The sequence below is a fragment of the Megalobrama amblycephala genome, linkage group LG14, assembly GCF_018812025.1.
Source record: "Megalobrama amblycephala isolate DHTTF-2021 linkage group LG14, ASM1881202v1, whole genome shotgun sequence".
NCBI classification, from domain to species: domain Eukaryota; kingdom Metazoa; phylum Chordata; class Actinopteri; order Cypriniformes; family Xenocyprididae; genus Megalobrama; species Megalobrama amblycephala.
The window spans coordinates 42987658-43059302 of record NC_063057.1 but is presented as its reverse complement, the minus strand read 5'-3'; the positions used below and the strand labels follow the sequence as shown (position 1 = coordinate 43059302).

General features: G+C 37.4%; 6 protein-coding genes and 1 pseudogene across 6 annotated transcripts; 3 read left to right on the top strand and 4 right to left on the bottom strand.

Annotated features, from left to right (window-relative positions):
- Positions 1-541: 541 nt before the first annotated feature.
- Positions 542-1806, bottom strand: LOC125245734 (complement C1q-like protein 2). The gene is made up of 4 exons (XM_048156457.1): positions 1482-1806; positions 1293-1346; positions 1065-1196; positions 542-951 (listed from the first exon to the last, which is right to left on the bottom strand). The coding sequence occupies exons 1-4, from the start codon at positions 1792-1794 to the stop codon at positions 662-664; spliced, it is 789 nt and encodes a 262-aa protein (XP_048012414.1). The 5' UTR covers positions 1795-1806; the 3' UTR covers positions 542-661.
- Positions 1807-14384: 12578 nt separating this feature from the next.
- On the top strand, positions 14385-20152 carry LOC125245733 (zinc finger protein 239-like). Its single transcript, XM_048156456.1, has 3 exons — positions 14385-16130; positions 16818-17081; positions 19188-20152. Exons 2-3 carry the CDS (start codon positions 16874-16876, stop codon positions 19766-19768), a joined length of 789 nt encoding a protein of 262 aa, XP_048012413.1. The 5' UTR covers positions 14385-16130; positions 16818-16873; the 3' UTR covers positions 19769-20152.
- Positions 20153-25709: 5557 nt separating this feature from the next.
- On the bottom strand, positions 25710-31415 carry LOC125245712 (interferon-induced very large GTPase 1-like). The gene is given in 4 exon segments (XM_048156426.1): positions 25710-27695; positions 27698-29966; positions 29968-31164; positions 31359-31415. Coding segments are annotated over 4 exon segments (4764 nt in total). The 5' UTR covers positions 31404-31415; the 3' UTR covers positions 25710-26442.
- On the bottom strand, positions 31158-44239 carry LOC125244503. Its single transcript, XM_048154575.1, has 2 exons — positions 44135-44239; positions 31158-32618 (listed from the first exon to the last, which is right to left on the bottom strand). The coding sequence occupies exons 1-2, from the start codon at positions 44237-44239 to the stop codon at positions 31749-31751; spliced, it is 975 nt and encodes a 324-aa protein (XP_048010532.1). The 3' UTR covers positions 31158-31748.
- Positions 44240-45455: 1216 nt separating this feature from the next.
- Positions 45456-49894, top strand: LOC125245717 (extracellular calcium-sensing receptor-like). Its single transcript, XM_048156433.1, has 6 exons — positions 45456-45752; positions 45962-46247; positions 46320-47129; positions 47253-47474; positions 47607-47730; positions 48147-49894. Exons 1-6 carry the CDS (start codon positions 45529-45531, stop codon positions 49061-49063), a joined length of 2583 nt encoding a protein of 860 aa, XP_048012390.1. The 5' UTR covers positions 45456-45528; the 3' UTR covers positions 49064-49894.
- Positions 49895-52263: 2369 nt separating this feature from the next.
- LOC125245716 (extracellular calcium-sensing receptor) lies at positions 52264-57800 on the top strand. The gene is made up of 6 exons (XM_048156432.1): positions 52264-53024; positions 53196-53484; positions 53565-54401; positions 54477-54707; positions 54967-55090; positions 56814-57800. The coding sequence occupies exons 1-6, from the start codon at positions 52804-52806 to the stop codon at positions 57710-57712; spliced, it is 2601 nt and encodes an 866-aa protein (XP_048012389.1). The 5' UTR covers positions 52264-52803; the 3' UTR covers positions 57713-57800.
- Positions 57801-69652: 11852 nt separating this feature from the next.
- LOC125245722 overlaps positions 69653-71645 on the bottom strand; it is a 3387-nt pseudogene continuing 1394 nt past the window's right edge.

Here is a 71645-nt window from a genome sequence, read left to right as displayed (position 1 = left end):
TATTTTAAATGTATGTCCATGAAAAGAAACAGCGTCATGTAAAATGCGTTTTTTTGTTTGTTTTGTTGTTATTCTATTGCTGAGGGACAAAAGTTGAATGGAAAGGATGTTTTACCTCCTGTATTAAAGTTCAGTAACATAGTTACATGGTTGTGAACGCATTTGTCAAGTATTTAGGCACAATATTCAGCAAACTTGCACCAAAGCAGTGAAAAAACAGTTTTTTTAATTTATTGAACAATATCAATATACAAACTCATCCAAAGCAGTTTCATACGGATAGAGATACAGATTCAAAGGATCAAAACAAGCAACAAGGTACACTTTGAATTTTCAAACACAATAAATTACTGTTAATAGATGGGGACAATGACACCATTTTAACATTTATAATGGATTTTGGATGATAAACATAAAAGCTTCCTCAACCCAGAACTGTCCTTTTTAGATTAGACAACTCAAAGAGTTTATTGTGAGCATAGTGTACTATACTGACATTATTATTATTATTATTATTATATAGTATCTACTACAAGTTTCAAACATATTAGTCTTCATTAATGCATGTTCATGTTAATGATTCTACATGATTTTCATCTGACTGTCAATTTCATCATACATTAAATATTCACAAACATTTGAGCCACATTTTGAAAACCTCCTATTCTCTTAATGGAAACAGTAGGTAACCACTGAATGTGTTGTGATTATTCTGATTATCTGATATCCGCCTGTTAGAAAAAAGTCTTACATAGACAACATCTCCAACCTCCATGAGCAACACAACTCCTTTAGAGGAGTTTACCACATTCTGAGCCTGATGAGCATGTGCCATAACTACAAGCTGTCCATTCTTAATAATACCTATAGTTGATGGAGTTGATTGACTAGCTGGACCATATAAAGAGATATGGAACATGTACACTCCTTTCAGTGGGGCTGTGAAAATACCTGAAGCGAATGACAAGAGATACAGAAATTAATCAGTTTGCTGTATGGTTATTCAATTTCCAAGCACATTCTCATTATTATAAGTTTTATGACTCCATTTCATTGATAATTACCTGTAATTGGGTTGTAAGCATTTCCTATGTTAGTGAAGACGTTCCTGTAGGTTAGTGTGATGTCAGTGGTAAAAGGACCAATATTTCCACTGCTAGATTGCATCAGTGCAGCTGAAAAAGCTATCTCTTTATCTGCAAGACAGAGAATGAAATACACCAACATGTTGATATATTACTATATTAATCAATGGATATACTGAAAAACATCTCTCAAGCAAACTGTCTCACCTCTATTGTCCTTTCTCAACTCCTCTACTTGACTCTGAGTAAGATTTGAGAGTGCTGTGAAGAAACATTATGTTAGATGGAGTTTACTGTAATAGCTGTATAAACTACATTTTTAACTACCACATGCATTGCATTGTTTGGTTTTTACTCTGGATCATTGATAAAACTGTGAATGTTTTGGTGAGGTACCATCATTTTTCTTGTTCAGCTCTTCCAGGAGGAACATCTGTTGTTCTGCAGCTTGCTCAGCTTCCCTCAGTCGTGTCTCAAAGGCTCGGTCGTTTGCTTTCTGCTCTGTAATCATTGCGGTCAGTTCTCTCAGTGCTGCATGGATGTCAGGAAAGCACAGATGACAGTTTTGCTGGCTGTCAGTTGAAGCTAGTTTCGGTCTTCCGTCCTCAGAGCTGAGCTGTTGACTGACCTCATTCTCATCTTCCTGCTGCTGTATGGAAAACACAGAAGAAAATCCCAACAGCAGCAGTGTACATATTAAACTCTTCATTCTTCACTGATGTTTGCTTCCAGCTCTTAGTTGATTGTCTCTCACAACCTCTCAAGTTCTTTTTATAGTGTGCTGATTTACTGTGTTTTGTACATGCTTTATATTTCTTCAGATAAAAAAGTAGTTAACTAAGTTAATTGTTAATCATGATAAAGGGATGTTCCGGGTTCAGTAGATGCTCTGCTCTGTCAGCAACAACATCTGAGACAATTTTGATCACAACAGGAAATAATTTTGGCTTGTCTCTCAGATTTAGCAGACCAAGACTCTTGAACCTTGGCCCTCTCAAAAAGTAAATAAGCCTAAAATCAGTCTAGCTTACTGTGTCCTCTTCAATAATACTGCATGTTTCCTCTGACAAGAAATCTCACAAGCAAACAAAAGTAATAAAATGTAAATGAAAAATGTAATTATTATGCAGAATTTAAGCAAATGCGCATGTTTGCTAGGTTAGTACATTTACAGACTGACCATTAAACCATTAAAGGTGCAATATGTAAGCATTTTGCAGTAAAATATCCTAAAACCACTAGACCAGTGTTATATATTTTGTTCACTTGAGTACTTACGATACCCCAAATGTTTCCAACTATTTGTAAATCGTGAGAAAATTGCAATTTTAACCAAGGCTCCGGGACGTGAGAGGAATCGCCGTTACCCTCGGTTTCCGGTTTTATTTTGTAGAAACCATGGAAACACCAAAGACGCTTTAATATTTACATGTTTTAATAGACAAGAGAACAACTGTTTGTTTTTATATAGCTCAACACTTTTATTCTTATTGTTTAAATCTAATTTTCTTGATTTTTTGCGAGTACCATGCTTTACCATGCCTCAGAGAAAAACACTATTTTGTCAAGTAGATAACATAGCATAATCAGATGCAGCTTTATTTTTAGTAACAGTAATACAGCATTTTCTCCATCATACGTTTTAAAATTAATTTCATGCCATTTATCAACACAAGCCATCCAGCATTTAATATGATATTCTAAAATCGATCTAGCTTACTGCAGTGTGTAACAGTGTCTCACAGCAGCCACCGAGCAAACGCACAGAGTAACGTTATAACATCATTTTCAACACACTCAAAAGTATCTAATATGATAAACAGAGCTGCGTTACCTCATACCCATGACCGGAAAAGCGGAAGCAGCGCCGGCGACTGTGTCATAATAAAAGTCCCGCTGCTTGTGAGCCGTGTGTTGCGCAATCGCTCCAGCGGCCTCGTTCAGTTCCCACAACACTCTGTCCTGCTCTGCTTCATGCTACAGTAACGTTAATAATTTCATCCATGAACATGATTTCTTCCCGAGTCCTATCCTGATTATTTTCCACCGGCTGTGATGTGAAGACCACATGTCCCAATATTCCACGCTCAAACTTGCCGTCATCAAGCTACGCCTTTGTTTTGAATAGGCCTCTAGTGACCTCTAGTGAACAGAAAATTTTACATATTGCACCTTTAATTCTGCAAAATAACTTTTCTCAAATAAAATTTAACATTAATAAAACAGTGTCAACGAAGCCAAGGTCAGCAAAGGCCGGAGACAGAAACACAAATAAGATGATGAAGAGGTTCAATATGCTTTAATGAGCTTCAAATAGGCATCTCATGACAGGTAAACGAACAGACACAAGTGTTAACATAACGTAGACCGGACAAATGAAAACTGAAAGAGAGTGACATAAATACTGATGGTAATAAGGGGGAACACAGGAACAACTGAATACAAACTAAAAGTTCATGAAAGTGAAACAAATAACAAACAAAACCAAATAACCCAGACAACTAGATTTTAAATAATTGTTATTTTTAAATAATTCCAGCAGTAAAGCTTTATCTTACTGACTGATACTGTCGTCCAGGAGTCACTTATAATTGCTGGGATTGAAATGCTTTAAAAAGCTTTGACTTTCTGCACAAAATTAAGCTATGATTAATCTTGAAAACTAAATGTTTTACAATATTTTAATAAACAGTTCATAAACTCAATTTAGTTAAATTAATTTAATGATATACATAAAAACAATGTAATTATTAACCTGATTTACAACTTTTTGAATGGTCAAGAATTGTCAGGATCCTGTCACTTGGGTCTGTCATGCTCACAATTTGGTGACAGGATTCTGACATCTTTGTTCTTGTGCCATGTGCTCATGTGTGCCATGCACTGTTTGTTGCATTTATTGTGAGCACATGGAAATGTTTTTTTATTACTCCTTCGAATTCTGTAATCTTAATTGCTTTGGATTAAAGCATGCCAAATCCATAAATGTGCCATGTGCTCAACAGAAGTAAACATGCAAGACAAGAGCTCATGGCACATTTATGGATTTAGCAGATAAAATGTCATTAAGTAAATATACAGGGAGCACTGTCAGCTGGTATTATTATTAAAGGTTAAAATATACAACTCAAAATCCAGCATTAGCGTCAGTTCTGGCAGGTTACGTCTGTCAAGCTCGCATCAGGTGACTCACGTCTACCTAGAGGAATATGACGCCTATCACAGTATCCATATATAAGCTCCTCAGTATTATCAGCAGCTATCACATTTCTCAGGAGCAAATTACCCTCCTCCATCCCCAGCTCCTCCTCTCTTCAGTCAGGATTGGCCTTATGATTCCCCTGAATCAAACTAATTCTTGAAATATGTGTACATGTTAAATTATTGACATTAATGATGTCTGGATATGTTGGTTCTGTTCTGGTGGGGTTATTGCTGCTCTCCCTGCTCTTACCCATGCTAGGCTGCATGGATGCGCAGGGAGTTCTTGCCCAAAACAGAATCATACCGCCAATACAAACTCTATGCATTATCAATCATATTTGACAGAACTAATAATAGTGATCTTAGACATGTAAATCTGCTTTGTGTGCACAAATACTACATTTCACAATGCCGCCTAAACATCTTTGGTGATCGTTGCACAGGTGGGGGTCAGCAGCTTATATACAGTGACTTTGCATGGTGTGGGGAAAATGAGACTGGTACAGACTGGTCCAGTCAAGAGGTTGCAGGGTTTTATTGGTTTAAATAGGGTTGGAGCATTTTTTTGAATTTTAAGGATTCTGATTCTGCTTATCGATTCCGATTCGTATCAATTTCTAATTTCGATTCCAAAACATTTCTCTTCGCTTTATAATATTAATATTGAACTACTGAACTCGTAAGAATTGTTTTAATTATGTTTTTAGTACCTTTATGGCTCTTGAGAGAGGAAATGTCATTGCTGTGAATGCAGGCTATACTGAGCCATCGGATTTAATCAAAAATATCTTAATTTGTGTTCCGAAGATGAACAAAGGTCTTACAGGTATGGAATAACATGAGCGTGAGAAATAAATGACATTATTTTTTTTTTGGGGTGAACTAACCCTTTAACATTAATAAATTATACATTAAAAATATAGTTAAAGTTATTCAGTCAAAAACAGAGAGTGAATTTTTTTTGACTTTTGTTGTTTGATTAACATCATTATAGAGACGGCAGCAGGAATTTTAGGCTGCTGTCACTTTAAGAGCTGCATGGATCCAATGTACTATTACACATGCATTTTCTTTGTCAGTGGTTTATGTTCACTTAAGACATAGCAATTGCACAAGACATAACTTAAGACATAACTGACTGTTTACAAGAGTATTTTAACATTTTTGTGTATTTGTTCGTTCAAATGCAAAAAGGTGCGAAAGAAAACTCATTTCAGTATAGCACACTATTCTGTATGAGAGGCGGCTTTCTGTGCTTGCGGTTTTCTTGTGCTTAAATGGTTTTAAATGACATTAAAATCACTTTTTCTGTGTGCATGCTTTGGATGTGCTGCACAGAAAACAGCACACAGGTTTTCTTGCGCTTGAATGTTTTTAAAGTCATATTAAAACAAGCACACAAATAAATCGATGAGGAATTTAAAGGAATTTAAATTTTATCCGATTTATCCGATACGAAAAAGTATCCGATTCAAAAGCACAGCTTTCGAGTTATAAAAGTTATAGTTATTAGTGAGAATTGTTCCCCAAAATAAAGTGTGACCTTTATTATTACTATTATTATTTGTATAGAGCTTTTTACAATGCACATTTTTCACAGCTTTACAAGTTGGATAAAAATAAGGAAACTACCATTTTGTTTTATAGGGTGGTCTTGTAACTGGTCTTTGTATTGTTTCACATGCAGAGTAGCCTGTCTAAAAATAATCCTAAATTTTTGTATGTTTATGTCTATTTTACTCTTTCCTTGCCATTGCTGTGTATTTAGAATCTAGGCATGTTGTAAAAAATCACTAGTGGTGAACAGTATTTTAATCATTTCAAATTTCTTCAGACAAAAAGTAGTAAATCTAAGTTAATAATTAAATGTAGGGGAAGGTGCAATATTCTGCACGTGTGAAAACATGTCAATGTCTGAATTTGTTGTCTGGTAAGATGATCTGCTTTTTATTTGCTTTTCTTAATCATAGGTGCCGCCAGGGTGTGTAAACCACAATAAAGTGTGAAAGGGTAAATCAATAATTAAAGCATATTTTCCTTTCACGTGCACATAAAATTGACATGCAGGCTGTTAAACAGTCCTGTAGTAAAAGCTTCAAATCAGATCCTGAACACATAAAATGATTCATGTATCACACAAAGATTAACTCTGTACATAAATCCATAGTTCATCCTTTGTGGATCATTTATTCAGTTCACTAAAGGAACTGAAGAAAAAAAAAAGTGTGCTAAATGCTATTTTCCCTGTAATTATAGTCACTTTAAATGGAGAAAAGACACATGTGATCATTTCAAACTGAAAAACATTCAGTTGAACGAGTATTTAGGTCCTGACTCATGTTACCCAGCAAACACGAGAAGCATCTGCTGAATATTTTTTCTATCATTCGGTAGAATCAGGGTTGCCAGGTTTTCACAACAAAACCCGCCCAATTGCTACTCAAAACTAGGCTAAAACTAGCCCAATCGTGTTTCATGGGGGGGTCCCACAGTAAAAATCCCATTCCAGGGGGTAAAATCCGCATTTCTTGGTAAATGTCGCATTCCAGGTGATACATATCATGTTATTTGGGGTAATATGGACATGAAAACAACCCGAGCCAACAGTGTAAAAGTATCCCAATTCCACTGGAAAACCGCAGACTTGGCAACACTGAGTAGAATTCATTATTGGTTTTAAAGCCTGAAACTGGGCTGGGATTTCTATTTCCCAGCATGCTTTACCCCATGGCACTCAAAAGGGAGAGTAAATGCTAAAATAAAGTGTTATATAAGATTTAGTAGTGATTAATGTTTTGTTATGCTGATTTAGAAGAGTTTCTGTTAATGTGTGTTTTTGGAGAGTTACCATCATGGTGACAAGCAGCGCTGCTTAGTATGAGAGCAGGTAAGTTACATGTTTTAAGATGCTGTACTTATTTAATAAGTGCTATACCGTGAAGTAAATAAACTCATTTGATTTGCAAGAACTCAAAATTAACTAAATATTTTATGTCAATTGTTATCAATGTATGAGTTAGTTAACTCAGTACTTCAAGTTAGGAGGAGGAATTATCATGTATGAGTACTACAGACTCTTGGTTTAAATCAAATTTTTATGTAATTGATTACCTCAAATTTGAGTTAGCCCAACTTATTTGGGTTTATAGTGAAGTGAAGCTGTGGATTTTAGTTACTTCACTTGCGTCTGTGCTTTTTCAATTTCATATGGGACTCCACTGCTTTTTTTTTTTTTTTTTGCACATCTTGCAAGTCACCTCAATCCCATTGCTTGCACCAGCTAACCATTCTCTATACTTCACATTTTGGTGCCAAATCACACTGAACTTACATTTACCCGTTTTCTTCTCCAGTCTTCCTTTCGTGTGCAGGAGACGGTACATAATATGCTGCCAGGAAGGAATTCTGCTACATTGTACATTGACACCACAAAATAAAATTTTGAGTGTAATTTTTAATCAAAATAAGCACAAGTTCACCAAACTCTACAGAGTTAGTGTTCTCTGTAACAAGAAACTGTCCTTGTATGATGTTCCTTTATATAGCATTTCTACTGTGACCTTTGCGTTGCTCTCAGTGAAGCCACATTGTCTGACTACATCTTGAATGTAAAATGCAGAAATATCTTTAACTTGGAAGACAGCCTGACCCGTTGAGCTTGCTGAAAGATAAGCCTGCAACATCTGATGTCTGTCAGAGAGTAAGAAATTCTTCAAATTCCTTGCACATATCTTAAAATAACTATGTTTACTTTCAAAGCGCATGGTCCATAGTCTGATCAAGGGTCCAAATTTTAGGATCAGTGCTGGATAGTGACATAAATAATGGTGCTTTGGTTTCAGGTTAGTTTCTGGGAATAGCGCTTTGCTTGACCCTACAGTTCTCATTATCACGTGCCACCATGTTGCCTTTCTCTTCAGGTCCACTGCACAGATACCAGGACTGTTTTTATTTCTTTGCATTCTGCTTTTTACCTCTGTTTCTGGTATTTCTCACATTCTTTTGCTGGATTTCTCCTAAAGGCGTAGTTCTGTTACTCACTGTTTCTCTGGAGTCTTGTTTGGTGAATTGTTATCTCCAAAACTCTGGGTTTGGATCTATTCGCAGAACAAAACAGTCTTTGAGTGTCCAAACAAACACAACAATCTCAGTAATTACTGTTTGTCACAAATATTTGTGTTTGGAGTTGTGTGTAATATTGGTGACTTTCTTTCAGTTGTACCTTTCCTTCAACAAGTTCAAGGCAAAAGTCTTTGGCCAAACATGCGTCTTGGATGGTATTGTTTTTGTACTTGTATGGACACTTGATTTCAATGCAGCCTTTCCTACAACAAATGCACCCTACCGTGCCATCAGGTAATGCTCCAATTTCTGAGAAAATTGGATTTATGAAAAACCCACGTTGACACCTTATGGCTGTTGTGTTGTCCGTTTTTACTTCTTTTGCTTCAATGTTTGTGGAGTTTTTCCAATCATCTACATGTCCAAACCTTACAAGCTGACACCTGAGCTGTGGTTGAATAATACCTATCAGACATGCAAGAAGGGCCAAGAGGAAATGGAAAAAGTGACAAACTTCAGATAAGTCAGCCTTTTTTGGCTCTTATGGACAAGAACCATAATAATCCTAGAACACTTTTCAATACCATCAATGCTATGTTAAACCCAACTGTCTGTGTTTATCCTACAGAGACGTGGATATCAGTACAAAAAGTACCAATCTGCCTGACTTATTACAGAGGATGTCACAAATTTTAAACTTAAAGAACAATGAAATTGATTAGCTTGCTGTTTTCTTTAGACATGATTATATCAGAGCGTTGACAATTCTACCGGCTGTCTGAGCCTACCATGAAAAATGCAAAGATTTCCAAGTTGCTTCTTGCACTGGAACAAGGAAAGCTGCATGATCTTCAAGGAAAATCTCTAGATGAAATTGGACGCATTTAAGTTCTTCCCTTTTCTAGAGGACTATCTAAGTCAATGTTCTTGACTAAGGCTTGAATAATTCTGCACTGTTGCCACCTCCTTCAGTGATCTGGCTGCTTTTTCGGCATTTTCATCAAGATGTTTGTGAAGTTTTGAGATGAGTTGTAATATATTTTGTTTGGTATATTTCATGGTGCTCAAAACACAGTGTGATATGTACTCTGACCACTTTGCTTGATAAAGCTTCTGGAAGGATTTAATTAGGTCTTTGTCTTCAGCCATGAGACCATGGCAATGCCATTTTGACAGGGAGTGTCCAATTTTCAGTGCAAGGCTTGGAGTTTTGTATTTGTTCTAATCCTTGTCAAATCCTGCCGTTTCTTTTACTGCCTCAATCACGTTCATGAAATTTCCTGGTTTTAAAGCATCCTCTAAAGTTAGGATTGGAGACTTTTTGCGCATGGTCTGTAGGAATCTTTCAAGCTGACTGGTTTTTGGCAGATATAGTCATGTTTTGAAGAGTCATGTCCATTTTTGTTGTAAAGGAATTTAGCGGACTGTAAAGCAAAAATCATTGTGAGCTACGCTTGCAATGTCACCGTCTCTCCATCTTCAACAGTGTTCAAACATGCTGACCTGTCTCATTTGTCTCCTTTTCACAGCTCTGGTTGCAAAAACATACCCTTGCAGTGGATACAATATTCATATTTATTTATGGTCTGTTAGTAGCTATTCGTTTAACCAGCTATGTTTTTGTTTTTCAAAACTTCACAGATATATAGTAAGTATAGTGAGTTTTGAGGTGCGTAGCTATTTTGAAATTAGCTTTCTTGGTAACAAAGCAAAAAAAAAAAAAAAGTGTCATTTTGACTGTTGGTTTTTCATTGGCAGATTTTCCATCGATGTCACTGGTGTTACCTATATAAGTAATTTATCCACTTAACCAATAGTTGATTCTTCATCAACCAGAATTTTTTTTGTTGTTTACTGGTTCATTGTCTTCTGTATCAGTTTCTGAGAACATATTTTTGATCACGTTTGTCATCTGATTCTTCCTCTTGTTTCAGATTCTTGGTGGTTAAAATACAACAAAAATAACAAAACATAAGGCATGGCATACATAACATTAAGGACCACATGATGACTGATATACTGTAAATTGAACTTGACCACATTCAAGTTTTGATTAAAAAAAATGCATAAAGAATAATAAAAGAATAAATAATTAAAGAATAATATTAATAATAATAAGGATCAGCGCTTAATTAAAGAATAATATTACTTATTTATTTAATTTAAACAGTTGCCATGATTTAGTCAGCTCGTCGTGGACCTCCAGGAAAAACTGAGCTGCACGCTGACGAGGGACTAGCAGCGCCCCGGCAGCTACAACTCATCCAAACAGCTGCATGTGGGCTCCCCGGGGAGATCAATGAAGACCGAGCTCCTCGACGGCTCTGGAGAGTACGCAGAAGAGATCGGCGTCCATCCCAGCTCTGACGTCAATAGGCTCTAAAGACAGTAAGGGGGCGGGGTCTTCAGCAGGGCCCGTCCACTCCTCAGTATCGGAAGCCGTTAGAGACATGCTGTCATCTAGAGGATCTTCTTCTGAGCCGCCAAAGGAGACCATGTCACTCGCACTAGCAGAGGGATGCTGGTCTGGGCAGGCAAAAAAGGACAGGTGATGGTTCTCTATGTGGAGAGAATGAGGCAAGCGGGGTTTGAGCCGACGTGAGCTCACTCAAATCCAAGCGCTGAGTTCCCCTGCGCTGCTGTTATTTCCTCGCAGGCTCCTGGGAGGAAGAAAATGGCCGCCGAGTCTCGGCTGAATCTGCTGCGAGGCATGTCAATGGCGAGTAGCATCAGTAGTTTCTGTGTCAGCGAAGAGAAGATTGTCGTCGCTGAAGGAGAATTGATCTGAGGATCCTATGCCAGAGTGCCTGCTTGTATAGCCAGATGCCCCGCCCTGTTTGACAGGCTCAGGCGGGCTTTCTCACCATTGGTACGTTTATTTCTCCTGCACGAGCCAATGGCTGTGCAGTTTCACTGCATTGTTGAAAAAGGCTTCAGTAATCGGAGAAAAAGGAGTTTTCCCCATACGAGTCTAGCAACGCAGTACGAGTGTAGTATCGAAAGGCAACTGCTGTTATGTGACAGCCTAAAATGACAAAAAATACAAAAAGTTTTTGTAACATTGAATTATGTTTCTTTCAGTTTAAACAACATTGTGGCAAATAACAATTAACCAGGAAATGTCACTGAACATGGAAAACATATGCTTGTTTTTTTCCCCAAACTTATTTAGATCAAAAGATTGAACCTTTCTTTTTCATCGATAAGATTTGATATCCCCAACAATGTGTTCTCAACATTTTTGTGCAAAGTACAGCTCTTCAACTGGATCAAGCTGGGCCACAGCATTCTGACAGACATCTTTCCTTTGAAATGCTTTGGTCATGGTTGCTCCCCATCTTTGTCAGCTTCAGACGCCTTTTGGAGTGTCGTATAACATCATAAACATTGTCAACTGAAAAACAAACATCAAAACAAACAGATTTGAATAATTCACTAACAGAGACATCTATACTTTTTAAGGTATACTTGCTTAAGTGCAACATTACCAGGTGTTGTCCATGATGGTGGTGCTGAATTGGTTGATATCGATGCCTCGAGAATCGATAATTCAATGCAGGGGCTGCTTGACTGCGTTATGTGAGAAAGTGGTTCAGAAACAGTATAGCTAGAGTGGTCTTAGACCAACCTTACGAACGAATGACTTACAGAAGGTATACTTATCTAAGAATGTTTCGGGTAACACATATTAACTTTAAGGTACAGCCTAAGATATAAATTAAGAACAATGTAGCTTTTAGAAGGTTTCATGAAACCCAGCCCAGTTCTGAAGCCTGAGAATGAGGCTCTATGAACTTGAAGCCTGAGAAAAAGGCTCTTTTTAGAAATGGTAACTAAATAACATGCCTGGAACAAGGCCAGTAAATTGATTATCTTTAGTTTCAACCTAAATATGGCAACCTAAATAAGTCTCCTTTCCAAAACCATCAGGGCGAAGAGAATCAAGAAATAGTATCTCTAAAATTTAATTGTAAACTGTTTTATACAGTTTATCAAACTCTTACTTTTCAATCTGTAGTATGTCCTCAGTCTTGACACACTGACCCTCTGGTAAATTGACCTTTTCACAAGAGTGGCCACCCCTTAGGAAGAGATGCTGGCCACTGTACTATGGTTCTTGGTGCTGGCTTGTAAATGTGTCTCCTGTCCGTCGTTTCTTGGGGGTCACGTGAGAGTAGAACATCATCACCGGCCTGAACTGAAACATACTCGCACAAACTTGCACTTGCAATTTGGAATGACACTTGTTGCATGCTCTGTGCTCTCTTTATGTTGCGAAGAACCTACAAAAAAGTACCCAAAAATGAAAACTCATTGAAAACAAATACAGAATTCTATGGTTTTTCTGTATGACTTTCTTTGTTCTGTTGAACACAAAAGAAGATATTTTTTAAATGATTTTCTTTTGTGTTTACAGGCTTAAAACAACATGAGGGTGAGTAAATGATGACAGAATTTTCATTTTTGGATGAACTATCCCTTCAAAGCATTTTAGTTTTTGCTGCTGCACAAAATTTAACATAGACAAGTTAATATCTTGAGGTTGGATTAATGGTTGTCCTGAGCTGTGCCATTCTCGGACAGCATACATTCCACCTGAGGGACCACTACTCCAGTGAGCTCCTGGGTTAAAAAAAAAATATATATGCAAACCCTATATAGACATTGTTGTGCTTTAAAAAAAACCCCATACATTCATACCTGCATGTTAGATGAAACATTGACTGGATTCTGTGCAAGTCCTATTTCCCACAGCATGGGGGAAGATCTTGCTCTGTACGGATGGAAGGGTAATTCCATGCATTAGTAAAACTATCTAAGGTCTCTTTGGAGGCATGGAAGAAAAACAATGCACACAGAAGAGGTGAAGGATATTTGATGGATCAAGAGGGCCGTCCTGTCCCAAACTATGTAGAACATCATAATGCAAGTTATGAAACAGACATCGACACATCCCGTCACAGCCGTTCAAACCTAAATGTAAGAGACAAAAAGAACCTCATATACTGTGCTCTTTCAGTTTGCTCAGATGAATTTTTTTCATGTTTCGTAGCCTTTTATAATTTAAAGAGTTGATATTTTATCACCCTAAACAAACAAAAATTGCCTTTGATTATGCACACTTTTCCCCGAAATGAAACAACTTCTGCCACAGCCCTCAACCCACAAACATCCACCTTGCAATGTCCACATTTTCAACACTTTGGTCTGCTCTTACTCTACATGTTAAAAAATAACATGCATATTGTTTTGTACATTATATACTGAAAGCCCTACTTGTGTGGTGAGGTGCTCATATCATGTAATTCCAAATTGGTGGTGTTTTAAAGCTGTACTTTTTGCATGAATAACCTACCTTTGTGCCAGTTGCTGGGAAAGAGAAGAGGCCCGAAAGATTCTGGAGTCATGGTTTCAGTCAGACCTTTTTGCCTCTACATTTAGTGTTCTACATCACAAATCATCTAAAAAAAATAATAATAATACTGTAGGTCACTACTACACTGCAATAATATATGCATAACAAAACAAGTCTATAAAGAAGGATGTGTGTAGCTATATTTTAATTGTGGAGAAAACTGTTGAATTACAGCTATTCTAAGAAAAGATTTTTAGTTCAGCGTAATTCAAGATCATCTCAGTGGGACTGTACCTGTGCAATGATCATGGCGTAGCACAGATCCACAGGGTTTATCATTTTAGATGGGCAGTGTTGGCATTTTGAACTGCGCAACCATGTTACGACACGCAGTATCTCAATATACAAGTGTGATGTTTGTATATGTATATGCAAACTGGTTTTCTCCTGTGAAGAGAGAAAATTAACAAAACAACTGCAACTGCTACAGAGTTAAACAGACTAAATGTAAGCTAAATGTAAAGGTAAGTGGCTGTATTGACATCTTTGCCCGGTTGAAACACTGATTGAGAAACTACAGTAGTCAACATTTGAAGCGGATCAAAAAAGTTCATCAAAGTTGTCCTAAGAACTATGTTGTCCAAAGAAAGAGGTTTTAGGACAACTTTGAACTTTTTTGATTCACTTCAAATGTTGACTATTATATATGAGACAATACATTTCAATAAATTGTACTGTTTCTTTCAACATACCTTCTGATGTTCATTCATGTGCTATATCTAGTTGTAAAGCAGAAGAGATGATCAGCTCTTGTGCGCTCGATTCGCACCGCTGCTTAAAATGATGCACCACAGCGATTAGCGAATTTTGTGAAAAATTACCGAATTTGAATGCTTAGACTTTGTTTCATTTTCAAAGTAACAAATCATAAAGCTTATAGCGATTATGGCAGACGCCCATCGGAAGTTCTAATTAAACGTCATTATTTCAGTCAATGATTTCAACCGATTTACTTAGATATTTTCCTTTCATCTTTACTAACTGGAGTTCATTTCTAAGTCTAATAGGTGAATCTGCAACATGGCCCTCCATAGGGTCCCGTACGCCCATGATTGTGGGCTATTTGCATGAACGAATGGAAAAGCACATTAGCCGTTTTGTTCATGCACCAGAAGATGAAAGCCATAAAACAACCCAGATCACAAAATATACTCAGGCCAGTTCACATTCTGACATGCCAGAGACTTAACCTTTGCCCCGTTTCTGTATGAAAAACTGGAGATGTGCTGATATCAGGGCAACATCCTTCTGAGCACTGCCTTCTTTATGCTGATTTTTAAGAATCATAATCAGCTGTTTTTTAATGACCTTGAGATCGTAACTCCACAGTCATCAGGGCTGAAAAATACAGAGATAATAAATGAGCATTAAATCAACTTGCAGCTTATCGCCATGAAGTGTTTGGTTTTGGACGACCACAAACTAACTAAATAAATGAATAAACATTTTTTATGTTAAAATTCTGCAGTTCCTCTAAATTTAAATGAGGAGTTTTTGTGAATACTTACCAACAGCTTCTGTCTCCATCTTCAGTTTTTTTTTCATTTTGTGATTTACTTTGATAAAAAAAACTTAAGTTAAAATACTTAATTGTCCATTATCTGTGCTCTTTTTTTAATATTAAATATAACCGTATCCCATTTAAATAGCAGCAATACTGTTTTGCAATACAACATAAACACAATAAGTACATTGTACCTAACATTTGTATTTAACATTAGTACAAAGTAGTTAAACAAGTACTAAAATATTGTATAAAACACAAGACATTTGAATTTGTAGTACAAAATATTAAAATATATACAAATATATGATGTTTGAGAGTGTAGAGACTAACTTAAACCATCAAACAAGCTTTTTTGAAAATGTGAAAGATTTACTTCATAATCTATTGATTATTGAACAATATTAAATTTTTTTTTTTAGACATTTTATACCTATTTTTAGATACTTTCAGACTCAATTGAGATTTATATGCCCACTTAAAATAAAAACACTAACTTTGTGTTTAAATACTGACACTTTATGAACTCATACACTCTTTTTAAATCACATTTGTCACTATTTGTCACTATTTGCATTTTAATGTAATTTATATCTGGTATAAAATGGTTTCTTCACCCAAACATTAGACAAAATCTCACACTCTTTAGTTGTTATATTTTCAGCACATCATTGGACAACATACATTTACCTCTGGACTTCTGTCATCTTTTATTATTTTTATATATTCTTCTATATGAATTTCTATGTACTGTGATTTTAGACACTGGTGTGTGAACATGACCTTTATTTTGGTTTGTGATGTGACGTGATAAGGCTGCGTCGCGCTCCTGCATCTGTTGTGGTTCGACTTAAGAAAGGTTTGTGTTTTAAGCATTTAAAGTGTTTAAATCGACAGAATCCGTGCAATGGAGTTTGAAGTTTTACAAGCGTTGCAGAATTAATAGTTTGTTATTGAATGCAACAATGCAATGCTTTATCTCACATTTATTAACTATGTGTGAGCAAAATACGAGTTACAGAAAAGATGCGTCTCATTTCGCGCCCTAGTCAGTTTATAGTAAACACGAATTCGGTCAGTGGCGAGTAGTGATAAGAGAAACGGAGCTTTTCGAAACTCCGAGTCAGTTGAACCAAATGCTTCCCAAAATGATTCAGTGATTCGATTCGCTCGAATCACCGCGCGCCGACGAGACCTGCTGGTCAAAATGCAACGAGAACTACTAACATTATGACAACTTTGACCAACAAATCACAATTTTTTTCATGAATGTGTAATTCATTTGATATACAAATAATTAAACAAATATAAATAACAAATACTTAGTTTAATATGTATTTTCAATATAACTTGTATTTGTTTATTAATTTTTAGTGCTGCTTTGGGTGTTTTTTTTTTGGCTAATCAGGTCAGTAAAGTGCATTAACTCTCAGTCTGACTGACTCATTTATCCGTGTGCTGAACTAGAGATGATTGAGACACAACCTGAGATTTAGTTTGGGTTTATTTTTCTTTTTGTTAATTATTTTAATCTTAATCATGACAGGTTGTCCAAATACAGAAAAAACTCCTGGTGAAGCGACTGAAATCACTATTATAAAGATGGAGTTCATTAAAGAAGAGAGTGAAGACGTGAAGATTGAAGAAACTTTCAGAGTGAAACAAGAAGATACTGAGGAACAAACATTCAGAGTGAAAGATGAAGATACTGAGGAACAAACAAAGATGGCATTTATTAAAGAGGAGAGTGAAGAAATTAAGATTAAAGAAACATTCAGAGTGAAACAAGAAACAACTGAGGAACAAACAGGTTGGTTTCATTCTCAAAGCTGAACTCAGTCATTTGATCCTTATTAAAGTCTCTGACCATTTTATTTGCTAATCAAAGTCCTTTAAATGAAGAACAGATGCAGACAGCAGCAGTAACTATCAAGCTTTGTCAGCGGGAGAAATGTTTTATTATAGGCTGCTGTTTTTGACATATGACTTATTTATTGCTTGATTCAGTTATTATTTGTTGCTATTTATGCCAGGTGCTTTTTAGGATGAAAAGTAAAAAAAAAAAAAAAAAAAACTTGTAGATAAATGTTCATTATTCACATTTCACTGTTTGCTCTATGTAAAATAAATGTATTTTTAAATTCTATTGAATATTTATATAATAGAAAATGGTTTCGATTTTTATTTTTAAATTCAGAAGTCAATTTTGGATTTAATGTTACAAAAAATACATTTTTGTTTAAGCTATGTCTATATTCATTTTTTCCTTCTTTAATTCATGCCTTTATAACGAATGCCCAAAATGAAGGCAGCATTAGTATTTATCTGGTCATGTGATCTCAACATGTCTGTCCACGAGACGACACACTCCATGTCAGAAAAAAAAGAAAAAAAAAACTATTTAATTCAAACTGTTTGAATGTTTATGATTCACACAAACTGTTCAAGAGAAGTCATGTTATCCTGGTATATTTTTCTGTTGAAATGAAAAATCAGGTACATTTAGCAATATAGAGGATGAATTATGTATATGATGATGTTTTGATGAACTATATATGTTTTTCCACTAACATTCTGAGTTGTTCAAAGTGTTAAAGGTGCCCTAGAGGTGCCTTTTCAAAAGATGTAATATAAGTCTAAGGTGTCCCCTGAACGTGTCTGTGAAGTTTCAGCTCAAAATACCCCATAGATTTTTTTTTATTATTTTTTTTAACTGCCTATTTTGAGCCATTATTACATATGCACCGATTAAGCATGCGGCCCCTTTAAATCTCCCGCTCCCCCGCCCCCGCGAGCTCTCAACTGCTTTAAACAGCAAACACAAAGTTCACACAGCTAATATAACCCTCAAAATGGATCTTTACAAAGTGTTCATCATGCATACATCGATTCCTGTGAGTATAGTATTTATCTGGATGTTTACATTTGTGTATGAATGAGTTTGAGGCTGTGCTCCGTGGCTAACGGCTAATGCTACACTGTTGGAGAGATTTATAAAGGATGAAGTTGTGTTTATGAATTATACAGACTGCGAGTGTTTAAAAAATGAAAATAGCGACGGCTCTTGTCTCCGTGAATACAGTAAGAAACGATGGTAACTTTAACCACATTTAACAGTACATTAGCAACATGCTAACGAAACATTTAGAAAGAAAATTTACAAATATCACTAAAAATATCATGTTATCATGAATCATGTCAGTTATTATTGCTCCATCTGCCATTTTTTGCTATTGTTCTTGCTTGCTTACCTAGTCTGATGATTCAGCTGTGCACAGATCCAGACGTTAATACTGGCTGCCCTTGTCTAATGCCTTGAACATGAGCTGGCATATGCAAATATTGGGGGTGTACATATTAATGATCCCGACTGTTACGTAACAGTCGGTGTTATGTTGAGATTCGCCTGTTCTTCGGAGGTCTTTTAAACAAATGAGATTTATATAAGATGGAGGAAACAATGGAGTTTGAGACTCACTGTATGTCATTTCCATGTACTGAACTCTTGTTATTCAACTATGCCGACGTAAATTCAATTTTTGAATCTAGGGCACCTTTAAGTATGCTGATTTTTAGAAGGCAGACTGAGATGGCGAACATAGTTACACATGGTCTGTGTAACATTAGCAACACATTATTAGCTATTTGATAATGTAGTCAAGCAAAAGGCTAAGAATAGGTATTCTGAGCTTGTGATCAATCAGCTCCCTAGTTCAGTAGTCAGAGCACTGATTGAGATGCAGGGACAGACAGGAGTTGATGAGTTGAATCAGGTGTGTTTGATTAGGGCGAGATACAAAATGTGAGGTATTCCAGGAACAGGGTTGGGAATCACTGATTTACATGTCTAAATGTTTTAATGTCTGGTACTTTGTGCCATTAAACTGGGGCTAATTTTTATATATATTTTTTTTAGAGTTGAGGGTGCTGAAGGAGGAGAGGGAAGTACTGAATGAAAGGGAAGAGAAAGAACAATATGAGAAACATCATGATTGCATAACTGAAGAAAAATATTTTAGTTGCCCACAGACTGAAAAGACTTCCTCGCAAGAAAGAGCTCAAAACACTGGACCTAGAAGTTGTCTCACCGTTTTTCAAGTTGGAAAGAGTTTCAATGAACATGGAAACCTTACAGTCATGAGAGTTCACACTGGAGAGAAGCCTTTCGTCTGCCAACAGTGTGAAATAGGTTTCACCCAAAAAGGAAGCCTTAAAAGACACATGAGAATTCACACTGGAGAGAAACCTTTCACCTGCAAACAGTGTGGAAAGAGTTTCAACCAAAAAGGAAGCCTTAAAGTCCACATGGATGTTCACACTGGAGAAAAGCCTTACATATGCCCTTATTGTGGAAAATGTTTCAACCAAAAAGGAAACCTCAATAACCACAAGAGAACACACTTGGGAGAGAAGCCTTACACATGTCCTAAGTGTGGAAAGAGTTTTGATCAACATGTAAGCCTTAAAGGGGACCTATTATGTAAAATTCACCTTTAAATGGGATTTGAACATATTTATGTGGGTGTTTTTTTATGCTGCCAAAATCAGGAAAAGTGCCTCAAATCGAGCCATTCAGGGGTGCGTTTCCCAAAGCAAACTTTGGTCGCAAATTCCGTCGTTACCAATAGAGTTCAACAGGACTTGCGACCATAGTTAGCTTTCGGGAAACTCACCCATGGAATGTTCTCTTTTCTGATGTCGCAAACGGGATAAGCCCCATCCACGTCCAAAGGCATTAAGTAACGGAATACAAATATTTTGTTACTGTACTTAAGTTGCTGTTTTCTTTTTTTTTTTTTACTTTGAGTACTTTGTTTAAATTCCTACATTTTCAAGCTTAATAAATACTTTTACTCTGACAAGTCTTCTTGTCATTCTGATTTTTCAATGGTTTCATTATTTGCGGAAAGAAAGAACAGAGAAACTTAAAGGATTAGTTCACTTTCAAATTAAATTTTCCTGAATTTACTCACCCCCATGTCATCCAAGATGTCCATGTCCTCCTTTCTTCAGTCGAAAAGAACGAACTTACGGAACAAACGCAGTGCCAGTTCTTTTTTTCTCCATGAGTTGAATAGGGAAGGTGTAGGACACACAGCTTTTTGAAGAATACGGAAAGCGGAAGCACTTTTAAGGCAATCAATTGTGTTTATAAAGCATATGCAGTTGTATTTTTCTTTTTTTTTTTAAAGAAAATGACAGATTGTTTCTCTAGATAAGACCCTTTATCCTCATCTGGGATCATGTAGAGCCCTTTGAAGCTGCACTGAAACTAATTTTGACCTTCAACCATTTGGAGGCCATTGAAGTCCACTATAAGGAGAATAATCCTGGAATTTTTTCATCAAAAACCTTCATTTCTTTTCGACTGAAGAAAGAAAGACAAACATCTTGGATGACATGGGGGTGAGTAAATTCAGGAAAATTTTATTTGAAAGTGAACTAATCCTTTAAAGCCTAAAATTCACTGTGTTCTTATAATGATTTTCTTGCCAACCCGACAGGTCCTGCTAAATTTAGATCTCATTTCCAAAATCTCACATTTAAACTCCTCACAAATAAAGAAAGGGTAATGGGGATAACAATTATAAAATTTTGGATAGTTTTTTATTTGTTATTGTTTTATGATACTGTCAACACTGTAAAAAATGTCACAGAGATTAAAATATCACAAAGAAAAATAGGCTAAATTTAAAAAAACATGTCCCTCAAAACTATAGGCTAAGGGTATGGGGTAGGATTAAGGGATATAGAATATGGTCATGTAGAATAAGGCATTAATATGTGCTTTATAAGTGCTAATAAACAACCAAAATCCTAGAAATATGAGCTAGTTAACAGAGAGAATTGGATCCTAAACTAAAGTGTTACTATATATATATTTTTATTTATATAGCGATTGACAGACCTAGTTAATATAATTTATTGTCTAAAATGTCTAGATGTGTTTATAGGTTTTCCTGGGCCTGTTCATGATGCCAGGGTGCTAAAACACAGCCCAGTCTTCCACCAGAAGCTCTGTCAATCCCCTGGCTGGTGTATAGTGGGCAATAGTGGATACCCCAATTGACCCTTCGCAAAGACCCACCCCCCTTAGTTACTGTTGCTTTGTCCGACAAGCCGTGGCGCTGTCACGCCACACACAGTGATAAATACATCGCAGGACACTGATGACACGTCGACGGACAAGACAAAGCAGGTTACTTATGATATTAAACAAAGTCCCAACTTTCAAACTGTGTAGTTATTAAAGAAATTCAAACAATAACCGTCTCTATATAGACTGTGGTCGCTCATGCGATACTTCTTCAGGAGATTTCTCTGATGATAATCTCTAATATTGATCAGATATGGTGCCAATTTATGATCAGACTTTATTCCGTAGAAGTACTCTAATTTCTTTAATTGTGCTACTTTGTTCTTCCATTTATAGATGTATGTTCTTCCTGGGTTATTTTTCCTATTTCTTTAACCTTTGAATGTCTGAACTGAACTGTTGAATTGAGTTGATGTTTTTCCACTAAATAGCTCTTGATTGAATTTTCTCTCTCTCAATTCAATTCATATTGCTTTATTGGCATGACATACTATATGATATAATGTGATGTGCTAGTAAAGAGGAATTAGGTTCTTCACCAAGTAAGATTTTAAAGATTTTAGTCAATTTCATGGAGTGACTGGAACTCAGGAATAATCTGATCTACATTCATTAGAGATTCGCTCTTCTTTAGGTAACCGCATCTTCTTATGTCGTTCTCTTTCTATGGCCATCTGGTGGTCACTAAGTCTGTACTTATTTAATAAATGTATATATGTTGTATTCCTGACTGAGATGATAGTCAGCCAGACTGTACACTCATGTTTAGTCTAAGGGTGCGTTCACACTTGTAGTTCGGTTTGTTTGGTTCATTTGGTCCGGACCAAAGAAGAAAAAAAACATTTAGTCCTGGTCCGATTAGCGTTCAGATTGGCAATTTTACCACCGGACCAAAAGATACCGAACCTAAAGGCACAGGGATACATTTACAACGTGATTGGTCGGATTTTCTGACGTATTGCCTATTTTGAGACGGAACTTACCGAACATCCAAAACAATGCTGTTTGCTGAGGTAAATGTGCTCATTGTGTGTGTGTAGCGGTGCGTATCCTGTATGTGATGGTATTTTGGCCAGCTGGGAACTCGTGAAGAGCTTATAAAATGTGTAAAGGAGTCAAAACAGTGGCGGGAATCCATCCGTCACACACACAAACGATCTGCTGCGTGGAGACGCGCGTCTGATGCCTGTGATGGGCAAACTCTCGACTATGACAAGAAAAACCGACATGCGTGAGGATTCTGTCCTTTTTAGGGTCTCATCTTCCTGTTTTTGGTTCATTTACATGTCTTTGGTCCGTGTTGCGTTCATATATCATTCGAACCGCACCAGAGTTCGTTTGTAAGCGGACCGAGACCCATCTTTTCAGCGGTCTCGGCCCGCTTGTTTGGTGCGCACCAGGGTTCGGATGGCAGCGTTCACATATGTTCAAATGAACCACACTAACCGAGCACCAGGGTTCGTTTTAATCGAACCAAACATGACAAGTGTGAACGCACCCTAAGATAACTTTGGAGATGACTTTGCTCTTTGGTTTGTTCTTTCCAATGCTGCATGTATGTCACTTTCTCTTTATTCATCTTTTTTAAAATACTTGTCGGGTTTTCAGGGGCAGTGATATTGAACACTTTGTTAGTCAGTTCTGATGCCATTGCACAAAGATGACATTCTTAGCTCTCATTTTTTGCTTTAAAATGAAGAGCATTCACAACTCTCTCCCTCTTTATCATCAATTCAGTTTAAATGAGCTTTATTAGCATGACTTTTACAGTATTGCCAAACCATTGGCTATTACAGAATAAATAATCATAATAAGTAAATAAATACATGAATATATTTTTTTAATAAACGCAAAACTAATTAGTAACAAGAAAATAAAAGCAATGCAAAATATTTTTTTAAAAAACACACTTGTACCTACATTCAGACAAGATAATAAAATTTCTGACTTTAGTTTTGTCCGCTGACTCACTCTTAGTTTGAGACAGGCCGTTACATATTTTGCTGCTGTTGTGATCAAGCTGAAGTTTTCTCCCAAAATATGACTTCATTTTTCTGAATTTGGTATTTGCCATACAATTTAAAGCTAGTTGTTGAAATTTTGTGAAATAGGCAGATCTAATGTTGTGATAGTAATCACAATGTATCAGGAAGTGTCCTTCTGTTTCTGCTTTTATTTGAGAGCACGGTGAACACAGTCTCTGTAATTTAGTAATTTAGTGGCATCTTTCCAATTATAATTTGGTTGGGCTGGATTGTACCGAGCTGCTTTGGGTGTATTTTGAGCACCGGCAGTGAAAGGGCACTCCTGAACAGGTTATGCTCCTGGTACGGCAGGGCTGCATTTTAGGTGCTTGTAGAATTTTAGAGCTCTTTTTTTGGATACTGATTAATAAGGAGTATCTTTATCATCTCTTTGCAGCCTCTCATCCCTCTCCTGCATCTCTTGGAGGAGCTCATATATATATATATATATATATATATATATATATATATATATATAAATTTTAACAATTTAATATAATAATAATTGCCTGTAATTAAATCTTAGTTAATGTCCATTACAATACTTATTTGCAATGAATCAAAATAATAAAAGTTGTCTGACATATAAACTGTGATTTTACCTTATATTTTTGTTTAAGGTTCTCCCATTTTTTTCTTGGCCCAGGACGGAGTGACACTCCCCTTTGAGGCCATACTTTGAGATAAATGTCCAAGAAAAATACAACGCAATCTGTGCTACCTACAAGTAAGATGCTGCATAACATTATTATTAAAGTTATTTAATATTATATAGCTATTTACTCATATCATTTGGTTGCCACATTTCACCGACCTGTAAATAAACCGAGGTTGGCGCCATGCCACGTAATTAGATGGCGGGTATCGTCTTCAATCCCTATGAGAAAATATAGCTGCAAGCAGCAATTCGGGGCCAAGCCCCGAAGGCACCGCAAGTAGAGCAACACAGCAAGCAGAGCCCCAGCCAACATTTTCATGTGGGGTTTTAATGGGCTGTCACTTGGGCCCTGCATGGGCAACCCAAGTGGGGCCCATATTATTTTGTCCATTGGCTCCACATGGGCCCTGTGTGTTAGCCCATAGGGGCCATGATGGGTCTATAGTGGGCTCTAAGTGGGGCCCATTTGTGTGTTCATTATAGGGGCCCACATGGGTTCTAATAAATGGGTCCAATGTGGGCCACATACAGAACCCTTATGGGGCCCAAATGGGTGATAGCACTGGACCCACAAATGACCCCTCTATGGGGTTTTTGTGGGACCACAGTAGGTGAGAACTGGGCCCCATTTATATTTCTTTTTTATTCCTGGAGGTGAAATTAATTGCTGATTTGCAAAAGAAACTTTAAAACCCTGCCCAGTTATGTTTTAGTAAACATGTACCTGACCTAATATAATTTAAATTAAATGACAAAGTATTTCTACAGTGAAGGACATGACTTTCAACTCAGAATTTGTAATCATAAGATTATTATGTGAATCATAAGAATCATGTGATCATAATAATAAAAAAAAAAAAAAACAGGATAAGAACATTGAAAATTCTTTAGTCCATCACTCCTGGGTTTAGGCAGACCCATCAATTATTTTAAAATACTATAAAAACATAAACAGGAGCACTCTCTTAAAAAGCATACATGATTATGATCAAGATAAAAATATTTAGACCAAGTATTTTAAGAAGATCTTTTCAGGTTGAGCAACCTAGCACAGAAAAGCAGGTACATGGATACCGGTGTATGTATGTACCAAATGTCATGAGGAACATTCATATCTCTTCACTACTCTAGATAAATGTTAAAGTGTCATAAAACCCCTTTTCAGTACATAGATAACACTACAGTTCTGAAAACTATGTAGATGTGGTAAAGGTGTTTTATAAAAAATAACCAATGTCCACACAGTGATATGTCTTTGGGTCAGGTTGCCATTTAATGAAGATGACAAAATGTACAAGAATGCAGCATTATCAACTGCAGTGAAGCGTGGTTACATATCAACAGTAAAATCAGTAGTTTTCCTGCCACCAATACCTGATTAAAGGTGCTCTAAGCAATCCTGGGCGGAGTAACTTCCTGTTGACGTTCGAAGTGTTGTCAAACAAAACAGAGGCTAGCTAGACCCTCCCTCCTCCTCCTCCCCTCCGTGCTTCCTGAAACAGTCATGAACGCACATTTAAAATCATTCTTGTCGGTTATTGGCTGGAGCATGTTTATTATGTTTCGTGGTCCAGACTGCACCAGTTTGTTTTTATTGCAGTTTTCGGAGCTTGTGGTGACTACAGAGACCACGTTTTTTTACAGTGTGTTCAGGGGACAGGCAGCTAGCGGATAGTGAGGAGATGTTTGCTGTATGTGACAAAAAATGTTTTGGCCTAAAAACGTGTGACATCGCTTAGAGCACCTTTAATTACACATACTTGATTTTTGTGCACTTGTCCCAACACAGAGTATACTGCCCTCTAGTGGGAAGAACAAAAAAATGTAAATACAAAAAAATAAAATAAAAGCCCACTGATGTTTTTGTAAATCGTGATCCCACTTTATATTAGGCGGCCTTAACTACTATGTACTTGCATCAGAAAATAAATACTTAATGTGTTCATATTGTACTGCAAAACACTTTTGCTGCTATTAAGGTTGGATACGGGTAAGGATATGATTTATATATATATGTATAATTTGTATGAATTAAATGTATTGAGGTTTTAAGCTACAGGAGGAAAATTGTATTTGCTTTTTGTTCTTGTTAATGCTCTTTGTCCTTTTAATAGCTTTTTGTATGCATTGAGTTTTTCACAATATATTTTGATCCACAAAAGAAAGTCGAGGCGAAGGCGATTTTTTTTTTTCTGACTACAGATACTGGTATGTGGAACAGAGAACCTTTATTAAACATCATTACATCTTTAAACTTGTGTTATATTCTCTGAGTTGCTTCACTGCTAAGGTGTAGATGAAGTCAGAATCACTTAAGTGTGGAACAGAAACTCATTTCAAACTGTTGTCTATAATTCAGAGACATACAAGAGATTAATGTACACTTGTGTAGTTAGATGTATTCATCCAAACTCTCAATAGCTTGCTCTTTTGAGCATTTACTCCATTCATGTGATATTAGATCCCAATTTCGGAATGTTTTCGCAAAGTATTCTTCCAGATCTTTCTGGAATCTACACACAAACCACTTCCAGTATGGCAGCTCAGAGAAGTCAGGGGTGATGCTCCACTCTGCATAAACATTTCCTGCTTTTCTGTATTCTCTGCATGGAATCCATTTACCTGTATAGAACATACTATCAGTTCTCACTAATGTTGTGCAAAAATCAGTACCGAGATCCTCTGTTCTGTCATAACAGCAACCGGTGAGTCCATCCACTCGATGGAAAGGAACACTGTGATCTCCAGAATGATTTTTTAAAGTGTTGGTGCAGGTGACTCCACAGAATGGACACTGAACCCAGCAGCACTGACAGAGATGATCAGTCAGAATCTCATCTGGTCTGTCCTTATGTTCCAGATTTTCTGATAATGTCTCTGTGCTGAATTCATGTTGAATTTCAGATAAAACTGAATCAAGTTCTGATTTTATCACATCTTTTAGGAGATTTAAATCATCAACACCATCATGACTCACTCCACTGAGATCCTTAACAGAGAATATCAGCACATCTGAGAGCTCCAGAGTGAAGTGATTCAGCCAGTTCTGAACATCTCCACTGATCGATTTAGATGCTTTATGAGCCGCTGTCATGATCTTCTGCTGCAGGAGTTCAATGTTCTCCTTCATCATAGACCAAACACTGACTCTGTTATCAGTGATGTACCGATTGACTTCATCTCTGATGAAACTCCTGAAGTGATCTTTGGGAAAGTAAATGTAGTTGATGTATTTTTGAAAATCCTCCTGTTCTGCTAGTGTCTTGAGGATGTGTTTCTCTAGTTTGGATCTGTTTCCATTTAGCGATTCACAGTTTGTTTTCATTTCATTAGCCAAACCTCTGGCAATGTTTTTGTAGACACTCTTTTGAATGGGCTCTTTCAGTTTCTGACAGATGATCTCACCAAAAATGGCAGCTGATGTTGCACCTTGACAGTATTTATGGAAAATACTATAGTATTCTTCGCTCTTCTTTTCAAAGTAGAAAACAGGATCGTTGGCTTCCCGGAACTTTCTGTGCTGGTCAGTAATTAACTTGTTTTCTCTCTTACAGATGGACACTAACAAATGCATGTAAAATTCATTCATGAACTTATAATTATTGGTATGTTCCTCATGATCTACTATTTTTGCTTTGACGTAATTGCGATTTCTTGAATGTAGGTTTTATTGTAGCCCATCTTTGCAATATTATATGAAATTATCTTTTTGTCTGCTTCTTCAGCAATGTCACTGACTAAGGTCCTAATTTGTGTTTCATCCACATGAGATAGTTTAAAACCAAGCTTCTCTTTAGCTGACCTGATGACATTTTTAAGATATCCTGTAATTCCACTGGATTTCTTTAACTGTACATAATCCGAATAACTTGACACAGAGAAAATATCCTTACTCTCTGTCCAGGCATTTACAGGGACACTTTCAATGTTAGCGATGTGTTGTTTCATGTCTCTTAATACATCAATGTCTTTGATTTGTGAACTTTCTTTGGTAATCTTCTTAACACTCTTAACACCTTCTTTCCAAAACTTTTCAAACTCTTGTTCCAGGACTGTTTCATCATTGGCTTTGTCTTTGAGTTTTATTGCAAGTTCTTTGCTCTTTTCCAAGAGAGTATTTTCATGACACGTTCTCTGAGCATCAATCCCTTTCCTTATTTCTCGCTGCTGGAGAATCTCATTTAATTTCTTCATTGTTTCTCTCACAGTGTTTTCTTTAAGATCTTTGATTTTGATGTAAAATGATGCTTTCCACTGTTTCAGTATATCTTTATCTTTGTCTTTCTCAAAGAATTCTGACATTGATTTTCCTACTTCTTCACTTTTCGCTTTTAGTTTTCCATGAAGATCACTTTCTGAAACCTCATTAATTGTTTCATTTTCTATGTTGTTGTAGAGTGTGTTCTCAGTTTCCAGCATGGCACTGCGAAGACTCCAGGACCACTTGCTGTATTCTGTCTCTAGTTTTCGGTATGTTGCAATTTCCAAAGAATTTCTGAAGCTGAATACAAATCTTTCATTCAGTAAAGCCTCCCAGAGATCATTAATACGAACCTTTAGGTCTGTCAGCTTTAAGCCATTTGATTTTGAGGCATGGTTAAAAAGCGCTGTCTTTAGCTCTTGGATGTTTTCACAGTATGATGGATTTGGTGGTGCCATTGGTGGGCTGCCCTCCCAGAGATGTGCAAAATATTTCACATCTTTCCGAATATCGAAAGTAATGACATCACTAAAACATTCTGCAACATAGACTTCATCTTTAGCAGCGAGTTTTGTCATCTCATCCAGTGTCTCCTGCAGCCGTCTCCTACCCTCCATGTTTTTCTCTCCAGCTGTAACTTCTGAAATGTTCTGATGCACAAACATGCAGCTGGGAGACAGATTGACCTTCTTCATCCTCATAAAGGCCTGAACAACAATCTGTAGAATTTCCTGCAGCTCTGATGGGTTTTCTCCAAGGATGTTAATCAAAGTCAGATTACCAAGACCAACGACAAATGTGGCCAATTCATTGTCCTGGTGTCTTGTTGACCTTCCAGACAGTTCTTGAGCACGGAGCCCCTCAGTATCAACAACCAGAATATAGTCAAACTTCAGCTGTGCTTTAATCTCCTCTGACACTCTGATTAGCTGCATGAAAGCTCCTCTGGTGCACCTGCCAGCACTGACGGCAAACTGCAGTCCAAACATGGCATTCAGCATAGTGGATTTCCCAGAGCTCTGAATACCTAAAACTGACAGAACAAAGACTCTCTTGTCTCCCAGTTTCTTGATGAGCTCATGTAGAACAACAGTAACCCAGACCACAGGAACATTAGCAGCATCTCCATCCATCAGTTCCAGTGGGAATCCAGAGATCATCATATCAGCTGCAAGACGCGGGAGAGAAGAGAAATTACATGGCAGACCTTCCTTGTTCTTATTCACTGATTTACATGATTCATAGATCTGACCAATCTCCCTCAGGATGTGCTCCAAACCAAAGGTTGCAGCTTGAAGTTCTTTGGATATCTTATCAAGTTCTGTTTGTTTTTCTGCCACCTGTTGCTCAGATATGTCATTTTTCTCTTTCAGTTTTAAGACTTCTGACCATTTCTCATCATACTTGTAATGAAGAGCAGAAAGGTCAGCTGAGGTAAATTCATCCAGGAGGATTCCAAGCCATTTCAGAAAAAATATCTTCTCATTTGGAGATTGTGAATTCATTTCTGTAATAAACAACTTCACGAACTCGCCAAAGTCCAGCACATGCTGCTGTTCACGGATTTTCTTCATATCTTGTTTCTGTTTTATCTCCATGTCTTTTTCATTTCCCTGAGATCGATGTAGTTCTTTGTTCTTTTCACACCACTGATGCCACAGTTTCCCCTGACAGGGCAGAAATGATTCTTTGATTTCTGTCAGATCTTTTTTTCTCCAGTAAACCCATCATCTGCTGGGCTGCTTCTTTCCCTCTTCTGCAGTCATTGACTTGATCCTCATCTACTATGATTCCTGAGTGTTTGGACACATCTTCAAGTGTGAAAACGGCATATGTTTCTGACGATGAGAGACATTTATTTATAGCACGTACGAGTTCTTCAGATACATCTGACTGATTTCGGTCTTTTAATCCAATTTTGTATTTTCCTTTTCTTGTCTCACTTATTGTACTTTCATCCTCAGTAAAAAGACAAATGAGTGGCTTTCTGTCTTTGTACAGCTCTTGGATACGTTTTCCACTCTTGTCATTCTTGTCAAGTCGTGGTAAGATAACAACATTGACTGAGGCCATTTGAGTGAGGATCTGCAGCTGTTTCTCATGGTCTCCTGCATCACCATGGAGGTTACAGAATGCAACACATTGAGTAAATTTATCTGCGTCTTTCCCAGAGGGGCAGTACCAGGCAATCTCCACCACTCCATCCATCAGTACTCTGGTTTTGCTGCTGCCTGTGCAGTTCCTGTGGAAGAACGTGTTGTGTTTCTCATTGATCAGATTGTTCATAAGCTGAGATTTGGATGAGGACAATGAGCCAAACCTGAAGAAAGACACCATGGGTGTTTTTGCCTTCCAGACTGGCTGGATTTTACTGATGATTTCATTGTTGGTATCTTTCATCTTCCAGCTCTGGTTGATTTGTCTGAATGTCCAGAGAGGAAACTCAATCTTTTGTGTGAATGGATCAGGAACAAGCAGAGGCAAAGCATACTGACACTGAGAGAGTTTAGTCACTATCAGCTGCTTTAGGAAACTATCAGCATAATATAACAGGGCCATCTGAACATCCATCAGATGAATAGCATCTTTTTTGTTTGTTCCTTCATTTTTTTGACTCTGCATTTCTCTGAAAATATCAACATCACCCTCATCTTCAGATAAATCATTGTTTATTTGTTGTTTGTCATGCTGCGTATCTATAGTTTTAAGGTATCTTGCTTTGTAGTTCATCATCAGCAGTTTTTGTAGGAAAGTCTTAATGAGGTCCTCCTCAGAACAAGACTCATGGGACTGTAATGACTGCAATGTTAGTTGAAGAACATCTGCAGCTCTCAGTTTACAGTTATCGCTGTTATCAAGATGGAGTCTTTGAAAAAGATGCTCTCTTTCTCCTGAATGCCTGTCCACTTCTGCCTGAAAAACAAAACAGCACAATTAAAGAAAGCTTGCTGTGGATTATCTTACAACTTTATTTACAATTTACAATTCTAAAATAAAGACATTGTCTTGTGTAAAGTATTTAAAATCACAAAGTAATATAAGCTGTATATTTAATGTTTTTTTTATCTGACTTCCACTTCTATTTTAGCACTTCATTCCACACATACCCCATGTATCTTTGTTTCTGTGTTGTATTCCATCCTCTCTTCCATTCTCTTGTTTTGTTCTTGTGACAGAAAAAGAAAGTGAATATTAAAATGGATTTTAAATTTAAATACATGTAAAACGATTGTTTTGTTTGTTTGTTTTTTGGTATATACTATGAAAAGTCAATTGGATCCAATATCGATTGTACTGACTTTTCAAATATCTTTATTTCTATTCCACAGGAAAAAAACTGAAAAAAAACAACAAAAAAAAACCGTGTAACAACATGAAGGTTTACAGGTCAACAGTGATTTGTTGAAACTGGTTATTTTTTTTGTCTGTAAGTGTTGCTTGTTCTTACTCTATAATAGTATAATTGATAAATTAGGAATTGAAGTGTTAGAATTGAGTCAGCAGTAAATAAACATCAAATACATCAGAAAACCAAATATTCTTTTCTTACTTTGACATGTCCTTTGCAGGTCTTCTCTCTCTCTTATTGCTGTGTTGTACATCTCACTAGTGTAGCGCCTCTGCTCATTATCAATTAATAGACGCTCAATCCTTTTCATCAAGTCTCTCATCTCTGACTGTTTGTTCATATCTTTGCTGCAAGTATGATATCTTCCACCACATTCCTTCAGTAGATGCTCCAGAGCAGAGTTTTTCTTCAGATCATCTATTATTGAGTCCGATTCTTCTTCGCTCTCATAGGTGAAAAGAATCAACACAAACTGAAGAACTCTGTCACCAAATACTCTCCGAAGCCAATCAATACCCATCTTATCAGCATCTGTTAACTGACTCGATCGCACGACAAAGATGAAGGCAATGATTTCATTTTCATTCACTAGTTGACCAGTTAACTGGTCCAGATCAAGTGCAGTCTCGTGTAAGCCAATCATGTTGATCACTGAGACATGATGTCCTGATATCTTCTTATGCAAAGGAACGAACCAGGATTTTTTTACATTGCCAATATCTCCAAGTAGAACATTGTCATATCGAAACTGGACTGCCGCAGAGCTTCCAAATAACACGATGGTCAGATTGTGATCTATATTAAACACAGAAGAATATACAAGGAATAAACAACCAAACACTATCTCAAATGAGGATGAACAGAGAATGGGTGAGAACACAGGATATATAATCACATGGCAAACAACAAGAACTAATGAGATGAGTAACAAGACACACCTGAACTGAATACTCAAATTAATTAGTGACCATGGTGACAAACAGGCTGGGAACGTGGGAAGACAGAACCAATATACACACTAGAATCACCACACAGGCTATGTTTACATGCACCAAATTTTGTAATCTGATTCAAATATTTGTTTATATGTGTTTTATATACATTCCGATCAAAACTTTTGCGCATGCGTGTGTAACGTCATATCATTCACAGACGTGACACCAACAGAGCTCATCTATATTTTTGCGCTGTTGGCAGTGGCGTAGTGGACGGTAATAACCTGGGTTGCGCCAACAGACAATGATCATGTAAAAACACAGCATATTTTGCAAACACACATTTCGCATGTTCCGCCTCCGTCGACTCAAACATCACAAAAGCTCTTGCAGGTGCTTATGAAGGCACGTCTCAACAGGTAAATATGGGCTACTTTCAATAAAAGGTCCAACATATTAGAAATACTTTTCGCTGTGTTGCTATTTGTCATGAACAAGCAAATGAGTAAACTAATCCTGAGAACAGAGGCGTGCATCTGACTGTTTCTATAGGAACCAGAACTTCTAACGGCCACTGCAGTGATGCGATGACTTTACCAATCGGCGATTGGCTCTTATTTAGAAGGCGGGACTTATTCCACTATATTGCGTGTTGCACTTTCTCCCATTCAAAACAATACGAGTGATGCATCTTGAGTTGTTTTATAGTCTTTGACAAAACCCACCACATGCTTTAGGGGTCTAATGGTTTTCTATGAGCACATGACTCCTGCTTTAACTTTACCTGTGGGTGTCGCTGTTGGACAGTGTTTCTTAAGAAATACGAGTGACTTGCCCTCTTTTTTAATGTCATAATTTGTAATATTTGTGTTGTTTTATATGTAATATGGATTTTTTCTCATCCTTTTTTTTTTCACTGCCTCCCTTGCCTCCTCAGAGGAAACGTCCATTTTATATATATATATATATATATATATATTTAAAGTAGTAGAACAAGTCTCATTCACCATAAGTATTTTAGTAAAAATCAAATGTTGTTTTCTTACCCATAATGTTGAGTGATGGATCAGAGTAAGATTTGCTCATCAGGTTTGTTGCTGCTCCTTTTTTCTACTGGCTGTTTGTTATCCTGAATAAGATACTGAAAATTAACTGTAATGTTTTCTTTTATTAAGGTCTATACATTTGTAATTTAATAAATTTAAATGTATAATTTCTCTTTAGAGTCTGCTTTTTTTAGACAACTTACTTTATATTTAGCTTGTGTTCACCATCTGTGGGATGTAGGATTTATGAAGTCATAACGCTAGAGACTTGAACCATTCCTGCTTACAGTAGATGCAAATATAGGTTTAGATTCCAGTCTAACAGGATTTGCAGTTTATAGAAACATAGCCTGATGTCTAGTAAATCACATATCTTTTCTAAAAACCTGGTGATATAAGCAGAAACTAGAACTGCAGATATACAAACCATAAATAAAACAGTGGCTTGTTTACCATTTTGAATATTAATCACGTTGATCACCGTCTTCATTCAAGGCGGCTCATGTTGTGAAAATATTCACGCATTGAAATGCTCAGGTGAGATGACTGTTAGATAAAATTAAATTAATTTGAAAATTCCAACAGCCTCTATCTGTGCTGTATAGACTTTCATCTCGCTTTCATCACGCGCTTTTATTCTCATGCACTGAGTTAGTAAAACTGAACAGCCAATTAGAGCGATATCTCTCACAGACGGCGCCAGTGGATCCAGTCTAACAGGATTTGCAGTTTATAGAAACAGTCTGATGTCTAGTGAATCACGTGATATCTTTTGTAAAAACATCTATTGATATAAATAGAAACTAGAACCGTGAATAAAGCAGCGCTTGCTTACCAATTCGAATATTAATCATGTTGATCACTTTCAACATTCCAGGAGGCTCTTGTTATGGAATGCTCAGGTGAGATAACTGTTAGATGAAATTAAATTTTAATTCCATTTGAAAATTCGAACAGCCTTCTGTCTGTGCTGTCTTGACTTTCATCTCGCTTTCATCAGTTTCGCTTTTATTCTCGCGCACTGACTCGTTCGCAAAACTGAACAGCCAATTAGAGTTAGACAGCGCAGTGGATCCAGTCTAATGATTTACAATTTATAGAAGCAATCTGATGTCTAGTAAATCACATGATATCTTTTCTAAAATCACCTGACCAACTATGCAAGTTAAAATGCCACGTCCATGTTACTTGTTATTTATTAATAAAATCTATTGTTTATTGGTATGTCCATTAGCTCCCATAAAATGGTTGCTAAATTTCCTGGAGTCCACTAATCTGTACAAGACAAAAACAAAACAAAACATACAAATAAGTAAAATAAGAACAAAAATACAATTACACTAATCGTATCTCAAAACTATAGCAGCACATAAAATATACATCTACATATTTATAAGAATATGGTTCCCATAAATATACAAAAGAGTAATTGCACATATGTGTTTAGAAGAAAATATGAAGATATTCCAACAACAGAACCACGATAAAACATCCATCAAATTTGTTTCATCTTTTAAAACTAAAGATGGACTAAATACAGAACATTTCCTGGGCACTGCTATACCTTTTCAGTTAATGCATTCCCTACCACTCTCGCTGCAAGGAAATACATTATTTTTTTAAATAAATATATTCTTATTAATCTATTCTTTTATATTATCAACGTTTTAGAGGGGGTTATCCCAAATAAATCAGTCAAATGACTGTTGTCCCAACTGGTTGCTTATTGATGCTTTACAGGCCACTCAATCCACTGTTGAGCTCCAAGTATCACTCTCACTGCAAGGAAAAACATTAAGCCACATTACGCATTTTTCATGTTAAGCATTTTAGAATGTCCCGACTGAGCGGCCAGCAAAGCGTCAAGTTTTAATTATGATACAGTACCCTAAAACACAAATCATGTAAAAGAACATAATCATATCAACAGATGCACAATAATAAATTAATGTTATTTGACAGAGCTAGAGAGGGACGAGCACAAAATCTGCCAAAAAATCAATGGTCACGTGACCTGCCAGAATCAACCTGCCAGGTGCCACCAGTTAACAGAGAACGTTTATACCGAGCGTTGTGAGACTGCTGAACCAGATCTAAACCAGTTTGGATTTATATGGATTTGTCAACACCAACCCTACTCTGAAACTCAGTGTTTGTTCAACTAGCTTCATGCAACAGGCCACAGGTGCTCAAGCCCCTTTTGATGTCTGTGTGTGCATATGCCTGCATGGCATGAATGAAATTGGTGTATATATATTTTCAGCACATAATTAAAAAATGTAATAAAAATGTGAGACTATGCTTTTTTGTACATAATTTATATTAATCAATGTTGAAATCACATTCTTGTTTTCTAAACAAGTCAACATGTTAAATTTAAATTTACATTCTTTTGGCCTGTTGATGCATTTTAAAATCATACTTTCAGACAATTCAGAGACCAAAAAAATAAATAATTGAATAATTTCATCTGGTGTGACAAAAAGTTGCGTCATGTGTTTTGTTCACTGCCACCCCTTCAAATGTTTGTCATTAATATGGTGTAGCTTCCAGCTGTGCATTAATTAATTGAAAGAGTTTCTTATGTTACATGTTTGTGAAGACATTGATTAAATTTGCTCCCACGCGAGTACATGCCACTGGAGATCAGTCTGTTTTTCAGGTTGTGTCTGTTGAAGGCTTTGTGTTCATGCTTGTCTGCATAAACTACACACCCAGTCCACAAACTTCCTGAACTTTATTGCAAACATGTGATCATGTCTCCACAATACACGTGTCTACAGTACAGAGGTCAAAATCTGACACTGAGGCTAGTTCAGCAATATATATATATATATATATATATATATAGATAGATAGATAGATAGATAGATAGATAGATAGATTCATTACTTAAGCATTAGTAAATATAATTATTCATCATTTATGAAGCATTGTCCCTACATTAATAGATGTTAGTAAGCAGTTCATCAATACAGCTGTAAATAATTTATTCTTTTTTATAATAATAATTAATAATTTATTCTATTTATAAGCATATCTATGTGTTTAATAATTTTATTTTTATTCTTTATCAATGATCGATTTATCATTTCTAAATTATTACATTATTTACAAACCAGTTATTTAGTTGTCAGTGGTTCATAAGATCATTTAGAAAGTGTAAGTACTGTAAATGAGTAATAAACTATTTAAATGTGCATTTATACATATTATTTAGACATATAGTAATACTTACTCAGTGTGTTAATAAATGCTTTAACACGTATTCCTACTGTAATTCATGATTAATTCAGGTAATTATAAAACATTTAGTAGTTGTCAGTTAACTATTTTTGTCAGTCTGATTTCATTTGTTTTTTTTTTAACATGTTCTCCAACCAATACGACCATATAGGTCGTTTGTCACTTCCCTGAAATACGACTCATAGGAGCGTTTACTAAAGTGGCGCCCCTATCGACAACAGGACACTTTCATTTTAATTCATGAAATAGGAGCGTTTGCTATAGTTGCGCTTTCATTTTAATGCATTGTTCCCTTTTATCTGCGTCATATTTCGGGTTTCGCGTAACTAAACTGGTAGAGCACTGCAATAACAATATGCAATCATGTGATCATGTGATCCTGGGTTCGATCCCAGGGAAAGCATGTGCTCATAAAGTGTAAATGCACTATGAATCACTAAGGGTAGGTTTAGGGGTGGGGTGGGTGTATTAATGACTCCTGTAATCCAGTGTTGGCACTGGGTTCATTTTCCTGAATGTTTTCTGGTGGTGTACAGGAATTTTTATTTTCTATAACATTGCATAGGCTTATTTTTCATGTTATATCAAGGGTACAGTAGTAAATATTTTTATGTTCTGTATCACTCTGTTTCCTTTTCTGTTTAGAAGATAACTGAACCTTTAAATCTCTTTGTAAAAGCTTTACGAGGCATAAATAGTCCTCACTTTAGATGAGCTCACAAAAATAACTGACAACTACTACCTGAATTTAGAATGTGTTAATAAAGCATTTATTAACACACTGAGTAACTATTACAATATCTAAATAAAATGTATAAATGTTCAGTTAAATAGTTTATTACCATTTACTTATACTTTCTAAATGATCTTCTAAAACGGTTAGTTCCTGTCCTTCATTCTGATTGGTCAATAGCTGTGCTTTATTCACGATAAAATAAAACACGACTATGACCGCTTCACCCAACGGTTCCGTGTATCACTACACAATACCCTTAGCAACCACTCTTAGCAACGTAAACTGTATGTTCTCAATTGATAATGTTCATTGAAGCTTACTGTATTATTTCTAAGATTATTGTGAGAAAGAGATTGAGTGAGCGAGTTTATTACCTGCATTCAGATTTAGCATTTTCCTTCAGGTCAGTCCTATGTTCATAATAAAAAATCTGTTTAAATGTCTGATGTATTATCCTGTCCTTTTAACAGTTAAGGGGTTTTCCCATGACTGACAGCGCTAGTCAAAGCATTTGTCAGTTGCGTCTTGTTCTGTGTTCACAATAATTCAGTCTTTTCAATATAAAAGTCTTCGCTACTGACTGACACACTCATAAAGACAGTCTTTGCCGCCATCTAATGGCGTAATAATGTAACTTCTGTTGCTGTTTACAGTCAGGGACTATTTTTTTCCGGCGGAAGGAAGGCTTTTAGTGAAAGTTTACTTCATGAAAGTTGCATTGATACATATTTTTGGCTTTAATATTTGTATTGTATGGTAACCGTTTTATAAAAGTTTTAAAAAACAATTATTAAATATTATAGTTACTGTATGCTTATAAATCAAGAACGAAGCATTTATAACTGAATTTAAAAATTGCTATATTAATACTTTATAGATGATGAATTGATGATGAAAAGCCCATAAAGTCACTGATTGTTTTTTCTTGAAATCTATCTTGCTCTCTGTGGGAAAATGCTCACACAGATTTTTTTATGTATATTATACACGAATGTCATCACTATACTGAAGAATATGGCAACAAACTGTAACTGTATATTTTACAATCGAAAACAATAAAAATAATAATAATTCATTTTATGTATTCAAAATGTAAAAGAGCACTACAGTGACAGAACTATGAAAAATTATGTTTTATATGAGATTGGATGTGTCTGTTATTAATGTTTTTTACAATAAGCAATGAAAGGGTTCAGTTATTAATACAAGATGTAACATTGACATTAACACTGTTTTATACATATAAAATTTGTTCACTAAGTTTGAAGGTTAGTAAGTTTGAAGGTTAAATTTTAAAACTTACAGATATATAAAATACAGGAAATATAAAACTGTCACAAAGATTAAAGGAGTTGTTTATTTCTCAGTTTCCAAGTTCACCATACATTTCATTTATTGGTTATCCGTGTCATGCACTTTAATTGTACCTCTGGGTCCAGTCTCTCACTGAAGCTCATGATAATGAAATGTTTTCACTGAAAAGAACAATTCTCCAAACACCTCAAGACAGCTTCAGTGCTTGTCTAATCACTCATTTGTCTAGCCGGTTTAGTGAATCTGTTAATTAACTTTGATGCAATGCTACAAATGATGTTGTTTTTCCATAATGACACCATGGGATCTTATTTCGTTGCCTGAGAAGAAAACAGTCACTTGTCAGCACACGCCTAAAAGGCTGCTGTACACCTGTCCTACACCGAGGCCAATGATAAACTGGATAAAGCTGATTTCCCTTTAACGCTTGACTGATTATACCACATCACTGCTTTGCACCTCTTACTTCCGATTAAATCACAACCCTGGGTGAACACTGATTAAGATATGGAACAAATAACATTTTGTTAACAGGTTTTGTTGTTGTTGAAAGGCTCACAAACAATTTGGCTGCCCCCAAGACTGATCTATTTGTTTTGGCTGTCAAAGTAGCTTTACCTTAGAGACTAAAGTAGCTCAAGGTTAATTCTGTGCTACTGCTTGAGTCTTTGTTTTACTTGTTTTAACTCATTTTGATCTGGCAAAAAATGTAAAAATGCTTCATTTAATTGAACATGAAATGGTTTATCAACAATACTGCCTTTAATGCATTTTGATGTGTATCATTGGATTTTTGCTAGTCAATATGTAATGTAAGTTCATTTAGTAGCTCAATTTTAGCCATACTAATAGGTGTAAAAAAAGCCAAATACACTACCAAATGTATTATTTAGAACAGTGCAGCTCTCCACCATGAGATCATTATTGTACTGATTAGCTGAGTATGAGGAAAAAAAGTTTTCAGATTAATGTTTTTAAAAAATAAAAGTTATGAAACAGACTTTTGCTGTTCTGCTTCATGATAAGTATTTCCTAATAGTACCACCTAAACTGTAATGTATTTCCATTTTGACATTTTATTTTTAAACCATTTTAAAACATCTGATTAATGTGAAAAAAACAGGATGGTGAATGATGTTCACAGGAAACAAATAGGGAATTCCATGTTTTATGGGGATATTCCGGGGAAATTCCAGAGACATGATGATTTTTATACTGTGCAAACTGTGTTCTAGCTAATCATATACTTAGTATGATTAATATGTTTTTTTCCCAATGGGGACCAAAAAATGTCCTCACAAGAACAATTATTCTGGATATTGCCATCTTTGTGGGCACATTTTGTCCCCATACCGTAGTTGGGCATAGGCCTACCTAAACCACACACACAGTACAGGTTTCTGTAATTTATCATTATTAATCACACCTAACATTAAAATTAGTAATCATAAGTATTTTTCATCAAAGTATTTAAAAAATGCCCCCGGGTTCACAGACAAGGCTTAAAGGCACAATATGTAAGTTTTTTGGAATAAAATATCCAAAAACCACTAGAACAGTGTTATATATTTTGTTGACTCTGTACTTACATTCCCAAATGTTTCCAAGAATGTTTAAAGCGGAACTCAGTAAGATTTGCGAAGCTCCCCCTACAGGTTCCTTCAGTGAATCACATTGTCGTAAATACTCCAAGCACAGCTCTGGACTACAACGCTCACAAGCGCAGTAGTTTTGCAAATACAGTACAAGAAATCTCGATGGAGGTGGGTAATTTTCGAAATTGTCTTATAAAGTCATAATATATACATTGTGTTTGAATTACCGCAAAGCATTTTGTCACTCTCGCGTGAACGTGAAAATGAGGCGAGATTGTTTCGGGTCAATGCAGCTCAACTTGCAAGTGCTGTTTTTTGGCGTAGACGTGCCAGAGGGGGTTAGTGCACGCCTCAAACACACCACTACAAGTCAATTAACCATCGTAAGGACTTAGAAAACTATTTATGAAGGTAAAAAAAGTTACTTAGTTCTGCTTTAAATCCAGAGAAATCAATGACACGTTACTCTCAGTTTTATTTTGTAGAAATCATGGAAACACTGAAAGATGCTTTAATATATTATGTGTTTTATTAGACAAAGGAACAACTGTTTGGATATTCATAGACAGAAAACTAATCATTGTTATGTAGCTCAACACATTTAGTCTTATTGTTTGAATCTCGTTTTCTTGATTATATTAATATGATAGCAGCCGCCGAGCGAACGCACAGAGTAACATTATAAAATCATTTTCAACACACTCAAATGTATCTAATATGATAAACAGCGCTGCGTTACCCCACATACGCTTGACTGGAAGAAGCGGCGACTTCTGCATAATAAACGTCCTGCTGCTCTCGAGACATGTCGCGCTCGTCTCTCATTAGCAATCGCTCCAGCGGCCTCGTTTCTGCTCACACAGCACTCGGCCCTGCTCTGCTTCATACAGTAACGTTAATCCATCTCATCCATGAACATGATTTCTGCCTGAGTCCCATCAGATTCTTTCCCATGGCTGTAAGGTAAAGACGACATCTCCCATGATTCCACAGTCAATCAAGCTATGGCTTTGTTTTGAATAGGTGACCTCTAGCGGCAAAAAGTTACATTTTGTGCCTTTAAGCTTATTCCTAGACCACAATACATGTTTGAGCTGTTTTAACTGAAATAAACTTTCACTGGCATATCTTAAAGGTGCCCTAGAACTTTTTTTAAAAGATGTAATATAAGTCTAAGGTGTCCCCTGAACGTGTCTGTGAAGTTTCAGCTCAAAATACCCCATAGATTTTTTTTTATTAATTTTTTTTAACTGCCTATTTTGGGGCATAATTAGAAATGAGCCGATTCAGGGTGTGTGGCCCTTTAAATCTCGTGCTCCACGCCCCAAAAGCTCACGCTTGCCTTAAACAACATAAAAAAAGTTCACACAGCTAATATAACCCTCGAAATGGATCTTTACAAAGTGTTCGTCATGCAGCATGTCTAATCGCCGAAGTACAGTGTTTATTTTGATGTTTACATTTGATTCTGAATGAGTTTGAGGCTGAGCTCCATGGCTAACGGCTAATGCTACACTGTTGGAGAGATTTATAAAGAATAAAGTTGTGTTTATGAATTATACAGACTGCAAGTGTTTAAAAATGAAAATAGCGACAACTATTGTCTCCGTGAATACAGTAATAAACGATGGTAACTTTAACCACACTTAACAGTACATTAGCAACATGCTAACAAAATATTTAGAAAGACAATTTACAAATATCACTAAAAATATCATGTTATCATGAATCATGTCAGTTATTATTGCTCCATCTGCCATTTTTTGCCTTGCTTGCTTACCTAGTCTGTTGATTCAGCTGTGCACATCCAGACGTTCTGCCCTTGTCTAATGCCTTTCATAATGTTGGGAACATGGGCTGGCATATGCAAATATTGGGGGCGTACACCCCGACTGTTACGCAACAGTCTGTGTTATGCTGAGATTCGCCTGTTCTTCGGAGGTCTTTTAAACAAATGAGATTTATATAAGAAGGAAGAAACAATGGAGTTTGAGACTCACTGTATGTCATTTCCATGTACTGAACTCTTGTTATTTAACTATGCCGAGGTAAATTCAATTTTTGAATCTAGGGCACCTTTAATACATCCAGATAATCAATGGAAAGGTACTTCTGCCTATCAGTCCATGTGTGGACATTTTCCAACTTTATCTATTTCTTAGCCAATCAATCAGAATCATTCAACCTGAAGTAATGACATCACTTAGTGACCTGTGTAAAGTACAATTGCTGTGGTTTTGGGAATGTACGAAGAGCAGCCTATGAATTTCTTCTGAGTGTTGAAGCTGACTTCTGGCGATGAAACTGTAAACTATTCTCTTCAGTAAAATGTTCTTCAATTGTTTTTTTTTTTACTCTGACTTCGGGTCTTCATTCATCATATCAGGTCCTTGGGTCTTTAACTGTAAAATCCCCAACAACTGATATATCATTAGTGCTGTATCTCAAGTATTCATACTTAGTTCCACAATTACACATTTGGCCTCCATTTGGAGTGGCGTTGAGATTACCAGTGAACTCATAGAAAGTGGATATCCATTAAAAATGTCAGAGGAGCTGCTGCCCAATGCCTCTGCTGTGTCAAATATGTATGAGCAGGAGTTGGGATCCCTCCACCATCAATTGACTGTGCGTATCATTGTCCCGCATTCTCATTGGTTTGCTGGCATATGGGGGATTTCATGCACAGGGAAAGCTGTCCATGAATCATTCGCACAAGTGGAAAAATGTTCTGTTGCTGCCAGATCTCCATCACTTTAATGATGTAAAGGAAAAACAATATAAGATTAAAACATGATTTATTGAAATATATAATTACAAGTTTATTTATTTTGCTCCCTTTGTTGACAGTACAACTGAAAAATTTTATTGTTTTAGTAATGATTATATTATTAATCAAGTTCATCTAAAGTTTTGAAAAAAGTAAACATTCTAAATGGTGAAACATTTCAAAGGATCAAATAATTTGTCTTCTGTTTCAAAGGATTTATACATAAATCAGTTAAAAAGAGCTTGTGTACATTGCAAAACAAAAAGTTTTAATATGAAAATGCCAAATAACAGCATAATCATGATGTTAATAATGATGTTATGAGAAGAGCTCTTGTTAAGAAAGAGCTATTGATAATGAAAGCTCAAAATTGAAAGTTGCTAATGGTCTAATCAGATTCAATGAACTATGTTAACCTATGCTAAAAGTGGTACTGCCAGACCCGGAGATCAGCTGAATGGATTCGAAAACGGTAAAACTCAGCTGTTTAACTCTAGGAGAGTTGGAAAATGAGCCTATTTTCAAAAAAAGTGGAGTGCTCCTTTAATGGTAATTTGGGAAATCCTATGTTAAAATCCAGCTGTCAGTCACTGATCTCAAAACATAGTAAAAGTAAAAGGTATGTCATTGCAATCAGGAGCATGAAATATAATAGTCAATTGCTGAAACAGAATTAATTCAACCATAGTCAAGGGCCAAGTGCCTAACTAAAAAGTCACATAATGAAACACTATTCACCATAATGGTGACTTCAAACAAACTTCAACAACTTTTAACATATATGCAAGCTTTGTTGTGGTCTTGCTGGAATCAGATCAGCACCCAAAATACATCATATGCTGGTCGATCAGCACACCAGCATCCCAAGCTTATCCCAGCATGCAAAACATACCTTATGCTGGTCCACCAGCAAACCGGCTTCTCTTGATGGGGACCAGCAACCAGCATCCCAGGATAGGGAACCAGCAATGCTGGATCTTTCAGCAGGAATACCCATCCAGCATATCGGCACTGGGCACATTTTTTGACATGACACTCAACCCAGCATACCCGGTTAAAAAAGTCACTGCTTGCCGTATACTTTATTCATACATAGTTCTTCCAAATGGGGATGTTCTCAGATGTCCCCAAAATGAGGTTTTGTCAGACATAACTCAAGATTACTCTCAGTAACAGCCAACACTAACAGTTTACAATAATCTCGAGTGCTAAATTGATCCTGAGAGAGCTCATAGCATACAGCAGTGGCAATCTCTTGGTAATATTAGTGTGAAGACAATGAAAACTATAGCCTGGAGGCACATTTAGTATACCCCCGTGTTTGAACATAGCTCATACCAGTGCACGCGAGGAAACGGGAGCCCGCAAATAAACCCGCGCGCGCGCATGTGATAAAATGCCTCCAAATGCTGTAGAAGAACCTGTAATGAGCTATTCAACAGATCTTTCGAAATTTCTATTAAAATGGTAGGCTTCGAACTACCTTGTAAAGTAAAAGCACTCTCTCTCTCTCTTTTTGGTCTTCGATCGATTAATTAGTTTACATTATTATTGTTATAGCCACACAATTTGAGAACACATGAGTTCACCGCTACATTATCATTATACTTCCACTAAAAATCTGTTTACATTTATATTCTTAGATATAAAGATATCGTCTCACAATAAAATTATAATACAAAAATAATCTGTTTCTGTGATGTTCTGTTCATCCAAAGTGAAGCAACTGAGAAATTCTATTTAATTGACCTCAGGGAATGATATAATTTTGTTCACTGTTTAGTGGAAGTTATTTGAGGTTGCAAATATAATATGTGTTTCTTATTTGAGTGCTCCATAAAAATAATAATAAAACAAGTTAATGTATATGGTAGTATAAAGTTAATAAATAAAGTTTAACTCACTTGCATCTGGCTTAGGTGAATCTTGTGCGCACTATGTAAAGTAGCGACAAAAATCAAAAGTGTTCGCGCGAGTAGAAGTGAGCGCGAGTGTGGGGAAGAACGCGCGTGTGCGAATCTTTCCGAGCACGCGAGGGCTTGATCTGCGCGCAGAGGAGATGTCATGCGCGCGCGCGGGTTTAAAATGAGCTTGCGGGCTCCCGTTTCCTCGCGTGCAGATCTGTTATCCTCTCGCGGAAGTGATTTACTGCGCGCGCAAGCATCAATTGTGCGCTCGGTCATTAATGGCATTAAAATGCCGCCATAAGGAAACCCCTCTTTGTGTGCAATGAAGCTTCAAAGTGGTGTATAATTTGGTTCAAGCAGTGAAGTGTACAGAGAAAGGATGGCATATAGTAGTCTGTATGTTTGTGTGACAGTGTTGTTCTTCAGCACTTTGATCTCTTCACAGCTCCTTCAGACCTGTCGACTCATCCGCAGCACCTCAGACCTGCCTGTGCTAACCAGTGAAGGAGACATCATGATCGGCGCCCTCTTTTCTCTACACGACACTGTGCTGGAATCTCCTCCATCTTTTACTGCAGAGCCACATCCTACGCAGTGCTCAGGGTCAGTCTGTAAATATCCTAAAATATTACAATGCTGCATTTATGCTAAACATTTTGAAATTGTATGGTGTTTTCGTTTTTCTATCCTTTGCTTCTTAATGAAATTTCAGACGTATATTGTTAAGCATTTTTACAATATTACTATTGTAATGTTATGAACATTAAAACATGGTATTTTGTTGATAATTTAATGCTCTTTGTCCCAAAAAGGTTTAATTTCCGAACCTTTCGATGGATGCAGACAATGATTTTTGCCATAGAGGAGATCAACAGAGACAAACGACTCCTAGCCAACTTAACTCTGGGTTATAAGATTTATGATTCATGCAGTACCCCTTTTCATGCCCTCCGCACAGCCTTGGCTCTAATGAATGGGAATGAAGGGGGTACAGGCAAACCAGAGTGCCGAGGCCGGGTGCCTGTTGTCATTGGTGATGGAGGATCCACATTATCCCTAGTGGTTGCACGCTTTCTGGGTGTTTTTCACGTTCCACAGGTGAGTTGTGCATTTTTAATACGCTTGCAGAGGTACATTCAGTCATGTCATCATGTCCTTTTCTCTCCCTAGGTAAGCTATTTCTCAAGCTGTGCATGTCTCAGTAATAAACTAGAGTTTCCTTCATTTCTGAGGACTATGCCTAGTGACTTTTTCCAAGTGGATGCTCTTGCACAGCTAGTGCAACACTTCGGTTGGAGCTGGTTAGGCACATTTGCAGGGGATGATGCTTATGGCCGTGGTGGGGCTCAAATTTTTAATGATGAAGTGACCAAACTAGGTGCATGTATCGCTTTTTATGAAATTATCCCAAAAAACCATGACCAAACAGAGATGTCCAGGATTGTAAAGAGGATCCGTGAGACGGGAACCCGTGTGGTGCTGGTCTTTGCTCTAGAGCAAGATGCAAGAGCTCTCTTCTGGGAGGCCCTTCAGCAAAACCTCACCGGTATTCAATGGTTGGCCAGCGAGGCCTGGATCACAGCAGCCGTCCTCTCCACTCCTGAATTCCACTCCATCCTTCAGGGCTCCATGGGCTATGCCATCCGCAGGGCTGATATACCTCGCCTGCAGCCTTTCCTGCTACGGCTACATCCCTCCAAATACCCACAGGACCCATTTGTTGTGCAGTTTTGGCAGGAGATGTTTAAGTGCTCTCTAGGCACAAGCACCTCAATTAGACCCCCCTGTAATGGCTCTGAAGTACTTGCCAATACAGGTAACATCTACTCGGATGTATCTCAGCTCAGAATCTCTTATAATGTTTATAAGGCAGTGTACGCCATTGCACACGCTCTGGATTCAATGCTGCACTGTGAACCTGGCAAAGGACCTTTTGCTGGGGGATCGTGCCCCAACTCCAGCAGCATACAGCCATGGCAGGTAAAAGATGTTCTTTAGTTTAGATAATGACGTTTAAACAGATGTTACAACTGTTCCCTTTTTATGTTTTGCCTTTCTTTTATCCACTCTTTGTGTCTTATCCTATCACTCATACACATGAAGCTCCTGGATTATTTAAAGCATATCCACTTTACTAATGACTTTGGTGAGGAGACCAAGTTTGACAGAAATGGAGATCCTGTGGCCATGTATGATCTCATCAACTGGCAGCTCATTGGCAATGGAGAGGTGCGGTACGCCACTGTGGGGAGATTTGATGAAACGATGCAGCCTAAACTAGTGATTGAAGAGAAAAACATAATCTGGAATGGAAACCAGAGACAAGTAATGCTCCAGTGTGAATTATATTTTACAATTTTGTTTGCTTTTCCTCCCTATAGCTCTTGTGTTTGCTGGGTACTTGTGCATAACTTTATGATGAGTATCTCTGTAGTTTGTCCTTTCTCTGAATTGCAGGTCCCTATATCCGTCTGTAGCACCAGCTGTCCTCCAGGGACTAGAAAAGCTACCAGGCCAAACTTTCCTCTCTGCTGCTTTGATTGCATTATCTGTGCAGCTGGGGAGGTTAGCAATCAGACAGGTATGTCCTAAATCAGAGGTCTCCAAACTTGGTCATGGAGGACCACTGTCCTGCAAAGTTTAGCTCCAACCCCAATTAAACACCTGAACCAGCTCATCAACATCAAGGTCTCACTAGGCTTAGAAGAAACTTAAAGCAGATGTGTTGGAGCTTGTTGGAGCTAAACTCTGCAGGACAGTCACCCTCCAGGACCGAGTTTGGACCCCTGTCCTAAATCAACTCTGTCCTGCTGATGTTCGAGGACTAATTTAGATTTGTTTAAATGTATTTTCTACTGTGCACAGTTGACACTAGTCAACATTTGAAATTGACCAAACCCTTTCATCCATTCTTAGGACAACTTTTTTGGTCCACTTCAAATGTTGACTACTGTATTTATCGTAGAGGAAAGATTATCTTCTACTTTTATTCATCAGATGCCTTAGAGTGTGAAAAGTGCCTCCCTGAGTTCTGGTCCAATACTAGACGAGACACCTGCATCCCAAAGCTGGTGGAGTTCCTTTCCTACAACGATACCATGGGCATCACTTTGCTGGCTGTGGCTCTGCTGGGATCCTGTTTCACACTCGCAGTTGCTCTGATATTTGTCCTTAAACGCCACACACCTTTAGTCAAAGCTAACAACTCGGAGCTCAGTTTCCTCATTCTTAGCTCACTGTGGCTTTGTTTTTTGTGTGCACTAGCATTTATTGGGCAGCCCACATCCTGGTCATGTGGGCTTCGCCACACTGCATTTGGTATTGCATTCTCCCTCTGTCTGTCCTGCATCCTTGGAAAGACTATGGTGGTACTCATGGCTTTCAGAGCCACACTACCTGGCACTAATGTCATGAAATGGTTCGGCCCTCTACAGCAGCGTGGCATTATCTTCTTATGCACAGCTGTGCAGTTGGTGATTTGCTGCACATGGCTGAGTGTGGCACCTCCTGTCCCACGTAAGCTCATGACTCGTGAAACTGCCCGGATTATTCTTTTGTGTGATGTGGGCTCTCCACTGGCCTTCTCCCTGGTGCTAGGCTACATCGGCCTGCTTGCAGCTGTCTGCTTCCTGCTGGCCTTCTTTGCTCGAAAGCTCCCAGATAATTTCAATGAGGCTAAATTCATTACTTTCAGCATGCTGATCTTCTGTGCCGTGTGGATTGCATTTGTGCCGGCGTACGTCAGCTCACCGGGGAAGTACACTGTGGCCGTGGAGATTTTTGCCATTCTGGCCTCCAGTTATGGCCTGCTGCTGTGTATATTCACCCCAAAATGTTACATCATTCTGCTTAAACCTGAGAAAAATACAAAGAGATATTTGATGTCCAAATCTAATTCAGAAAGGAAATATTGAAATGCTTACTGATTAAAAGTTTGTGTTCTTGATTTTCACCAGTTTTAGATTGCTTTTTGTGGTTTTGTTTCATAAAATAAACAATTGTTATGTCCTTTAAATATGAATGTTGCACTGTTTATTACAATTAAAGCTTATTTTATCAAAATCAAATTTCACCAGCATTCATGATAAACCTTCCACATAAAACATGATTTAAACAACAGTATTAATATTTGAACCCAAAGTCTAAATCTTTCCAACCCACGTTTTACCCTGTAGTTGTAAGATCCTATCCTTTTTTTTTGTTGTTCTGTCCTCAGTAGTGAAAGAGAACCATTTTATTTCCCCTGAGCGTAAAAAGCCATGTGCCATAAAACAAAAAAAAAAAAACAAAAAAGCCATGTGCCATAATTTAAAAGAAGTTGGGCATGTAATCATCCATTCTCTTCCACTCATTGAACGCTGCAATAACAACTGCACACTAATGATTTCATCCACTTCAGTCACACGTTTGTAATAAGGTTGATCATATCTGCTTCATCTTCATCATCAGGGGAAAAGAGAAGTAGACACTCTAGTCCCTAAGGAAAGATCATTTCACAACACTGGGAACATTATTAATTTCATTGGTCCTTCTCAGGATGCAATGATTTTTTAATTTTTTTTTTTATTTATGATATTTAGTCCCTTTATTTGAAAAGAATACTGATTAAATGTTAAGGGAGTATAAGGAATTTATAAGGGAATGTTGCCTCTCCCATAGTCAGAGTAGTAAAAAAAAAAAATAGAGTTTTCTGTTCTTAAACTATTACATGCCATGGTAAATATGTGGTTGCCCTGCACACACACACACACACACACACATTGGGTTTCAGTGTTTTATAGGGACATTCTATACAGACATATTTATACTGTACAAACTGTATTCTATCTCCTAACCCTAATCCTACCCATCACAGAAAACCTTCTGCATTTTTCATTTTCAGATTTTCAAAAAAAAAAATCACTTAGTTTGGTTTAAAAGCTGTTTTCCTCATGAGGACAAGGACAAAGATTTTAGAGAAAACACTTTGTGGGGACATTTTGTCACCATAATATATGGGGTATATCTGAACTGTGTGTGTATATGTGTGTGGTTCAGATAAACCTTACATTATGGGGACAAAATATACCCACAAAGATGGCAAAATCCAAAATTAAGGATGTACGATGCCACTTTTTCCAGAATAAGGCCTTATACCTTTTTGGTACTCGCCGATAACAATACCAATATATTTTTACAGCATTTGTAATTAGATAGAGAAACAAAAAAGGATACACTGTCAGAAAAAAAGGTACGGTGCTGTCACTGGGGCTGTATCCTAATGTACAAAGGTAAAAAGGTACTAATATGTACCTTTAAGGTACTAATATGCACCATTTAGGTAAGGTACAAAGACCTTTTCACTTTTATTATACCCTTTTTTTCTGACAGTATATGAATCATATTCATTGATTTAACTTATTTAGCAAATGTATATTTCCTTCAGTTATTTTCATGCTTAGTTAAGCCTGTTGAAATGTATTTTACGGGCCTCAGTTCATTCTTTTGCTCTTCATATTTTCTCTTTCATTTAGCACAGGGCAAATTGAGAGCTGCTTCAGTAGGGCTCAATGCTGAGGATTTTTTTCTACTGGCCCGGTTGAGTCAGTGGCTCAAATGTGAAATATCATAATTTTCTATTAAAATTTTGTTAGAAGAGCAAGTCCTCCAAAAAAACAGTCAGCATTAAAATAAGAGAAAAAAATCAAATTACAAATAGTACAAATAAATACAATAGAACAAAGATACAAATTAAATAAACAGTGCTTTTCTTGTTTTTAGGTAGTTTAGAAGTTTAGAACAGTATTTTTCAGCTACAGAGTTTGAATGAAGTAATGCAATGCAAATGCAAAATAACACTGCATAGTCTTCACTGTAAATATAGATTAATTTATATAAATTTTATTAAAGTTAAACTACAAACGTTCCTGTGAAAAAAGTGCTACGCACTCAATCCATTCTGTGTTTCGCTTATCAGCTTGTGCACAGCATTTAGGCGTATATTTAATTCTTAATTAGATATGCTCTGTTGTTGTTGTTTCGTCTCAAACATTGTACTGCACACGCTGCATAGTATCAGAGCATTTTAGGGTTAGTTCCACACCCGTAAGACATTCGTTCATCTTCGGAACACAAATTAAGAGATTTTTGATAAAATCTGATGGCTCAGTGAGGCCTCCATTGCCAGCAAGATACACTTTCAGTGCCCAGAAAGCTATTAGAGATGTATTTAAAACAGTTCATATGACTGCAGTAGTTCAACGTTGATGTTATGAAGCGATGAGAATACTTTTTGTACGCCAAAAAAACTAAATAACGACTTTATTTTAACAATCTTTTGTTTCGAATCAGTGGTTCAGAGTGTGTATCAAACTGCCAAAGTCATGTGATTTCAGTAAACGAGGCTTTGTTACGCCATAATTGTTTCGAAACATTTCGAAATTTCAGTGGTTCACGTGACTTTAGCAGTTTTTACACACTCCGAACCACTGATTCAAAACAAAAGATTTGTAAAGCTTCAAGCTTCATGAAGCAGTGTTTTGATATCGCCCATCATAAGATATTGTTTAATAAACTCGTTATTTTGTTTTTTGGCATACAAAAAGTATTCTTGTCGCTTCATAACATTAAGGTTCAACCACTCTAGTCACATGAACTGGTTTAAATATGTCTTCAGTAGCTTTCTCGGCGTTTGAAAGTGTAAATTAACTTGCTGTCAATGCAGGCCTCACTGAGCCATCGGATTTTATCAAAAATATCTTAATTTGTGTTCCGAAGATGAACGAAGGTCTTACAGGTGTGGAACGGCATGAGGGTGAGTAATTAATGACAGAATTTTCATTTTTGTGTGAACTAGCACTTTAATAAGTAGGCACGAGCACAGTATTGGACCCGATACCAGTACTGGTATTGCTATTGGTGCATCCCTATCTGAAATCTTTGTCCTTGTTGGGACATTTTTTGGTCCCCATGAGGAAAACAGCTTATAAATCATACTAAGTGACGTTGTTTGAAAAATTAAAAATTAAGAAAACGTAATGGGTAGGTTTAGGGGTAGGAGATATAATATACAGTTTGTAAATAAAAAGCATTATGTCTAAAGAATGTCTTCATAAAACATGGAAACCCAATGTGTGTGTCAAAATATGATCCATGATTTTTTCCCATAATAGTTTTAAAATATTGAGCTTAACAAGGTCAACATTAGTTTAGTCTAAAATAAATTCATTGAAGAATGGCAAAGATGGCTTCCTGAACATTTCATTTATTTTCATTTAAAGAAACTTTAATTTAAAAATGTGTAATTTTTTAAAATTCTTATCTTGTTTCTGAATGTCACAAACATGTGTTTGTGTTTTAGGGACTGTCCTTTCTTGTCCTCTTATTGAATATGAACTGAAATAAACCTGTTTTGAAGAGATTCTACCAGAGGCTCTTTGTTATTTTATTGGGTATTATTTTTATGAATAGGTTGAATTGATGCTTCGATTTTACGCTAACATATTGTATATTGTGTGTTCATATAGCTTTGTCCAGATTAGTGTGCATGTGTGTGTGTGTGTCCTCATTTCATGTCCCTGTAGAGAGCATCTTCAGTACATCACCTCTATAAAGTCCTTCACCCAGATCCCCAGTTTCCAGTTGTGGCTTAGAAGAACACTGTGCAGAGATCGAGATGAAGATGCCAGTCCTCCAGGTTGTACATTTGGTATTTTCTTTTCTCTACCCAATTCAAAGCAACTCAGAGGCAGACTGTAAACTCTGGAAGGACCTAGACTCAACTGTTGTCTATAAGGAGGGCCATGTAGTTCTGGCTGGGATGTTTCCCATCCACTCCAAAGGCGTCGACCAGGAGCTGAACTTTAGAAGTCCACCAGACCAAAGGAAATGTAGGGGGTAACGAAAAAAAATCAGCCTGCAAAGCTGATTATTGTTTATTTTAGAGTTTATTGCGTCAATGTTGGAATATGTACTGATATCCTTACCACATTTTGTTTAGAAACTAAATGTTAAGACTTTGTATCAGCCTGTGCTTGTATAATCTATTTTTGAGGATCTTTCTTCCAGGTTTAACATGCGAGTGTTCCGCTGGTCTCAGTCGATGATCTTTTTCATTGAGGAGATCAACCGAGACCCTACCCTTCTGCCAAACATCACACTGGGCTACAGGCTGTATGACACATGTGGGCTGACTGCTCTGTCTCTGAGGACTGCATTGTCTGTAGTCTCTCAACCCATGAAGAGGAGCAGTTCGGGGGAATGCTCCTCCCCGAGCATCCCCATCATTATTGGGGACTCTGGATCCACCCTGTCAATGGCCATCTCCAGAGTACTCAACCTGTTCCGCATCCCGCTGGTAAGGGCAGATCAGCAAGTCAAAATTGTTCTGTATTTGTATACTCTTTGTCTGAATCTCTGTCCACATCTTTGCTTCAGGTGAGTTATTTTGCCTCATGTGCTTGCCTAAGTGACAAGCACCAGTTCCCTTACTTCTTTCGCACAATTCCCAGTGATGTTTATCAGGCCAACGCTCTTGCTCGTCTGGTGAAGCACTTCGGATGGACTTGGGTGGGCACAATGGGAGCCGACGACGCTTATGGGCGCACAGGCATTGATCTGTTCACCACTGCTGTGACACAGTTGGGGGTGTGCGTGGCTTATCGAGTAATCATACCCAAACTGCCAACTCAACAACAGCTGCAGGATATCGTCAAGACCATTCGAGATTCCACAGCACGTGTTTTGGTGGTTTTTGCCATCGAGGAGGACATCAAACCAGTAGTGGATGAAATAATTCGGCAGAATGTGACTGGGAAGCAGTGGGTGGCCAGTGAAGCCTGGGTGACTTCCACTCTCATCTCCACTGAAGAGAACTATCCCTCACTAAGTGGCACCATCGGCTTCGCCATCCGCCGAGCTGAGATACCCGGCTTCAAACAATTCCTTGAAAGCGTACAGCCTCTGGCTGAGCCTTACAATGCATTCGCAAGGGAGTTCTGGGAAACACAGTTCCAGTGCTCATTAAACACAAGACTTCCTGCTCCCTCCACAACTGAACAAGTGCACTACAGCCATAGCTGTACTGGCACAGAGAGAGTCCAGGATATTCACAGTATCTACAATGATGTGTCCGAGCTCAGGGTGACATACAACATGCACAAGGCTGTTTACGCGGTGGCACATGCACTGCATAACCTGCTTCAGTGTCAAAGAGAGAAAGGGTCTGGCTTGACACAGCAGTGCCCGGATATTCATAACCTACAGCCATGGCAGGTACAGCAATTATGCTTTTTTAAGCCATATTCTTGACTTTAATGGTAATATTGTCTGTGCATTAATGATCTCCAGGTTGTTGAGGTTCTGAGGAAAGTGAACTACACAAACATGTTTGGAGATTTGATCCACTTTGATAAGAACGGAGACCCTGCTGGATCATACGACATCGTGAACTGGCAGAGAGGGTCGGATGAGGGTCCGGTACAGTATGTTACAGTGGGTCGCTTTGACTCCTCTCTTTCGACAGCACAGCAGTTAGTGCTCAACCAGGACAAAATCATCTGGCATGGAGGAACTAAGAAGGTAAAATGATGTATTCTCATACTTGGTAACTGATGATCAAAATTTTTTTTTTTTTTTTTGAATGGACAATTTAACTCATTTTAAATAATGTGTGATAATTGTTTTACATTTTATCAAAGGTGACGTATCAGTTCATCAATTACTTGGAACTTTGGAATTTATTTTTATCAATTATTTTTTATTATTATTATTGGGTAGTGACTATATAATCACACAAAGGTTTTCATTACAATGCCTTGTCTCTCTCTCTCTCTTACAGATACCAGTGTCTGTGTGCTCTGCTAGTTGTCCACAGGGATACAGAAAGGTTACACGAGAGGGTCAGCCTGTGTGCTGCTATGACTGTGTGCTTTGTGCAGAGGGCAGCATCAGCAATACAACTGGTATTATCAGACTCACACACACAATGACTGTTATTAGTGTCTGTTAACCTTTTTTAAACAATTTATTACAAATCACCATTAAAACATCTTTCCTTTGAATGAAGTTTAGGTTAAAGGGTTAGTTCACCCAAAACTGAAAATTCTGTCATTAATTACTAACCCTCATGTCGTTCCAAACCTGTAAGACCTTCGTTGATCTTCGGAACACAAATTAAGATATTTTTGATGAAATCTGATGGCTCAGTGAGGCCTGCATTGCCAGCTAGATAATTCACTCTTTCAAATGCCCAAAAAGTTACTAAAAACATATTTAAAACAGTTCATGTGACTACAGTGGTTCAACGTTAACATTACAAAGCGACAAGAATACTTTTTGTGCGCCAAAAAAACAAAATAACGACTTTTCAACATATAGAGTGATGGGCGATTACAAAACACTGCTTCATGAAGCTTCAAGAATCTTTTGTTTCGAAATCGGTGGTTTGGAGCGTCAAACTGCCAAAGTCACGTGAACCATTGACATTTTGAAACGATTCAAAGTTTTTATGACGTAACAAAGCCTCGTTTACTGAAATCACGTTCGAAACAAAACATTTGTAAAGCTTCATGAAGCAGTGTTTTGAAATCGCCCATCACTAGATATTGTTAAATAAAGTTGTTTTTTTGTTTTTTTTTGGCACACAAAAAAGTATTCTTGTCACTTCATAACATTAATGTTGAACCACTACAGTCACATGAACTGTTTTAAACTGCTGTTTGTCTTTAGTAGCTTTCTGGGCATTTGAAAGTGTTAATTATCTTGCTGTCAAAAGAGGCCTCATTGAGCCATCAGATTTCATCAAAAACATCTTAATTCATGTTCCGAAGATGAACGAAGGTCTTACGGTGTGGAACGACATAAAGGTGAATAAATAAAGGATTACTGTAGTTCACTTTAAAATAAAAATTTCCTGATAATTTACTCACCCCCATGTCATCCAAGATGTTCATGTCTTTCTGTCTTCAGTCGAAAAGAAATTAAGGTTTTTGATGAAAACATTCCAGGATTTTTCTCCTTATAGTGGACTTCAATGGGCACCAAACGGTTGAAGGTCAAAATTACAGTTTCAGTGCAGCTTCAAAGGGCTTTAAACGATACCAGACGAGGAATAAGGGTCTTACCTAGAGAAACGATCGGTCATTTTTGGAAAAAAATGTAAATGGATATGCTTTATAAACGCAAATGATCGCCTTCCAAGTGGTTTTGCCAAAACCTCACTTTCACATTCTTCAAAAAGCTTACGCTGTATGTCCTACGCCTGTCTGTAGGTAGAATAGGGAAAGCGTAGGAAGTACAGCGTAAGCTTTTTGAAGAATACGAAAGTGCGGTTTTGGCAAAACCACTTGGAAGGTGATCATTTGTTTGTATAAAGCATATACATTTACATTTTTTTCAAAAAATAACCGATCGTTTCTCTAGATAAGACTCTTATTCCTCGTCTGGTATCGTTTAAAGCCCTTTGAAGCTGCACTGAAACTGAAATTTTGACCTTCAACCAACTTCAACCTTAATTTCTTTTCAACTGACGAAAAAAATACATGAACATCTTGGATGACATGGGGGTGATTAAATTATCAGAAATTTTATTTGAAAGTGAACTAATCCTTTAATGACCGAATTTTCATTTTTGGGTGAACTAACCCTTTAATGTCCTTTTCTGTGTGTTTATGCATCCATTTTTAGATCAACCTGAATGCATGCTTTGCCCAGAAGACTTCTGGTCCAATCAGCGTCGCAACCTTTGTGTTCCCAAGCAGATCGAGTTCCTATCCTACTCAGAGGCTTTTGGCATGATCCTGGCAGCTATAGCCATTCTGGGTGCTGTTGCTGCAATGACAGTTGCTGCAATCTTCTTTCGCCATCGTGACACACCTCTGGTTCGGGCGAATAATTCAGAACTGAGCTTTCTGTTGCTGATTTCTCTCACTCTCTGCTTCATATGTGCACTAACCTTTCTGGGTCAGCCATCACGCTGGGCATGCCCTCTTAGACGGACTGCTTTTGGCTTGACCTTTGCTCTCTGCCTCTCCTGTCTCCTCAGTAAGACTCTAGTGGTGCTTATGGCCTTTAAAGCCACGTTGCCTGGTAACAACACTGCGCGTTGGTTTCGCCCCCCTCAGCAGAGACTGGGTGTGTTCTTTTGTTCGGTCCTGCAGGGTGGGGTTTGCGTGGCTTGGCTTGTCACAGCACCGCCATATCCAGTGAAGAACACCTGGCTGTACCGCGACCGGATCATTTTAGAATGTCACCTGGGTTCAGTCGCACTTTTCTGTTGTGTGTTGGGTTACATTGGCTGCTTAGCTGCCTTCTGCTTCATCCTGGCTTTTTTAGCCCGAAAATTGCCTGATAATTTTAATGAAGCCAAATTCATCACGTTTAGTATGCTTATATTCTGTGCTGTTTGGATCACCTTTATCCCAGCTTATGTGAGTTCCCCTGGGAAGTTTACTGTAGCTGTGGAGATATTTGCCATTTTAGCTTCTAGTTATGGAGTACTTTTGTGCATTTTTGCACCTAAATGTTACATCATTATTTTCATGCCTGAGAGGAATTCTAAAAAGTTTCTCATGCATCAAAAATGATTTACCATGTCATGCTGTACTCTTTTGTGTCTTTGAATGCTTGTTAACATTCACTTCATTTTTAATGAATAAAAAAGACAAAACTTTGTATGTTGAATCACTTCATATTCATATTTAACAAGTTAAATAAAATCAAGAAAATCACCAAACGTGAATAATGCTCAAGCAAGAACAAACCTGTTGCTGAAGCTCAAATATGTGTAACACACGAGAATGAACCTCATTGGTTATGGCTCATTGGTATTGTAAATCAGCCTTAATACTGTCTTCGCATGCTATCAGAATTAGTTTCCTAGGTAAAACTGCTCATGAACACACTCTGAAATCAAAACTTGAATGCAATTGAGCTCGTAATCACGACTTCAGAACTTGAAAGTAGGACATTTCTGATAGCACATCACTGAAGCTGGTCTCACTCAGGGGTTTAGCAGATGATTTTTATGCACCAATGGCCACAATATGACATCACATTCTGTATGAATAATAAATTCAACATAACATTTTTTTATGGCTAAACTTCAAGGATTTTATTAAAAAATAAAGTACTAAATTACATGAAAAAAAATTGCATTGCACTGACAAACAGGAGTGTTGCAGCGGCACTTCCTGTGCCCGCTTTTTTATTTCTATTATAGTTTTTTGCGCTACCTGACTGAGAATTAAAGGTGCAATATGTGCGTATTTTGCAGTAAAATATCCCAAAACCACTAGGCCAGTGTTATATATTTTGTTCACTTGAGTACTTAAAATATCCCATGTGTTTACAACTATTTGTAAATCGCAATTGCAATTTTAACCAAGGCTCTGGGACGTGTGAGGAGTCGCCTGTCAATGGCGTCATACCCACGTTACCCTCGGTTTCCGGTTTTATTTTGTAGAAACCAAAAGACGCTTTAATATTTACATGTTTTAATAGACAAGGGAACAACTGTTTTGATATATTTATAGACAGAAAAATAATTATTGTTATATAGCTCAACACGTTTAGTCTTATTGTTTAAATCTAATTTTCTTGATATTTTGCGAGTACCATGCTTTACCATGCCTCAGAGAAAAACACTATTTTGTCAAGTAGCTAACATAGCATAATCAGATGCAGCTTTGTTTTTAGTAACAGTCATTGCAAGCCATTTATCAACACATTTAATATGATATTCTAAAATCGATCTATCTTACTGCAGTGTGCAACAAGTGTCTCACCGCAGCCGCCAAGCGAATGTGTCGCACAGAGTAACGTTTTATAGCATCATTTTCAACACACTCAAATGTATCTAACATGATAAACAGAGCTGTGTTACCTCATACTCATAACTGGAAAAGCGGAAAGTGGCGCCGGCGACTGTGTCTTAATAAAAGTTCCTCTGCTCGTAAGGTGTGTGTTGCACAATCGCTCCAGCGGCCTCGTTCAGCTCCCACAACACTCGGTCCTGCTCTGCTTCATACTACAGTAATGTTAATAATCTCATCCATGAACATGATTTTTTGCCGAGTCCTATCCTGATTATTTTCCACCGCTGTGAGATTAGGACCACATGTCCCAAGATTCTGCGCTCAAATTTGGCGTCATCAAGTTACGCCTTTGTTTTGAATAGGCCTCTAACGACCTCTAGTAGACAGAAAATGTTACATATTGCACCTTTAAGATAATAGACGCCGCATTTTATTTTACTCATAAATTTGAAAAAGCCCTACTATAGATTTTACATATGAAAATCTTGAAGGAACCAGAGGGAGGGTCTTGAGATTATCCTGCCACTACTCTATTGTCTAAATTTGAAGCCAGACTAAAAGACATGGATAACAAAACAAAATAATACTAAATATTCCTGTTGCAAAAAGCTGCTTTCTTGGGCTGTATTAAGCTATAATTTGATATTCTATATGTTAACATAAATGAATAAATGAATGGCTGGGTAAAAAGTGACGGTGACAGTGGTAAGTGCTGGGTAAATTTATTTTGTAGCAACTAACATTTTGAAAATAGGAAGATTTTCATGATTCAGAAAATTTACATCATAATGGCTTTATGAACAACTTACACAAAAATTATGCATTTCATGAATGAGGCCCAATGTTTTTTGGACTGGTTATAGGATATATATATACAGGTCCTTCTCAAAAAATTAGCATATTGTGATAAAAGTTCATTATTTTCCATAATGTAATGATAAAAATTAAACTTTCATATATTTTAGATTCATTGCACACCAACTGAAATATTTCAGGTCTTTTATTGTTTTAATACTGATGATTTTGGCATACAGCTCATGAAAACCCAAAATCTCAAAAAATTAGCATATCATGAAAAGGTTCTCTAAACAAGCTATTAACCTAATCATCTGAATCAACTAATTAACTCTAAACACCTGCAAAAGATTCCTGAGGCTTTTAAAAACTCCCAGCCTGGTTCATTACTCAAAACCGCAATCATGGGTAAGACTGCCGACCTGACTGCTGTCCAGAAGGCCATCATTGACACCCTCAAGCGAGAGGGTAAGACACAGAAAGAAATTTCTGAACGAATAGGCTGTTCCGAGAGTGCTGTATCAAGGCACCTCAGTGGGAAGTCTGTGGGAAGGAAAAAGTGTGGCAAAAACGCTGCACAACGAGAAGAGGTGACCGGACCCTGAGGAAGATTGTGGAGAAGGACCGATTCCAGACCTGGGGGACCTGCGGAAGCAGTGGACTGAGTTGGAGTAGAAACATCCAGAGCCACCGTGCACAGGCGTGTGCAGGAAATGGGCTACAGGTGCCGCATTCCCCAGGTCAAGCCACTTTTGAACCAGAAACAGCGGCAGAAGCGCCTGACCTGGGCTACAGAGAAGCAGCACTGGACTGTTGCTAGTTTTGCATGTCATTCGGAAATCAAGGTGTCTGGAGGAAGACTGGGGAGAAGGAAATGCCAAAATGCCTGAAGTCCAGGTCAAGTACCCACAGTCAGTGATGGTCTGGGGGCCATGTCAGCTGCTGGTGTTGGTCCACTGTGTTTTATCAAGGGCAGGGTCAATGCAGCTAGCTATCAGGAGATTTTGGAGCACTTCATGCTTCCATCTGCTGAAAAGCTTTATGGAGATGAAGATTTCGTTTTTCAGCACGACCTGGCACCTGCTCACAGTGCCAAAACCACTGGTAAATGGTTTACTGACCATGGTATTACTGTGCTCAATTGGCCTGCCAACTCTCCTGACCTGAACCCCATAGAGAATCTGTGGGATATTGTGAAGAGAAAGTTGAGAGACGCAAGACCCAACACTCTGGATGAGCTTAAGGCCGCTTTCGAAGCATCCTGGGCCTCCATAACACCTCAGCATGCCACAGGCTGATTGCCTCCATGCCACGCCGCATGAAGAGTCATTTCTGCAAAAGGATTCCCGACAAGTATTGAGTGCATACTGAACGTAATTATTTGAAGGTTACTTTTTTGTATTAAAAACACTTTTCTTTTATTGGTCGGATGAAATATGCTAATTTAATTTTCATGAGCTGTATGCCAAAATCATCAGTATTAAAACAATAAAAGACCTGAAATATTTCAGTTGGTTGCAATGACTAAAATATATGAAAGTTTAATTTGTATCATTATATTATTGAAAATAATGAACTTTTATCACAATATGCTAATTTTTTGAGAAGGACCTGTATATATAAAGAACATATAGTAGCGTTATGTCATTATAGAATGCCGTAAAGACAAATATTTCTTGAGGTGTTACATTTTTGGGCGAATGGCAAGGCTGAAAAGTAGAAATTTATTAAATATATAATAGTGATGTAAATATCTACATAAGGACATTAATGAATAATGCATATAAAGGTGACCTTAATTAGTAGAATTTGCAACCAGCCACTTCAAAACTGTTCACAAGCTTCTATGATTTTGGTTGTCATTTGAAAGAAATGGATCGACTTCTGTCAGCTTGTTAAAAAAATTTTTTATTTGGACATTTCAGGCTTTGACATTAAGCATTGTCATGTGATTGTCCTTCTGAGATGTAAATTTGCCATTCGCTTGTCCAAGGAAAAGTTAGTTGCCCAGAAAAAAAGAAGAAAAAAAAAAAGACAAGGTGTAAATCTAATTATTTATTGTAGGTATATAAAACGTTAGAACATATATAAGTAGTGTGTGTGTCACATTCAGTCCAGCACTTCTTTATCTTCAGTGTCGCTGGAAATATTTCTTGATTGTTAAACCCTGGTTGACATCAGGTCCACCACCTCTCTTCTACCAGTCTGGCATCACAGTGCTTAAAGCTGGGCCCTCCATTGATAAAAACATAAATCGCTGGAACTGGACTGGTCCTCCAATCAGACTTCTCGTTTCGTGGTGGAGAATCCTCATACACTGCTGTGTTGACTGGTTGGACTAGGTGGACATTCATCAGAGGCACCAGATTCTTGAACTGTCCTGTAAATTACGCAGAAAACAAAGATTCAGAATTTAATATTCATTCCTGTCAGTACAGTACTATACACTCCTGACATCAGGACATTCAACATTCAAAAATGTGTCCCTCATAAGGATAACTGATCTGCCCTGATGGCATCTATTTGGACCATAACAAAATGTGTCTACTCTGTGTCTTAAAATCACTTGTTTTAAACCTGTCATGGTCACCAGCGGGAGTCCCCTTGATGGCCACCAGAGGGCACTCCACCCAGGACTAATCCCTCACTATCATGGACTCCATTTCCCATAATCCACTGCTGAGACTATAAGCCATGATTTCATTCAGCTGTTGCTCATTTCATTGTTAATGTCTGCCTATATAAACCTGGTTCTTTCAGTCACTCTTAAATATTTATTTGAATGTTTGTATTTTCTGGTTGTATATAATAGGTCTTGTGTAAACGTACTTTAAATGAATGCTATTAAATTTGTATTCTTTGTTCATTATATGCAGGAGGGGAGAACTGTGGTGATTCATGGGATTATAAGCAAAATATTGCGCCAAGATTGAACCGTATCGAACCAGTCAGGCAAAAGCGAGGCTTCGAACGTTGACGTCTGATCTAAAACGTAGTGATAGGCTTCAGAAAGCTTTCGGGATTTCTAGACACACTTTCCGAAGCCTCGGCAAAGTAACATCACTACTTTGAACCAATTATATCGCAAAATGATTCACTGTTTTGAAGTGTTCGAAACACCACATGCTGGTGACGCCTGCTGGTCAAAACTATGTAAATGCAACAAAAACTAAAAAAATGCAAAAAAATGCATAAAAACAAATCCGTTTTTACAAATCCATTGCAAATGTTTTATTGAAAGTATAATCTATAAAAATGGAATTAACTAATCATCTACTACCATTAAATATTAAAAAAGTGTCTGTATTATATGTAGGGCTGGGATAAAAAAAAAAAATATTGATTTCTCGATTTGAATTGATTCTCATTTTTACGAACTGTTATCGATTCTTCATTTCCAAGAATGGATTAGTCTAGTCTGTTTTCAGTTGATGGATGAACAAAACATAGTGTGTCTCCCATCCAATAAATCGCAATAATTTTTGTGCTTTGTTACTTCTGATATGAAGCAAAGTCTCAGATTTCAAATGACGTCCATCTTATTAGGAGATTCAAAAAATAAATACCGTTTTGGCGCTGTTTAATGTGACGTGACAGATCTCTTTAAATGAGGCGCTACAGCGAAGCATGTGATCATCCTCTCCTCTGCTTTAATACCAGTTACAGCGCAAAATAAACATGCATGAACATCTGAAGGTATGTTAAAATATACAGAACAACTTACCGAAATCCGTATCATGTCTCGTGTAATCGCTCAATCAGTGTTTCAACCTCGGAAAGACGTCAATAAAACGGCTTGTAAACAATGTCACGTAACGGCACATTTACCTCAGAAAAACATATTCAGTGACCATAAACTCAGTCAGCTAGAAAAATAAACTCTAGAAAGCAACATTCTGATATATATACACCGTTACATATTCATTATCATTTTTAATGTTCTTCAATATTTAATGCAGCCACAATTTAAATGTTTATATTTCAAAGAACGAATTGGAGTAGAAATATTATGTAATTCTAAAAACATTTATTATTTTATTTATAATAAAAACAATTTAAGTGTTTGTATATAAATAAGTTCATTTAACCTTCAATATTATTATAGTACCAACTGACTCCCATGTGTAGTTTACAGCATTAGTTGAGTGATTTTTTTTTTTTTTTGTTTTTTTTGAAAATTGTCTCAATACCCAGCCCTAATAATATGTATTATTTGATCAATTTTCAGGGCTTGTTTTGATTATTCTATGGATGGGTCAGCTAAACAGAGACTATTAACTACTATTATTCCTACTATAAATTAAACAAATACCTCATTAAGACGTCTAAAAATGTGTAAAACTCATCAGAGATCAGGTAATGGACACTTTTAGACACTTAATACTCAGGTAATAGACAGACACTTGTTTAATGTTCCCCCATTGGGGGCGATCTCAGTGAATCCGCATGATTCATGGGTTCCGCCCCCAGCGGTGAACCGTTAAAATTTCAAAACGTTTTCAAAACAGTTATGATGTAACGAAGCCTTGTTTACTGAAATCACGTGACTTTGGCAGTTTGAAACACGCTCCGAACCACTGATTCGAAAGAAAAGATTTTTAAGGTTTTCGAAGCTTCATAAAGCAATGTTTCGCAAAGCGCCCATCACTAGTTTCCTGTGTCTTGTGTCTTTCCTGTGCCCTGTATTCTGGATTACTCTTTGCTCATGTACCCTACCTTGTTCTGTGTTTGTTATTGTTTGGACTGCCTGTCTTTGGACTACAATTGTGTATTATCCTTTCAGTAAAACACTGCATTTGGTTCCTCAATCATTCGTGTCTCGGAGCAGTCAATACAAAACCGCAATGCTTAAAAACGCATGCAAATCATAAGCTTTCAAGACCACGCAGCACAGCAACCTTGCGAGAACGAGTAACTTAAGAAAGTGCAAGTCTGTTGATATGCTTGTTTGAGATGCCTCAGCACTGGCATTTTAGATTCTACACACCTGACATCAGGACATTCAAAACATGTTTCCCTCATAAGGATAACTGATCTGCCCCTGGGAAATGCCTCATAACTTTGGAAGTCAGACAGAACATTCTCAGTGCAAATTCCCTCCCGAGACAGACCACTGAAGTGCTCTGACACCTTCCTAACCATTCTCCTTGAACTGCATTCATGCACTGAGGTCTGATTTCTCAACAAAAGCTTCTTAAGAAAGCACGAGTCTGTTAATATTGTGCTTGTTCGAAATGCCTCAACGCTGGCATTTTGGATTGAAAATGGCAAATCTTTTGCCGCTTTCTTACTTCTAGGCTGGTGGTGAGGTACCAGAAAACTTCACTCCTTTGTACTCCCTATTTTTCCTCACTGCCTCATAAAAATGACTCATTTATGGGCACATTTTTGCTTTTAGGGCTGTCATGTTCCAGAAGCATTTATCAATGCTCTTGATAGCTTGACAGATAGTGGTTGTCTTTTCTGTCTTTCTTTCTTTCCTTTTTCTCTTGGAACTTCCTTGCCTAATTTGTCACACATGAAGCATAGGAGCAAGATATTGTTGATGTTGCGCAAGTAGTTTGTAACTTGCTTTGTCCATCCTACAACTGTCGATTGTTGTTTAGGGTTCTTTCCCACACTCAGCAAGTCTTCAAAATGGGCCACAAAGATGGGGTAATTGTCACAATCTACAAAAACAAAAAAAACCTAAATAAGGTCCATGATTTCCATTAAAAATTTGTGACACTGCTGAAAAGGATTCATCACTTGTTGCACAATGCACATATGGCAGCCATTGAGCAATTAGGTGGAGCTCCCTGGACTCTTTTTTTTTTTTTTTTCACAAACCATTAGCATTAAAACTAGCTCCTAAAACCTGTGAAACAGTAGAAACGGTAGCCTTACCCGTCCGTTCAGCAACTGCATTGCAGGATCAATGCACCCCTCCAGCCCTGTTATGCTGGTGTCTGAGTGCCCAAGGACACTGTACACCATTGAGGCAATTGTTTGTCGCTTGAATTCAGTGATCTCTGCCCTTGTCTGAGACTGCAAACAATACCAGTCATCCTTGCTTCTGGACAGAAATGGAAAAGCTGCATTTATTTGCACACATTTTTCCCACACATCTTTTTTTTTTTTTCCCAACCCCAAATTTCCCTTTAATGCTGTCCTTTTCATGTACAAGTTGGGAAAGAAGTAACAGGTGTTCTTGCATCCAGTTTGGTTTTCTTTTACTTTTGCACGTCTTACTATCAGCCATTTTTCTAGTCTGTTAATTCAAAGGCTGTTTTTATGCACATCTGCTAATTGTTTACGAGATGCACACATGTGACAATTAGCTGAACATATACTTGTTTAATTAGTGTCAGCCTACATTTTGAACTGTTTATTTGAATATGGCAACATTTGTATTTTAAAAAGTTTATTTGAATACAGCAACATTATACCTCGTTCTACAATATTTCTATGATTAAATCACTGACAGAGACTCCTCCCCATCAGCCAATCACCAGGTGCATAGTTAGGAAGTGTGTTGACATCATCCAACGAGGTCAACCCCGCCCTCACTCTTAGCTTAAGACTTCTCTCCATTCCTTAGCTAAGAGTTTTCTCTTAAAACCTATTCACAAAGCTGATGAGACAAACCTTTACTAAGACCTACTATTTAGAAGAACTCTTAGTTGTAAGATAAAATGGTTTGTGAATACGGCCCCTGAAGTTAAGCCATGTTGCAATCTTCTTTAATCGCTTACATAACACCAAGCTCCCAGCGATGAGCGGCACAGTAAATTAATATAAGGTGAGGAATGCCCTTTAAAAGTTGGGCTGACACACCATTCCTGCATCTTACATTGACAGCTGCTCCATCACTGCCAAAGTCAGAGTCAATCTGACAGTTTTAGTGCCACTTGAAGAGCCATTGGTCTTTGTTAATCCAGTTTTAAAGAAGGAGTATGGTTCAAGAAGATATAACATGAAACATCACTGCTTGCATTGTGGACAAGTAGTTCAGAAAATGTCAAGATACTTGTTGCGTAGACACAGTAATGTGGTTGAGGTCACAAAAGCATTAAGTTTGTCAAAAAACTCAAGAAAGGCAACGGCAGTTGGATTATATCCAAAACAAGGGGAACTTTGAACATAACTCTGAAGTTTTGGAGACTCATCCCATGCAAGCAAAATAAAAAAAAAATTAAAAATGATGCCCTGTTTACTGCTATGGGTTGTTTAGAAAAATGTGGCAACATTTTCAGGTCTGCAGGTCAAGCCTCAGGGTAAGACATCTAAATGAGGTAAAACAAGAGTTCAAGCATTGTGTGGCATTTGCTGAACCTGCTCCAATTGGATTTAGCAATTGCAGAGTGGAAGTTCTTAACTGAAATGAATCAAGACGAGGTTGCAGTTGCAATTAAAATAGACCGTTGCATTTTTGAGTATGGTTAAAGGCTGTTCAACAAGAATGAGAATCAGCCAACACCAATATATTCGACAATCACTGAGAGAGCTTGGCAGGCTGGTATTGGAAAGAGAAAAGTTGACACTTGTGAAGACTATCAAAGAACTCATAAAAGCTTGGCAGGCTGAAAAATTGGAAAGAATAAGTCAGTTGATGCTTGTGAAAACATCTCAGCTGCAATATGCCTAGCTGGATTCAATGATAAAACTGGCAAATATCAACACTTATTGAGTGAGAGATACAGTAATTAACACTTGTGCATTTGATTATTCTAAAAGGACAGAGCAGCCAGATTTGAGATGTATTGAGACTATACTGTAGATACATAGTAACAGCATAGTTTCTGCAAGTCTAAAATAGAATTTAATTGTATTTATTTTTATTCCCTGAAAGAAGGTTGACTCTGAGAGCACTGTGGTGGAGATCAAGAAGACCATTTTTGGCATCTACACGAACATGAAATATGAATTTGCAGATGTTACAGATGAATCTTACCTTCGCACAAGAGCTCCGTCACATATTTGAAGTGTTTCAGAAAGTGATCATGGAGCTCGACTCAAAAAAGCGAGTCTACCAAAGACTCAGAAGACAAAACACTTTAAAGGTATGAGCAGTGCCTATGTTTAAGTTTACAGACTCTTTTATGCTCAACTTCACACTGTATGGTCATTGTCATGTTTGCAATTTTCTGAACAGAGGTGATTTTAAGTTTGCAAGTTGTTTTAAAATGTTGACTATTGTGAACCAACAAATTGTTTATTAAATTACATGCTTTAAAATGTGTTGATCTAGTGGATTTTTATACTGCACAGACTATGTATAAGGTATAAGGTATAATAATTTACTTCCAAATTATATATAGAGGCTGTTTGAAATAAGAGGAAGTTTGTTATAAACTGTGAAGGCTATATTTGTTTAAAAAAAAATAAGGGCAAGAACTAATACAGGAAATAGATGTAAGTCTGGGTAGACCTATGGAATAATTGTGATAAGGAATTAAGTGTATTTCACTTTGTAAATTCAAGACAATGTTTAAAAACAAGATGATAATTATATAACGTTATGAATATTTTGTGTATGTAATATTTAAACTATTGTATTAATATCTGAAATGTGTATTTTCGTAATTATGTATGTACATTTTGGAAAATGTCTTGCGTTATCTTGTAGTAATCAAGTCCAGGGAAAAAAAGTGATGTTCATCAGGGGCCGTATTCACAAAACATTTTATCTTACCACTAAGAGTTCTTGTGCTGGCTGTAATTTTAGGTATATTGGACTTTAAAAGAGTGCCCTACCCACATACATGGGAGTAAATCGATAAAAATGGTTTTATTTTACAGAAATTTAATAATTTTATGATAAACAGATTTAAAAAAAAATGTACTTTTATTTTTTTTAATGAATAACAAATTATTTATGAATCAAATTCAGACAACACTTCCACCTAAAGTCCAGTCATTTGCAGTCTTTGTTTTGGAAAATGTTAAATGTATTTTTATTAAATTGTACTTTTATTTGGCATTGGAGTATGGAGAAATAGGCTTATTCCTCACTTGTTAAGGCCAATTCACACTGCAACAACAGATATCGACCAACAGCAATAGACACTTTGTTGGGTTTTGTCAAACGCTGTCTGTTGCCATTAGTCAACGCTTGTTTTCGCTGATTGAACATCGTGTACTCCAACATTTTTTTTTTTTATTTCTGGCTTGGCTAAAAGGGCGATGTAGTTTCTCCATTTGTGTCTGTCCACACATTTTCAGGGGACTCTTCCTCTTGGAAAAATAACTTTTTGTCTTTTGTGGAGTTCTTTTCATTGTTTAGACTTTGAAGAGTTGTGCAGATAGGCGTGTCACGTTTCTTTTAAAAATAGTCCAGCTGTTGCCCATGAACCCAGCAGCTCGGATTTTGAATTTGGGAAATTTTTATGTGGCTGAATTCAGACTTGAATTATAGAATTATAGAAACGGGTAGTAATTGCTGTGTGAATTGTTTAAGCTGGAGATAACATTGGGGGAAAACGTCTGTAACGTCTGCCTGAGTTGAGAAGTGCAAACAGGTTGTATGTGGGGAGAGAGGGGGTCTGTGATGATGTTACCTGCCCATTTCTTCACTCTGGAGGAGTACAAGTCCTGAAGGTTGGGCAGGTACACACCAATCATCCTTTCAGCTGACAGTCTGTTGCAGTCTTCTTGTGTCTGATTTGCTGGCTGACCCAAACCAGACAGTTGTAGAAGTGCACAGAACTGACAGCTGAGTGAAACTGTGTCATCTGCACCTGTTATAGGTTGAACTTCCTCAGCTGGCAAAGGAAGTACAGTCTTTTTTACAATGAAGTCGATCTGATTGTCCCACGTCAGGTACTGAGAGATGGTGGTGCCCAGGAACCTGAATGACTCCACTCTGGGATCATGGTGTTGAAAGCAGAGTTGAAGTCCACAAACATCTTGCCTGGGCAGGATGTAGTGCAGTCCCATGTTAGACACAAAACTTTAATTTTAGGGAGAAGGGAATCGTCCACCCTAAAAATGACAACTTCATGTCAGATTTTTGAGCTGCTTTTTCCTCGGTATCACCCTTGTTCTTGTCCTTTTTGGATCTGAAGGGATTCTTAATCTGCAAACAAATGACACTCATTATTAAACTTCATTCATTTCAATAAGTAAGTGCAGGTATTGGGTAGAATACTGAACACTTATACAGAGGAGAAATTACCTTTTTAAAGATGTTCGACTTCATCATCTTGAACTTATTTCTGAAGGTCAGTTTTGGTAGATCCTCCTGTACTGACACAGCCTGACTGTGCACTTCAATCTGTGTTTCCAACTGTTCAATCGGTGGAAATTTCTTTGTCAGCAAGTCAAAAACTTGACTGACCACCAACTCTGTCAGATGATCCACCACTGTCAGACCGAAATCCTCTTCTTTGATGATGAAGGGCATCACTGGAGTATTTTCAGGGAGTGTCGCAGGATGGGGGAATCTGGAGGACACAAAAAGACGCTGCACGAGTTCCTCCACAAAATAATGGAGGAAATCTTTAGCTGTCATTCTGATCTCCTCCGAGACGCTCTCTGCCTGCGACATCTTGTTTCTTAGGACGCAGTTCATTAAATCTGCGAGCTTTTGATGAAGGCGTTCTGAGGCTGTGTAACTGTTGTCCTGCTGGCTGAAGTGACCGTTGAACTTCGACATATAGAGGGCAGTCATCAGTGAGTCAAATAAGGTGGTGGTCTTTGGCCCGTCACTGCCTGAGGGTTGATCTGACTCCAGCAGGACAAGTGACAGTCCACCTTCAGATGACTCAAAAGTCGGCTGCAGAACTTTGGACAGGCCCACTTTCCCATGTTCTGGACGCTGCAGTAGGATTCTTTGACCATGCCTGAATGACATCCTCCACAATGTAGTCAATCACATTGCTTGCGGTCTCCACCGTATGGCTCGTTCTGAGAGCGCACGGGAGTTTGCCCTCTATTGCCGCAAGGACCATGGCGATGGCTGTTGTGGCCACTGTGCGGGAGATGTGGAAATGCAAAACACTCAGCTTTCGGATGACCTCACTAATCAGTAATTCACCAATATTAGTGCAGGAATCATCCGGACGGAAGTAAACGAAGCATGGTGTCGAGGCTGCGTTGATCTTCAGCATGTTGTTGTGCATCACCACATTCACCCGATGACAAACTTCCTCCACCACAATGCCAGCGAGTTCAGAGGAACGCGGATCGTCTTCACCCAGAGAGTCGCTGAAATCACATTCACCGCTGCTGAGGAGACCATCCACCGTGATCCCAAAAAGAGATTCAAGTGGATAAACGTATGGAAGCCGTTCCATCTTCAGGATCGCTGGCGTTTCTGATGTTAATGGCCTGTTTGAGTTCACAACTGCAGATGGATTCATGCCCACTATTCCAGATAGTTTTGGCATTAAATCAATTGCAGTTGTGGCGGCTGACGTTGCAATGGAAGTCAGCATTTGATAGATTTGCTGTCTGGAGAACTGTGTGGAAAAAGGCAAAATGAGTTTCAGTTCTAATGATGCGAATTGATTTTTATCACATTAAGTTTATGCTAGCTTACAGTTAGTGTGTTTTAAAACATGGACTTAGATTTTTATAGTGAAAATGGAAAAGTAGACTTACCCGGTAGCTCAATGCCGCCTGGATCACTTCCAAATTCCTGAAAAACAGACAATTGTTAAAATAATACAATATGAGTAAAGTTTGATGACAAACGTTGATGTTGGATTGACAAAGCCTAGTCTGAAAGTTTGAAATATCTTTGAAAAGCTTGAAGTTTGAAGATTTTACTCAGTCAATAAAATGTTGTGAACATTCTAAGAGATTTTAACGTTTTAGCAAGGAGGCGTGTTTCTAACATGAAATAGCATGTGGTTAGCATGTTTTAACACATTGACAACTTGAATTAGCATGTTGCTTGCATGTTTTAGCACAGTCCTAGCATAAT

Bases quoted from the DNA above. Each gene is read 5' to 3' on its own strand.
- LOC125245734 (XM_048156457.1), bottom strand. From the start codon at position 1,794: ATGAAGAGTTTAATATGTACACTGCTGCTGTTGGGATTTTCTTCTGTG. The intron at 1,347-1,481 runs GTACCTCACCAA...GTTTCTTCACAG, and splicing joins GCTGAACAAGAAAAATGATG to CACTCTCAAATCTTACTCAG. The intron at 1,197-1,292 runs GTGAGACAGTTT...TCTGTCTTGCAG, and splicing joins GTTGAGAAAGGACAATAGAG to ATAAAGAGATAGCTTTTTCA.
- LOC125245733 (XM_048156456.1), top strand. From the start codon at position 16,874: ATGGAGTTCATTAAAGAAGAGAGTGAAGACGTGAAGATTGAAGAAACT. The intron at 17,082-19,187 runs GTTGGTTTCATT...TATTTTTTTTAG, and splicing joins AACAACTGAGGAACAAACAG to AGTTGAGGGTGCTGAAGGAG.
- LOC125244503 (XM_048154575.1), bottom strand. From the start codon at position 44,239: ATGGGTATTCCTGCTGAAAGATCCAGCATTGCTGGTTCCCTATCCTGG. The intron at 32,619-44,134 runs GTATGTTTTGCA...TGGTGATTCTAG, and splicing joins TGCTGGTGGACCAGCATAAG to TGTGTATATTGGTTCTGTCT.
- LOC125245717 (XM_048156433.1), top strand. From the start codon at position 45,529: ATGGCATATAGTAGTCTGTATGTTTGTGTGACAGTGTTGTTCTTCAGC. The intron at 45,753-45,961 runs GTCAGTCTGTAA...TGTCCCAAAAAG, and splicing joins CATCCTACGCAGTGCTCAGG to GTTTAATTTCCGAACCTTTC. The intron at 47,731-48,146 runs GTATGTCCTAAA...TTTATTCATCAG, and splicing joins GGAGGTTAGCAATCAGACAG to ATGCCTTAGAGTGTGAAAAG.
- LOC125245716 (XM_048156432.1), top strand. From the start codon at position 52,804: ATGAAGATGCCAGTCCTCCAGGTTGTACATTTGGTATTTTCTTTTCTC. The intron at 53,485-53,564 runs GTAAGGGCAGAT...TCTTTGCTTCAG, and splicing joins ACCTGTTCCGCATCCCGCTG to GTGAGTTATTTTGCCTCATG. The intron at 54,402-54,476 runs GTACAGCAATTA...AATGATCTCCAG, and splicing joins ATAACCTACAGCCATGGCAG to GTTGTTGAGGTTCTGAGGAA.